Source organism: Acomys russatus, chromosome 31 (genome assembly GCF_903995435.1).
Source record: "Acomys russatus chromosome 31, mAcoRus1.1, whole genome shotgun sequence".
Classification (NCBI taxonomy): domain Eukaryota; kingdom Metazoa; phylum Chordata; class Mammalia; order Rodentia; family Muridae; genus Acomys; species Acomys russatus.
In genome coordinates, this window is record NC_067167.1 from 6,459,050 (window position 1) to 6,531,138 (window position 72,089).

The window sequence follows — 72,089 nt, forward strand, 5'->3', positions numbered from 1 at the left end:
GAGACCATCTTTCAAGCAAGCTGGAAGATAAAAAATAGACACCCAAAGTTGTGCTGTATCACACACACACACACACACACTATATATATATTCATAATCAAAGTTATGTGTACATCCACATTCACACACTACAGATGAATGAAATCTCTTCATTTCTCTCTACATATACAGAGCTGAAGAACATTATATTGAGGAAAATAAATTGGACAAAGAAAGACATATATCTTTAAGTCAAATGTAGAGATCAAAGAAGTATATAATATCATGGAGAGAGGATAATTAATAGGTATAAAGAGTGAATTGGAAAAGAGAAAAAACTATCCAATGTCCTATAGCAGTATTACAGTTGTAGACAATAATTAATTGAATATTTTAAAGTAACTGTGAGAAATAGTTCTACTATGCACATGGTGAAATTATATATGTCTGATGTCACAGATATGCAAATTATTGTGATTTACAATTTAAATATCATATACATTTGTTAAAATATATTATACCCTAAAATATAAATATTTGCATAAACAATAACTATATTTAATTAAAAATATGATACCTGCATAGATATCTAATCTTAACCATATGGTCAAAAATGTTGGATTCTTGAAGATTAAGTTATATCTTACTGCTATTATTACTTAGCATTATACTTCTTTCAAGCCTGAACCTACTCAGTTAATCTCTTCTCTGAAGTTTCTGATGTATTTATTAGAGGCCAAACCCAACTTCTCCTTGGGATCTTGCTTCAAAGCACTTGCAATAATTCATTACTTTTTAAAGATCAGTAGCATCAGGGATTTTATAACTTACAATTATTGAAGAGAGAAATATTTTACTTCAGGATACTTTTTTTTTTCTAAAATATCTTTCAGTATTTCCAACTGTCTTTATTTATGAGATGGCAGAAAGACTGAACTTAACATTCTAGAGTCAAGAGTTGCCTGAGATAAAAATGCCCCCAAATGAGAAATATTATCATAGAAATTTAGCAGGGATAAGCATAACGTGAACTATAGAAATTTCAATCATTATTTTATTTCTTAGAATATTGGTTCTCAACCTGTGGGTCATAAACCTTTCAAAAAGGTTGCATATCACATATCCCTGATGCTCTTTCATGAGTTATCAATAGGATTCAAAGTTTAAATCACTCCAGAGTCAAGAGTCCCCTGAGGAAAAAATGCCTCCAATTTAGAAACGTTGCCTTAGAATTTTAGCAAGGATAGGCTTATTATAACCTACAACAATTTCAGTCATCAATTTATCTTTTAGAAGTATGATTTTAATGATATTATATTCAAACTAAACATAAATCATGAGACCTCTCACAATTGCCTAAAAACAATTAATAATAAAAAAAATAATAACAAATACCACTTACAATTTCATTATGATTTAGCTTAAAATAGTTATTTATAGTTATTAATTATCCCAGAGGAGGATCAAAATAGTATTTATTTCAGATACCTCTCATGAGTATTAAAGTGGCACAGATTAATATGATCTTTCACTAATCCACAACTCTCCACACAAAAATTATAGGTAGTTCAACAAAAGGCGTAAACCAATTGTTATAATCTTAATGCTGGTAATTCTCAAAGTATGAAAATAAATGGCATTGATTGTTTCAATTCCACGTGGATATTCTTCATGTCAGTTAACTTTAAAGTTTAAAATGGTTAAAGTATATAGACACTCTTAACAATTTTGTACATGCTACTTATAATTGTTTAAGTATTTTTGAATGAGATGACATAGATTCAACATGCGGTTTTGACAGTGTATCTAGGAAAACAAAATTTAAAAAAATACATAAAGTCAATACCGCATGTTTTCTTTTACAAGGATAAGCTAAAAAATATGCCCTGAAAGTATTTGAAAGGTGACTATAGGACAGGGATAATACCAGAGGAGGAGGAAGAGAGGGTAAAAAAAAAATGTGTAAACATGCTCAAAACCATTGATTATACTGAGTGCACACATGTTAGCAGTTATCATAGAATAGTAAACAAAAAACCAAAATCACCATTTTCTCAGTATTTTACACATACACAAAGACTTTGTTAAATATTGCCCACCCCCCCACACACATACACACCATCCTTTGCGTCCTACAAAACTTACCTTTCTTGGTTCATACATGGAAAAAACACTAACATTTCTTTATAACTCTGAAATTCTGTAATACTGGTGTTATGTCAATACTCCCTTAGCGGTATGTATTGCTTCCAAACGCTCAACCTCAACCACTCTTCAGAAAAGGATGCTAGTAATCATCTAACTTCCCCAGCAGGTGCTTCCCTCACAACAAATTGATCTGCAAAAGCAAAAACAAACAAAAATATTGCCATTAATTTCTCTGTTGTTCTACTTGTAGGTTTCTAGGACCCTCTGGATCCTTTTATTTTGCCATTCTCCCATGTGTCTCTCATTTAGAGTCCCAATAGGATGTCCCCCCCTCTGTCCCAGTTTCCTGGTAAGTGAAGCATTATGATAGGCAGATCTGGGCCCAGGGGTCCCGCTCAAACTAAGGCACCAGCCAAGGACAATACAGGCGGTAAACTTTAAACCCCTTCCCAGATCTAGCCAATGGTCAGAACATTCTCCACAGTTGAGTGGAGAGTGGGATATGACTTTTTCACGTACTCTGGTGCCTCACATTTGACCATGTCCCCTGGAAGGGGAGACCTGGTGGCACTCAGAGGAAGGATAGCAGGTTACCAAGAAGAGACTTGATACCCTATGAGCATATACAGGGGGAGGTAATCCCCCTCAGGAACAGTCATAGGGAAGGGGAATAATGGGAAAATGGGAGGGAGGGAAGAATGGGAGGACACAAGGGATGGGATAAACATTGAGATGTAACAAGAATAAATTAATAAAAATAAAAAAATAAATAAATAAAATATATCCTAATAACTAGATAAAACATTTTAGGAAACTACTGTGCCATATAAAACAAATGTACAAGGTCAACTTTGGATTTACAGTAAAACACAAAGATTAGTTTCTCATTTTTCATATATTGGGCCTTCATACTTTGTGAAATAACAGTAAAGCATAAATAAAACTACCACAGTCTGAAAAAAAATATTTTTAAAAGAAAAAAAATTTCTCTGTTGTGAAATGGGACATCTAAGAGAACACTGTAGTCCCATTCTTACTCAGCAGAAAAGGAAGTGCTTTTTACAAGTATGAGAGTTGTGGTTTACTCTGTATATCGCCCCATTTTCCTCAGGAAAGACAACATTTGGATATTTATATGTGCTGTCTGAGTAAAGTGAAAGGATGACATCATGTTCCTGCTCCCGCCAAAACTTCCCCAGATGGCATCACATTCCTGCTCCCGCCAAAACTTCCCCACATCTCCACTATGACCTAGGCTAGTAGAGAATCTCGACAATTCATGAAAACGCTCAGGATACTGACACATATTGGCTATTTAATTATTTCATTTAATTTCTATAGATCAAGAATTTATAGAACCCGATCAATTCGTATTTGTTGAGAGAAATAATTCTATAGGATGAATGTTTTTCTTGGAGTTAATGTTATAAACACATAGGTGAAAGGGGGGACAGGGGCGAAGTAATTTGATTAAAGTCCTACAGCTACTAAAATGACAGACAAAGGGCTGAGTCAGTGTCTGCTTGGTTTCAAGTCTTGCACTCCCTGAAGACATTACTTCTTTTTTGATGTTGGTGACAAGTTCCTCTGCCATGAAGTTCTAACCTGAGAATTCATCCTGGTATTTCTCATTTTCGTAGTACCTAGAAAGCAAGTAAAAGATGACTGCCACCTAGGACAGGCAGATTTTTCTGGCTCCAGATCCTTGGTTATTAACTTCATGCCTTCCTTCTGTTTGGAGTAAAATTTATTATTGAATTTTAAGGCTATGCAGACCTATTCGTCCTGCTTTGCTTCAAAGCATAGGTAATAACCACAAAAAGAAAAATTCAGTCTCATAATTGAAGACCTGTGGTTGAATTAGAAAATGTAGGCATAAACAAAAATCCATCTTTGCATAAAAAACACACAAAAACTCCACTCACTGTACTATGGAAAGCACATGTTTGAACGAGCATGGTGCTATTAACAGATACTATCTCTGTAATATCTATACCCAATAACCCTACAAACAATGTCAACACTCACCAGGGAATGTGTGTAGACAGTGAGGAATTACTTTCGATGACCCATAAGTGTGTTGACTCCATTCACTTTAAAAGTACATGAACTCTCCACCACCATGGGCCTAATCAGTGTTTTCTGAATCTATTCTAGCAGGAAATAATTATAATCAGATAATGAAGGCTCCCGAGAAAATTATTTCATCAGAAATCCCCTGGGTTTTCCTTTCTGTTGGTGAGAAAATTAGTTTCAGAAGATATCAGAGCCTTGGAAAATTTCTTTAATCTCTGGAGCATTCGAGGAAATTTTTACTCATCTCTTAATCAAGCACAGAGAATATAGTTATCATTGATGTGGTAATAGAAGACATCACTTATGTTATTTTCTGAGGATATAATCAGAAGAAACAGAAGACAGAGTGCATCTCTGTAAACTAGTTTGCGTATGAAAACAATATTTATGAGATTTTGTTAGATAAATAACGAAACATTAAGAACAGTAGAACAGTAGAGCCATATTGCCTCAATTAGGCAATGGGTTCCTCTAAAGCCTTTTTGAAAAGAAGCAATGTTTTAGACTCAGATAGCTGTTGCACACAATATTATGTTTTGTATCTGATCAGTTAAAGGTCAGAGATCAGAAGGCTGAGTTACCACTTCATCATGTACAGATAAGCACAACAAAATTAAGGTAGAGGGGAGAAAAAGGAGAGAATTCTAAAACTATCTTTAGTATATAGGGGTCAATCATGTGGATCAAGGAGAAAACAAGTAATAAAGGAATAAGTATTTTAAGAAATTAAGAACATGATCCTTGTATAACTTTGTACTTCCAAGCCCAAAGAATCAAGTAGTAGTTATATAAATTGTATTATGTTATTTGGCCTGGAAGCAAGCTGTTAGATCAGCATTTTTGTATGATTATATTTGCATAGTTATGCTTTAGACACCTGACAGAACAACTTTAAAAATTACTTATTTTACTTCTTGTTTCAAGGGTTTCTGCCAATGGTTTTATGACCTCCTAGAGATGGAACAGTATCATATGGAAGTAGTGTGTGAAGGAAGAGACTCTTCTCATGGCGCCTTGGATGCAAAAAACAAGAAAAAGACCTGGTACCTCGTATAATCTTTAAATAATGACCACAGTGACCTATTTTCTCCAAATAAGTATCATCTTCTAAAGTTTCCAAAATCAACAAAAATCATGCCAATAGTTAGGGAAATTTTAATATATGTTCATGTGAAAGATATTTAACACTCAAATTATAAGACCTTCATATAGCCAGGTCATATAATTTATTGCTTTTGAATCATAAAACTTGTATTCCAAGCAGACTATAGACTGAGACTCAAAGTAGCTCTGGCACTGTTCTTGAATAATTCATAGACAGCAATAGTACATACTGCTTACCTCATTTTCAAGTTCTCAATGTGCAATAAATGTCAGATGAAACAAACTTTGATGGTAAAAAGTTTGGCGATTAACATACAGGCCAGTACCATGGGATCACTCAGGCATTCTCCGAAGCTTCTCAAGTCCTTGGGCTAGGGACAGTCCCAGGAGAGGGGACACTAAGTCCTAATCATACCCTCCTCTCGATGGGCCCCTTCAAGTGGTCTACAAGCTTAGAGTCACCACATGAAATGGGGACACTTTGTCCCCACCATGAGAGCATGTCTTGCAGTTCCAGTGACGGGCCTGTGAGAGGCCTCTGTGCTATTACACCACTGGCATTTCTGATTAGCTGCATTAACCAAGGGTGAGTTGTCTTCCATTCATGTTGCCAAGTACACAGGCCAAAGAACATAGGCCTTGAAGACCAGCATCCCTGGCTTGCATCCTGTGTGCCCTGCTCTCTCTGTATATCTTAGCCTCTGGCCTCAATTTCTTCATCTACAAAATGGGCTTAATAATCCCTTCTATGTGCCTTTGTTTTGATTCAGTAAAGTGATAATTTACATAAAAAACATACAGGCCAGACTGATCCATGGTTCTTTACTTTCGAAGTGTTAATTACCATCTACATCCACATACCACACTTGAACAGCAGTGCCTTAGACTCTGTTTTCCTTCATAATGAAGGTTATACATTTATTTATTTTTGTGCAATTAGTGTCCAAAACAAATGTGCATAATAAAGTTTTATTAAACAAAGTTGGTTGGAAAAGCCAACAATTATAAAAGAGAATTCAAGAAAAAGCAAAGGCTCTTAAATGTCAATCCTTTGTATGTTAATTGGCATCAATAATGAATTGAGTAAGCAGTAAGACAGATGGGACATGGAGGAAATAACAATGGTAAGTGAAGTTATATGTGTGTTTGTGGGTAGATAAATATTTTGTGGACGGAAGAAGTGATGAGTGCTGGTAGGAATAAAAATGACAATTGATAGATGAAAATAGAATGGGTGGTTAGATGATAGATTTGTGCATCAATGAATGAAATAAATTGTTTATTCTATCTTTCTTGAGAACTGGGAATGGAATGGGATCTGAAAATATCAAGGGATGTTGAGGGCTTTAGATAGGGGTTGGGAAATTTGGGTAGTTATTTCAAGGCCATTATCTGACTGGAGGGAAGAGGAAATCCTAAAGCATGGAACAATTGCCTGGAAAATGATGTGGAAGATTGTTTAAGCTCTTTTATTGGTAGTGAGGAATGCCTCTACCCACCCTGATGTAATTGCTTCCCACCAATACCAGGAGGGACTAAGTATGTTTGACTGTGAGCATGTGGGTAAAGTCAAGCTGCAGGTCAGTTCCAGCAAAGACAGCCTCTGGCCTGGTGAGTAGGAAATGAGAGCTGCAATAAATGGAGTTGGGGACGTGACATTTGGCAGATTTTATAAAGAGACAATACCAATCCTTAAGTAATACAAATCCTCATGGGTAAGCTGTAGGTGAACCTTAATGAAGTGATACAACGCTTGGCTATTATGTGTAAGAGCTGGTATACATAGAGCAAAAATTTTTAAAGTGTTACAAGATGATAGCGAGGATATGGGTTGTAGTGCAAAGTTGCCTTGAAGTTGGCGAGATGGGTGTGGGATTCCAAGGACCACAGCTCTAGCCTTCTTGTTTGCTTGTTATACACTAAGAGAGAAGACAAGTTGATGGGAGAAGATAGTGGTAGGTGATCCAAATGTTAGTTTTTTTTGATTCTCAAAGGAGGAGATTTGCTACAGCTAAACATGTATGCAGCATGCCAAGGCATGGGTGGTAAGATAAAAATTTTTTGACATGTATGCCACTAGTGCAAAGGAAAGTCCTTGTTAGTGGCCTAGGACACTGAGAGCATAGTCCTCTTTTTCTATTACATAGAGCAAGAAGGGATGGGCTAGGTATGGGAGGCTTATTTTCAGTCGTGGGCTGCAGGGACTTCAACAGCACTGCTTGGGTTTTGGGTTTTTAGGTTGATCACTCCATTCTCCCAATTCTCATTGGATACCATGACCATCAATTTATGTGACACAAACAGACAACAACAACAAAAAAATGAATCAGAGTCAGAGTCTTTGGTCTTCACCTACCTCTGCCCTTGGGAAGTTAACAGCATTTATGAAATTTTGGGTGGGTACAGATAGCTTCTTAATTTAGAAACCATTTCCCATGAGTATTTGGGAAGCCACTGATGGCTTCCTTGAGCGAAGCCTATTCATGTAGCTAAGGGCAGGTTGATATACAAAAGTCAAACCACTGAGATTGCACTTGAAGAACTTCTTGTCAGAGTACAGTTTAATGTATTTTCAGATTATGCAGGATGCCCTGAATGTCTAGAGTGGATAGAAAGTAGAAGGAACAGTCAACTTCCATGACCTAGACAACTCAGCAAAGGGGCTAATTTCATTATAAGTGACAATTCAGCCTTTCTTTTTTCTTTTCTTTCTTTTTGATTGTGAGGAACTCTTATTTAAATTTATGTGGATTATTTGTGATCGACAGCAGTATCCTTAATTAAAAATAGACTGAATTTTGACCAGTGAAATGGCTAAGTACATAAAGGGCCCTGCCGCCAGCCCCATGTTCTCACAGTGATCTCTGGGACCCAAAAGGTTAAAAAAAAAAAAAAAAAAAAGGAACCATTTTTTGCAGGTGGTGCTCTGGTCTTCCATATGGTTGTGGCATAAGCATCCATCCCCCAAGTGTACACAACACAAATTAAACAAATGGAATATTTAACAAGCTGATTTTATAAATCCTGGCCAGTTTGAGTATCATGGAATATTAGAACAAGTAATTTTTAATGGTTAGGATCACTGAGAATGCTGTCAAAATGCAGATTGTTAGGTTTGGGTTAGGACATTTGGAGAGTGCTTGCCTTGAAATTTTGTGTTCCTAGATTTGATCTCCAGAATCAGAATGATGCTGGTGTGTGTGTGTGTGTGTGTGTGTGTGTGTGTGTGTGTGTGTGTGTGTGTGCGTGCACGCACGCATGCACAGGGGGAAGCAGACCATTATCCTTATCCCTAGATGGTGTGACCCAAAAGCATCTGATGTGTGATTTGCCATCAGCATGGAAATGAACATACGTGTCACTTTGCAAAGTCCCAAACTGGCAGTTTTGAGTGTACACGCAGGTCATATTACCGAGAAAGAGGCGAATGTTGCTTAGTATCTTTGCACCTGACAGTTTCTGATTGGTTTCTTTCTTTTTGTTTTGCTTTAAGTCTTTTTGATATTGTTGTTGATGATGGTTAAGATATGGTCTCTCAACACTTAAAGAAATGCTCGTCCTCACTAGTCATCAGAGAAATGCAAATCAAAACGACACTGAGATTCCATCTTACACCCATCAGAATGGCTAAGATCAAAAACTCAAATGACGCTACATGTTGGCGAGGATGTGGAGAGAGAGGAACACTCCTTCATTGCTGGTGGGAATGCAAACTAGTACAACCACTTTGGAAAGCTATCTGGCGCTTTCTCAGAAAAATGGGAATAGGGCTTCCTAAAGACCCAGCTATCCCACTCCTTGGAATATACCCAGAAAATGCCCTACCACACAACAGGGACATATGCTCAACCATGTTCATAGCTGCTTTATACATAATAGCCAGAACATGGAAACAGACTAAGTGTCCCTCAGTAGAAGAATGGACTAAGAAACTGTGGTACATTTATACTATGGAATACTACTCAGCTATTAAAAACAAGGAATTCCCAAAATTTGTGGACAAATGGATTGATCTAGAAATTATCATAATGAGTGAGTTCACCCAGAAGCAAAAAGAGACAAACGGTATATATTCATTTATATCAATACACTAGTCCAAGGGATACGTACCGTGAAAAACTTTACTTACCAAGAAAGTGGGTCAGAGGAGAGGACATCCTATTGAGACTTTAGGCGAGAGTAGCATGGAAGAATGGGGAAATAGTAGGATCCACAGGGTCCTGGAAACCTACAAGAAGAACTTTATGACAGGCAGATCTGGGTCCTGGGGTCCTCCTCAAACTAAGGCACCAGACAAGGAGAATATAGGCAGTAAAGTTCGAACCCCTACCAAGACCTAGCCGACGAACAGGATATGCTCCACCGTTGAGTGGAGAGTGAGATCTGACTCTCACACGAACTCTGGTGCCCCTTTTCTGACCACGTCCCCTGGATGGGGAGGCCTGGCGGCACTCAGAGGAAGGATAGCAAGTTACCAAGAAGAGACTCGATATTCTAAGAGCATATATAGGGGGAGGAGGTCTTCCTCAATCACAGACATAGGGGAGGGGAGAAGGGGGGAAGTGGGAGGGAGGGAGGAATGGGAGGAAACAGGGGAAAGGCTAACAATCTAGATGTAATATGAATAAATTAATAAAAAAAAGTCAAAGAAAAAAGTTATTTTGAAAAAAAAAAAAAAGAGATGGTCTCTCTATGTTGCTAAGGCTGGGTTTTGGGCTCATCATCTTCCTGTGGCTGCATCCTCAATGATGAGGTTACAGGTATGTACCACTGTGCCTGTCTTCTCTTTTTAGTTTATGCTTTAATTGTAGATGTGTTCCTGTTATACAGGCACATCATTGTTTACATCTTTAAATAAAATAGCATAATTCATAAGCAAGGTCTGTGATAGTGGACTTCCATTCTTTGAATCATTACAACACTTGCTCTGTACCTGTCATTAGTATTTAATGCCTGACTGGTAATGTAACAAAATACAGTTACCTAATCCTTTTCTAGGTTTGAGTACAAACCATGTCGATTTTCTTCTAGACTCAACTCAAACTGCCTGTCCTTGGACATTTTTTTTCTAAACCAGGAGCACTCCCCCTCCCTTTGTGTTTCTCAGAGCCTGCTTGGTCATGGTGAATGATGTTTTTATTTGGTATTGGACATGGTTTTCAAGTATTATATTTAGTATTTTTGCATCAGTGTTCATAAGGGAAATTGGTCTGAAATTATCTTTTTTTTTTGGGTCTTTGGGTCACTTAGATATCAGAATAACTGGGGCCTCATAGAATGAGTTTGGCGATGCTCCTTATGTTTCAACTTTGTGGAAAACAGAAATGTAAAGGAAACACCATTAAAAAACACCATTATGATATCGAGTCTCTTCTTGGTAACTTGCTATCCTTCCTCTGAGTGCCGCCAGGCTTCCCCATCCAGGGGACGTGGTCAGAAAAGGGGCACCAGAGTTCGTGTGAGAGTCAGATCTCACTCTCCACTCAACGGTGGAGCATATCCTGTTCGTCGACTAGGTCTTGGTAGGGGTTCGAACTTTACTGCCTATATTCTCCTTGTCTGGTGCCTTAGATTGAGGAGGACCCCAGGACCCAGATCTGCCTGTCATAAAGTTCTTCTTGTAGGTTTCCAGGACCCTGTGGATCCTACTATTTCCCCATTCTTCCATGCTACTCTCACCCTCAATCATAGACATAGGGGAGGGGAAAGGGGGGAAGTGGGAGGGAAGAATGGGAGGAAACAGGGGAAGGGCTAACAGTCAAGATATAATATGAATAAATTAATAAAATTTAAAAAAGAGGTAAATAAAATAAAGATGTGCTGGGAACCACCACCCCTGCATCTCTCAAAAAAAAAAAAAAAAAAAAAAAAAAAAAACCACCATTATGTTTATTACAAGATTTTTCTCTATTTCTGATAGTCTCTAAATAGTTCAGAGAGTTTGCATATAGCTAAAGCAGGTAAATAAAAAGTATAAGTTAGGAATTCTACAAGAAGCACATTCTCACTTACAAAGACTAGATTGCTGTAGTTTTCCAACATCTCATCAACGCACAAAGCCCTAAGGAGACTCCAGAAATTCCCACTCCTCCTGGGAGAAGTCCACAGCTATATCCCCAAATGTCAATAGATCCTGTAATGGAAAATTATCCACAAAACATGTGCTGCTAAACAAACCGCTTACCTAGGGAAAAAGAGACTTACGTAATTAGAGATACTTTTTTTTTGTGATACCTGACAATTATTCAAAGACAAAACATATCTAGACATGCTGTAGAGATTGTTCAACAGTTACAAACATTGGTTTTTTCTTCCAAATGATCACCATTTGGTTCCCAGCATCCAAATGTCACATTCTACCAATTCTATCTCCAGTTCCATCAGATTCAGTGCTCTCTTCTGAACCCTATAGGCATGAGGAACATAGCACTAATGCATACATTTATGCAATACACCCACATACATAAAGTAATAATGAAAATAAAAAATTAAAAAGGTACTTTCTAGATTATGCATATACCATATTGTATTATCTATCTACCTGAAGCAGAATGGCATAGTGATCTTGCAAATATTAAATACTTAGAGAACAAAGATAAACCTTTAAGGCCTAGATGCAAGGACGTACCTTTATGAAGTAATATTAAACATAATCACAACGTCTCGTCTTAGATGGAAAAGTGACAATGAGCAAAACTGTGCTTCTGAATGGTACAACTGTCAACTTTGCTCAAAATTGGACGTTGGATCAGTATTTTCTGCAAGTGGGCCTCACCTGACTCTATTCTAAAATGCTTAGTTGGGATGTTGAGGCCCAGTTTCAGGTTCAATGCTGTATCGATTGTAAATCTAAGAGGTAGAATGTGGGAGGCAGAATTCATTGATGAATTAACAGTAAAATAATTTATTTTGTTAAAGGTAAGGAGTGTAACCACAGTGCACACACATTAAATTCTAAAGAAGACATAGATTTAAATGGTCTGTAAATTATGTTAGAATATGTTGACAACCATTTAATTAATTTTCTAATTAATATTCATGGACTTAAGTGTTAATGTTACCTATTTTACAAATGTCTAAAAATCAAAACATGAATAAAAATTTCAGAAATTCCATATGTTGTTTCTTTACAGAATAGTTATAAAAATATATATAAATGAATGGACTGACAATGCATTCAGATGAAGTAGAAATATTTTCTGTGATTGAAAAGATTGTACTCTATTTTGAAATAACTATAGTAACTTTTCATTTATTTTGAATCATTATTCAAAATTAATCATGAGATTGGCTGAATTGAAAAAATTTCCATCTTGTAAATACAACTCTTTTCTTCAGTATTTTACCTTAATTGTCTAAGGGAATGTTAGGTTGTATATACAAGTACCACTTTTGACTTTTCTTTCATTTTTCAGAAAATAGAAGATGCAAAGTTCTATACTGTCTCCTTCACAAATGTGTGCCAGAAATGTCAAGCTGAGGGCTCTTGAGCTGTCGCTGCAGTAAAGGGCACCTGTTGTCCCTGCAGAAAAGCCAAGTTTAGATGAACACAAAGCAACTCACTATAGTTCCTGACTTGAGCCACAGAGGTATGGCGCTCCAAAGTCATCAAGCAGGCATGCGGCACACATAAAAACATGCAGATTAATACTCACATACATAATTTTTTAAAAGAAAGACATGGAAACCTATCTATTACAACCTCTATTCTGACTACCATGGTAATATACTACCTTCTGGGAAAGGAAAGCCCTAGGGCGGGAAAACTTTTCTTCTACATTAGAAAGGAAGGAAGCAAAGTCATTAGAAGGAGCATTTGCTTAAGCTTGAAAATAGAAAAATCTTACCAAAATATTCTACATGATACAATATAGAGATGAGGTAGCCGGGCAGTGGTGGTGAACCAAACTTAATACCAGCATTTCTGAGGCAGAAGCAGGTGGACCATGTGAGTTTGAAGTCAGCCTGGTCTACAGAGCAAGTTCCAGGAAAACCATGGCTGTACAGAGAAGCCCTGTCTTGAAAAACAAAACCGAAGAAAATCAAACCAAACAAACCCAAAACACACTATAGACGTGAAGCCAGCAATGCTTACACAATGGTCTTATGTCTGGAAAATAAAACAAGCCACAAAGAGAAAATACCGATTTCTATATTGACAACTTACTGCTGAGCACTGGAATCAAGAAAATGGTACTAGCATGGACCTTTCTAAGGCGAAGAAATTTCATGTGTCAAACAAACAAACAAACAAACAAAAAACCATAGGCGATAATCACTGTGTAATATATAATTCCAAAGAGAGAATCCATTAAGCAACAATCTGCATGTCCTCACAGAAGCATCAGTTTCATGACAAGGCCAAGCCACATATGTCTTACATCATCCTGCCGCTCTACAGGGATGTAGCATTTAACATTAAGGTTCAGGTCATTGAATTCTTCTTATTCTATTTCTCTTTAAGTTTCTCAGTGATGTTGGCAAAAAGTTCCATGTATTTGTCTGGCCACTGCCATAAACCTTGTTCTGGAAACTTGACTATACCTGATATTCAACCTATGTAGAACATGAGACCTTCCTCCCTCACAAGTGTCTAAGGACAAGAGTCAATCCTCCGTAAGAAATGTGCATCAATTATTTATTTTATCATCATTTACAATGGGATCTCTTTCAGAATTTCAGGTCTTCAGTCCAAATGAAAAATATATATCCTCTCTGGAATAATCAAGGGACTATTCAATGGCACAAGGCTATACCATGTAAGTGACAAGATTTAAAGTTTGAATCTTGATTGCCAGAGAAGAAAAAGAAAAAAAAGTCAATCATAGAAAATAACTACTGTGGTGACATTGCCAAAGAAAACAGTTCCCAAAGAAATGTGGATAGTGCACTGACCTGAAGTGTGTTTACCAGACATGCAGTCATTCTCCCTGTTGCTCTTTTTTTTTAAATTATTGTTGGCACTTCACACCAATGTGTCAAAAACATCACCCTACAATGAATACAATTCCGTTATACAAATGTAAAACTGCACAAAGAGACGCAAACACCAGACCAATACTATACGTCTTGTCAACATTCTTACAGACAGGACAGCATGAGAGTGTAAAAATAAATAACTGCCAACTATATCATTGCATGCAGAAACACCAGTCATTCAGATCCATGAATAAGGAAGTACCATCGAAGAAAATTATGAATAAAGACAGGTTATTTACTCCAGCAGCAGTGCATATCATAACTAGAGGCAAACTATGGATAGACAAACCAGAGGGAAATCTGACACTTTACAGGAGGAATAGATGAAAGGAGGGAATTGTGGAGCAGCTATTCTTGTCCTACTCACAAAACCAAAAAGTCACCATTTCCAAAGGGAGCAGGTGGAAAATATTTTCAGCAATTTAACCAACCTGAGTATATTGAAACAAACAAACAAACAAACAAATAAACAATAGCGTGGATAGAGCCTTGTTTTCCTGTATATCAATAACGACAATTTAAAAATTAATTAAGAAAGCATTAATAATAATTCCTAAGCTGGGCACTGGTGGCACATGCCTTTAATCCTACCACTTGGAAGTCAGAGGCAGGTGGATCTCGGAGTTCAGATCCAGCCTTGTCTGGTCCAGGAAAGGAGTTATGTTGTGAGAACTCTGCATGCTTTTGAGACTACTACAGGAAACAAGACAAGAACTATGTGATCTCAGTTTCTTCAAAACAGGATTTGTTCTTAGAATGTGTTTTCTTGTTTTCCTAAGTAAAGTGGGTAGGAGTGAGTTTACTTCAAATGACTAATTACTGCTTGATATTTTATTCAACGAAATGTTTTTATGCTTCCATTGAAAAACATGTCTTTGCACATGCAGTTTGTCCTTTGATTGTATATATCTTGAATGCATGAGAGCATTACTCATGTGATCTTTCTTAATCCCCAAAGTATAAATTATCTGGGGCTCTGAATATAGTTGGCTATTGCATGAAACTTTTGTCCACCTCATCTGTTGGCTACATTCTCCCATGACCTCTACAGAACTGACACATGGAAAACTCCAAGACCTGATAGTGCTTTAAGTATTGTTTCAGTAAAATTACAAAAGTTACACACAAAAATCACCAGTTTTCTTACATATGTATGATAACTTCAAAAATTAATTAGAAAATTAACCCATCAGAATTGCTTCTAATGAATTCTATGAGGAATTGTGTAAAGCACACAGGGAAAAATTAAAAATAATTGAGAGCAGATAGGCTTCATTCCAGGCATGCAGGGATGGTTTAATATATGGAAATCCATCAATGTAATCCACTATATAAACAAACTGAAAGAAAAATACCATATGAGCTTCTCCTTAGATGCAGAAAAAGCATTTGACAAAATTCAACACCCACTCATGTTTAAAGTTTTAGAGAGATCAGGAATAAAAGGCACATACATAAATATAATAAAGGCTGTATACAAAAAGCCAATAGCCAACATCAAATTAAATGGTGAGATCCTCAAGGAAATTCCTCTAAAACTGGAGACCAGACAAGGCTGCCCACTATCTCCATATCTTTTCAATATAATTCTTTTTTTAAAAATTTTATTTATTTATTGTATATGAGTGCTTTATCTGCAGAAGAGGGCATCAGATCACATTACAGATGGTTGTGAGCCACCATGTGGTTGCTGGGAATTGAACTCAGGACCTCTGGAAGAGCAGACAGTGCTCTTAACCTCTGAGCCATCTCTCCAGCCCTCAATATAATTCTTGAAGTTCTATCCAGAGCAGTAAGACAACACAAGGAGAACAAGGGGATCCAAATGGGGAAGGAAGAAGTCAAATTATCCTTATTTGCAGATGATATGATAGTGTACATAAGTGACCCCCAAAATTCCACCAGAGAACTCCTGCAGCTGATAAACACCTTCAGCAATTTGGCTGGATAAAAAATTAACTAAAAAAAGTCAGTAGCTTTCCTGTATACAAATGACAAACATGCAGAGGAAGAAATTAGGAAAACTACACCCTTCATGATAGCCACGAACAATATAAAATATTTAGGAGTAACCCTAACCAAGCAAGTGAAGGACTTCTTTGAAAAAAAAAAAACTTTAAATCTATGAAGAAAGAGATTGAAAATGACATCAGAAGATGGAGGGATTTCCCTTGTTCATGGATCAGGAGAATTAACATAGTAAAAATGGTCATCTTACCAAAAGCAATTTACAGATTCAATGCAATCCCTATCAAAATACCTACACAATTTTTAAAGATATTGTAGGATCAATTCTCAACTTCATATGGAAAAACAAAAAACCCAGAATAGCAAAAACAATCCTATACAATAAAAGATCCTCCAGAAGAATTTCCATACCTGATCTCAAGCTGTACTATAAAGCAACAGTAATTAAAACAACATGGTACCGGCACAGCAATAGGCTGGTTGATCAATGGAATCGAATTGAAGACCCAGAAGTGAATCTGCACACATATGGTCACTTGATTTTTGACAAAGAAGCCAAATCTATTCAATGGGAAAACGATAGCATCTTCAACAAATGGTGCTGGTCTAACTGGATGTCTATGTGTAGAAAAATGCAATTGGTCCAATATTTGTCACCATGCACAAAACTCAAGTCCAAGTGGATTAAAGACCTCAGCATAAAACCAGAGGCACTAAATTGGTTAGAAGAAAAAGTGGGGAAGAGCCTGGAACACATTGGCACAGGAGACAACTTCCTGAACAGAACATCAGTAGCCCAGGCCTTAAGGTCAACAATTAATAAATCGGACCTCATGAGGCTGACAAACTTCTGTAAGGCAAGGGACACTGTCAACAGAACAAAGCGACCGCTTATAGACTGGGAAAAGGTCTTTGTCAACCCTATACCTGACAAAGGTCTAATATCCAAAATGTATAAATAACTCAAGAAATAAAACATTACCACACCAAGTAACCCAATTGAGAAACAGGCCTAGAACTAAACAGAGAATTCTAAACAGGGGAATATCGAATGACTGAGAAACACTTAAAGAAATGCTCAATGTCCATAATCATTAGGGAAATGCAAATCAAAACAACTCTGAGATTCCATTTTACACCCATCAGAATGGCTAAGATGAAAAACTGAAGTGACACCACATTCTGGCGAGGATGTGGAAAGAGAGAAACACTCCTTTATTGCTGGTGGGACTACAAACTAGTACAACCACTTTGGAAATCTATCTGGTGCTATATCAGAAAATTGGGAATAAGGCTTCCTCAAGACCCAGCTATTCCACTCCTTTGAATATATCCAGAAGATGCTCCAGCACACAACAGGGACATATGCTCAACCATGTTCATAGCAGCCTTATTCATAATAGCCAGAACATGGAAACAGCCAAAGTGTCCCTCAGTAGAAGAATGGATAAAGAAACTGTGGTACATTTACACTATGGAATATGAATAAATTAATAAAATATATTTAAAAATAAAAAATAATTGAAAGTACAAAAATTACACACCGTGACAGAAAAAAAAAAACAAAAAAAAAAACCCAAAAAAAAACCAACTGGTTAATGGGCGTATTACATGTAGCAGCTGACAATTGATGGAATCCCCATGAGCCAAAAGCAACATTTTCACAAAAGTAGACATGAAAACAGGAAAACCACAAATATAAAATTTAACTGAAGAAAGAATATTCTCAGGGTATCACAGAACTGGACCTCATATTTTTATAATGCACCCCAGGTACAGTATGTTACTGTACATGAAGACACATGTAGCAAAGAAAACATAACAAAGCATAACAAAGCCCAGAAAAAAACATGGCAGAAACATAATATGGGACAAATGTGTTCAAGGCAAACTCAGGAAGAGAAGAGCCCTTTGAATGCTACTGCTGACAAAATGATTGCCCATGTGCAGAAGAATGACATTAGAGCCACATCTCTCACCCTACACAGAAATCAGTTCAAAAGGGATCAGGGAACTTCCTGGGAACAGAAATGATGGAAGTCTAACTGGAAAACATATTTAAATGCTTAGTGATTCAAAAGTAAGAAAACACTGTCTGAATGAGATCCCACAAGTATAGAAAATAATCTGCACAACTGACAAAGGACTTCCAAGGAGTAAAAAGCTACAATATTCAGTGAGATAGTAATGGTGTATAAATAACAAAGTGAAATAAACAGGTTTTCCTTACACAAGGGGTTACTACGTAGACTATATAAGGTGCTGATTACCATGAACACATGAAGTGCAAATCATCTAATCCAAAAATGGGGTGATCCAACAATTAGATACAGAGTTCACAAAACCACACATGTATATGTATAATATTTTTAATAGAATGGTTTATTTTTATTTATGTATATGCATAATTTGCCTGTAGGGATGGATGTGTACCCCATGAGGTTCCAGTGCCCACAGAAGGCTGAGGGAGAATCTGATCCCCAGGACACAGAGTTACAGACAACTGTGAGCAATTATGTGAGAGCAGAGAAGCAAACTGTATGCTGTGCAAGAGCAACAAATGGATGAGCCATCTTCACAACCACATTTATTTATCTATCTATCTATCTATCTATCTATCTACCTATCTATCTATCTATTTTCTATCTATCTATCTATCTATCTATCTATCTATCTATCTATCTATTTTCTATCTATCTATCTATTTTCTATCTATCTATCTATCTATCTATCTATTTTCTATCTATCTTTCTATCTATCTATCTATTTTCTATCTATCTATCTATCTATCTATCTTTCTATCTATCTAATCTATTAAGTTTTCATCCTCTTTAGTCATAAAATTACAAAGACAAAAGCAACTTTTAGTGAATCTCACCTGGTCACAATGGCTACTATTCAGAAAACCTATGCTGGAGCCAGGCAAGGTGGGAATGAATACCTTTCATCTCCACCACTCTAGAGGCAGAGGAATGTAAATCTGTTTGATTGTATGCCATCCTTGTCTACCTAGTCAGATCTGGGCCAGGTAAATGCACATAGACCTTGTCTCAAAAACAATGTAAAAGAAAATGTAGGGGTACAAATACAGGTGAGGGAATGGAAATGTGGAATTCTTATTTATTCCTGGGGCTAATGCCCACTGTGGTAATAAAGTATATTCATTTTGGAAGTTTCAAACAAAAATCCTACCCCCACAATTAAACTGAGCTCTCATTCAGCTTCTACTATCCTCCCACAGAGAGACTTGTACACACAGGGACACTACAGCACTATTGACAGGATCCAGGAATTGAAACAGCCTAGATGTCCATGAACAAATTCATGGGTAAAGAAAATGAAACACATGCCTGTGGAATTCTATTTGCCCAAAAGAAAATGACAATCATGAACCTCGTTTTAAAATCAATAGCAGTGAAACTGATATTGAGTCAGTGCCTAGTGGGGAAAAAAAATCCTCCATGTGTTCTCAAATGGGCAGATCCCATATTTCATTTTGTCAGTGTGCATGCTGTTACAGTCCATGACCTTGGCATGAGAACCAAAGCTCTCACTGAAGTTCAGAATATTAAAAAAAGATACTGTAGTAATGGCAGTAATTGTGTCAGGAAAAAAATCTGAAACGCAGTTGCCCTTTAGCAGTGAGTTTTGTAAGTGGAACATCCTGGAAAGCATGATGCAGCCTCAAGGCAGGAGAACACCACTGTGTTCTTCATATGGTGCAGGTAAGCCAAGTGTGCAGAGTTTAATGATTATCACAGGCTCATATCTCATGATGAGAACTGCTTCCCTACTGAAAGAGTCCAGGGGAAGACTGTGCCTTCTCAGAATAAAGAAAATTATCTTCAGCATGAACACGCTCACAATCCCTGGTCAGTCACTTTGTGAGAAATGGTTTGAGGGGCTCTAAAATTTTCCATTATCGCACATTTAAAAAAAAATTTTTTTTATTAATTTATTCTTGTTACATCTCAATGGTTATCCCATCCCTTGTATCCTCCCATTCTTATCGCACATTTTTAACAGATGATCTAGCTGGTAGAAAATACCCACAATATCATATCTGAGTCTATGACTGAATTTCATTTCATCCTAGCTGGTGGCTATAAGACATGTGTTTACCATTTGTGCATTGCTGTATCAGAGAACAGGTACTTTGAGCTGTGACTAAGTGCATCTAAAAAACATGTTTATTCCCAATATGTCCAACATGCCATCGATTGAGGCAGAGCCCTCCTCTTTGTTGTTTAAGAGGATCACTCACTGTTCACTGAGATAAAATGTACCTTTCTGACTTCCAGAATGCCTAGGTGTGAGACTAGATCTCTGAGCTAAGCTGCTGTTTCCTCTTCAGACTGGAACAAAAACAGCAAATATACTATACCTGTTATAATAAAGAAACAAAAACATGTAGAAACCACCAAATCAAAGCCACAATTAAAAGCGAATCAAGCTGTGTTATCATCCCCTCCCTTCCTCACCCATCTTTGTCATTTTTCTGTGTCTACCCTCACACCACCTCCTCTTCTGATCTGACAGGGCCTTCTCTTGACTTCCCTCCTATAAGTGCCATATGAACACGTGCGTGTGTGTGTGTTGTGTGTGTGTGTTTTCATTGGTCATTTGTACACAACCACCAGGAACATTCAAGAGACTTGAACGGATCTGCTATGTCACTCTCCAAACCTCAGCCCTGCCTCCTTGCATCAGCGCTTCAAAATCCTGGTCCTCATTGCTTGTTCACTGTTATTAATGCTGAGGTCAAAACCAGTATCTCGGGAACAAACTGCCCGGAGTAAGGTTGCCAAGGCTTCCTGGGTTGGATTCATCTAGAGACTAGAGAGCAATCAAGGGTGGAGTGTGGGGAATGTTCTGTCCAGCTGGATTTTCATGTGCCTATTTCCCCTCATCTGGAAAATTCTCTTCTGCTGACAGTGAGGAGACAGGTCCAGGAGCTAAATCTAAGGCTCTCTCATCCTATTCCAGGAAGGTACTACATCCCTGTGTCTTGTTTAGTGAATTTCAATGTATTTGGCTGGTGAGGCCAGAGCGTCAGAGCTGCTTTTATGTGTGAAAGAAGAGGACGAATTATGGGACCTGTGAGTTTAAAGAGTTCAACTGGGACTTCAAGAAAGTAAAATGGTGGGATTGGGAATACGGTTCTGTATAGAGGTCTTTCCTACTACGTACGATGTCTGGGCTCCATCAGTATAACTGCAACAATTAAAAAAAATATAATGCTAAGGGAAATAAAAATTTCAAATGTAGATGCAACTTATGTCTATCTATGTCTACAATAAGTTTTCGCTTTTCAAATATTATTATTGTTATTGTTTTTTGGTTTGGGGTGTTTTTTCTTTTTGTTTTGCTTTTTGTTTATTTCTTTTTCAGAGAGGGCCTCACTATATAGCTCTGGCTGTGCTTGTACTTGCTTTGTTGACTAGGCTAGCCTCAAAGGCATGGAGACCCATTTGCTCTAGCTTCCCGAGTACAAGTCCACCAATGATTTTAAGATTATTCTTAAAGTACGTGGACGTGGATGTGTGTGGGTGTGTGCATGCTAGTGCAGGTGCCCCCAGAGGCCAGAAGAGGGCATCAGATCCCCTGGACCTGAGTTACAGGTAGCTTTGAGTGGCCTAGTGTGGATGCTGTGGACTGAACCTGGCTCTTCTACAGCAACAGTATTCATTTTCCACCCTTCTCCCGAGCTGACCCTTCTCCCCAGCACCAGCTGTACAGTTCTTAGTTTCGTAACCAGGCAGGAGTGTGTGGGAGTAGATGAACACCTATCTACCCAGATCAAAAGATACATTCCAGTATTTGGGGCTGGGGATGTGGCTCAGTTATTGAAACTGCTTGCCTAGCATACCTCGTGATACCCCGACTTTGATCCAGAGCACAATATATATCAGGTATGGTAGTGCGTACCTGCAATCACAGAACTTGGGAGGTAGAAACAGGAGGACCAAACATTCAAGGTCATTTTTTGGGTACACAGTGAGCTTGAGGCCAGTCTGGAAAAATGAAAGTTTGTCTCAAAGAAAGAAGGAAAAATTCAATATCCCGCCACTACCGCGCCCCTAGTAATCAGCACTCCAAAGGTAACCGGATCTAGAGATTTTATCTAAGCCCCTAGGGATCCTGGCTACAGTATGAGGACCAACCTGCGCTGAGCCATGAGCTGTTCTTGCTGCCTGATAAATGTAGGCACTGGCTCCCAAGTTTGGGGGTCACCAGGCTTGTGTTTGTTCTTCTGAGGTTGCTATGCAAGGTGAGACAGTGCTACTGTTTGCTCTTCTTCTTTAAACATGACACCTAGTTCATCATCTTAATGAGCCCCTTTCACCTACCCAACGGCTACCTTGCAAGCCTTTGCCTGTGCTGAAGGTCCAAGTGAGAAAGGTCATGGGGGAAATTTGGTGACATAAGGTAGGATTTGATTAAGAGTTCATGGGGTGTCTGTGCCTCAGTAGAGAAGGCAATAGAAGTCCTTCTTGATGTAGAAAGAGCACAGGCATAGGGGGCAGGGAGGGCAAATGCCTAGGCTTGTAGCCTTTGTGGGGCAGTGGATATAAAGGAATCCAAGGGTGCTTATGTTGCATTTTGGGCACTCTACCTGGATCTGTCTCATGATCAGACTAGGCCTGGGTGACTTAGGAGGCTCGTGAGCTACAGATGGCAAGTTGTAGAGCTGGCTGACTTCCATCAGGCTCTAACCTCATGTCTTTCTTTTTAGGAAGTGATGAAGATAAGGTGATAGCAGAGGAGTGCAGTGCTGCTGTTTTGATGGGGATGCCTCTCATATGGAAGAAGTATATGGGAGACCCCTTGGGAAACCAATGCCCTTGGTATGGTTTCTCTGTGGATCCACCCATAGCCCTAACTGCCCCTCACCTACATGGCTGTGTGCTCATGTCTATCTCATCAGACATATTCAGCCTATTTCTTGATCAAGACAGGATCTCTTCTATCCTGTCCTTGTGCCTTGAGGTAAGAAAATCCCCTGACACAGAATTGTAGGGTTGGGTATTGTGTATTGTTGTTTTATTGTTTTGTTTAATTTGTTCTGAAATTAAAATTGTACAAACTGGAGAAGATGGAATTCAATAGAGTCTTGTTTCCTTTTAAAGTAACTCAGAGGATACAGTTAACTTGTCCTGTTTTATGATGGTAGGTGATCAGAAAAGACACTTGTCCTCAATTTTGAACTCAGATTATTGCCCTCTGAGACTCCTTCAGCCAAACAGAATACAGGGCCCAGTCCCTACTGCAGTTTAATCTAATAAGGAATAAAGTAAAATTTCCAAGTACCAACGCTTTCCTAATGATCACAGGCACCCCAAGGGAGCTGGATAGATCTCTGTCTCTCTAGCACAGTTTTTGGGGAAACAGCATTAGGGCTTATAAGCACTGGTTCTTTTTAGATGGTCTCCACCTGTCTTGAGGACTGTTAAAGGTAGGAGAAAAGCAAGGCCTGGTGTTAGAAAGGTAAGTAAGGATTTCAGAGATAGGCAAAGAGCCTGGTGTACATAAATTATCTATGTAAGTGCAGTTGCTCAGGGGAATCAGCCTAGTGGAAAGGTTGGTGCAGCTCTCACACACAAAAAATAGGCAGCTTCCAGGACTTCAGTCCTTAGCTGTATACAATGATAACTGAAAACATTGGCCCTTGAGTCCCCTCCTCTTAGAAACTACAGAAAACCAGAGTGATCAGAGCAGCTATTGGGGTTGTGGTTCTACAGTCTCTGTGCCTTCTGGAGGTGACTCTTCCAGAGAAATGCCCGTTGCCGTCTCCACCCTCTCCTGCAGTCCAGCAGGTTGGAAAGTGAGGCTCTCTTTGTTCCCAAAGCACCAGGGAAGGCAGACTACACTCCATAGTGCATGCCCCATTCCATCCAGCCTATTGACAGCATTACACACGGTAACATCTGTGCTATCCCATGTGGGATAGTCATGTGAGCCATTGCTGCTGAACTTCTCCACCTGGAAGCTGTGGTACCCCACTTCGCACTGTGCTTTCCAAACCCAGGGGCCTGGGTCACATGGGCCATGGCAGCCTGAGCCTGTTTCTTTGGAGTCTTTGCAGAGTTTCATGAGGTGAAGGGTATGTTAATCCCTGTGCCACAGGCTGCATCTACTGCACCACAAACAAGCCGGTACAAATGCTGTTCTCTTCCATCCTCTACTCTTCTCTCACCCCTCTCTGCATTGTACCTACCATAGCAACCCTTCATAGTAATGAGGAAGAGCAGGCCAGGTTCCCTGTCCTTCATCCTCAAGGCACCTCTGCCTACTTTTGCTTTTAATCACAGGACTATTCTAATACAACCAAACTCAACCCCCCTCATAAGTCTGATAGGAAAGGACGTTTCTACTTTTTCAGTCATGTTACCAAGTCTTTCAAGGTGCAGGGATCAGGCTGCTGAGTGATAGCCCCAAACACACACCATCTTCCAAAGCACTTATCCACCCCTGACAACTATAGATTTTATCTACCTTCAAGCTCAGGTAAGGTTTCTCGGAGAAGCTGTTTGGGCATCCTCCTGGCCTCAGTCTACCTATACTGGGTCACTTTTTTTTTTAAATATATGCTGCATGGCTTTTATTTTATTTACTTTGCTATTTCTCTTCTGGGTGCTTGTGTATATTCACAATGAGTGCTGTGCCATAATCGCGAGACTCTTAAAGTATGTGCACTTCAAATGTCGGGTTACAGGTACTTCCTGCCCATCTTTCATCAAACATGAGTTCCTCGTTACTGTTGTGTGTCTTGCTTAGTCATTCTTCCACGAGTGGTGTGTTACTGCACACGCACCATGAGTTGTGGCTGGGAAGTTTGAGTCTTCCACTGTACATTCACAATGATTGCTAGGTTATAATCACGAGCCTCTGACCGCATATGTACCATTAGTGCTGAGACGTACGTGTTAGCTTCATATAGTATATGCATTATGAAGAAAGGGTTACAGCCATGGTCCAACACAGTAAATACAATATGAATGCTGGGCTATAGAATATGGACTATATAATACATGTACTATATAGTATACATAGTACAGGGCATAGTACATGTATCAGTCTTGTACAGTACATGCACCAGGAGTGCTGCGTTACTACAGAATGGAGCTTCCCATAGTACGTATACCATGAGTGCTGGTACACAAGGGCCAGCCTCCAGCGGTACATGCACAATGAGTAACAGGTTTGTAGCTGTTTGGCCAGCACAGGTCAACATCAATGCTACTCTAGGCATCAACACTTATGACTATAAGCGTCTTGTAGGACATGCACCGTGAACTCTGAGTTATAGCCAAGGACCCCAAAAAGTACATGCTGGGTTACAGGCATGAGCCTTCCCTGGTACATGCATCATGAGTTCTGTACTACTTACTGGTTTCAGTCTTGTTGTACATTAATTTCACCATGAGTGTTTAGATATAGACACGATCCTCTCACAGCACATGACCACGGGTGCTGGGGGTGATGATATGAGTCTTCTGTTCTACATAAATCATGAGTACTTGAGTCTTGCACCAGTCCATTTACAATGATTGCTAGATTACAGGTTGAGTTTCCCATGGTCCATGCACCATGAGAGTGGGTTTATAGGCATGAGTGCAACACAGTACATGTACCATGAACCATGTTTGAGTTTGAGACTTGTAAAGTACATTCACAACAAGTGTAAGGTTATAGGCATGAGCATTCCACAATAAATGCACAATGAATTACAGGTAGCAGTCATAGGCACAACATAATAAGTGCACCATGAATGCTGGGTTTCAGGCATGTGCTTCAAACAATATACCACCATGATTTCTGTATGAAACTCACACAGTACATTCTTCATGTGTTAGGCGTTCTCCATGAGTACAGGCAACGTGAGTGATGGGTTATCACTGTGAGACTTCACATTCCGTATACTATGAATGGAGGGTTACAGGCATGAACTTGACATAGCACACACATGATCAGTGTAATTAAACTCCAACAGAATTTGTACCTTGAGTAATGTGTTAGATAGTTGAGCTTCCTACAGTATATTCAAAATGAGTGCTAGTTTAAAGATCTGGACCTTCCACAGTAAATACACAATGAATGTTGGAGTACAGGTTTTAGCCTCCCACAATACATGAACAGTGATAACAAGGTAACAGCCATTGTCCCACCATAGTACACGCACCATGAATTCTGGGTTATAAGCATGAGCCTTCACAGTTAATGTACCATGAGCCCATTGCAGTAAATGTTCCATGAATACTGTGTTATAGGCATGTCCTTCTCAAATGTAAATGCACCAAGGATGCTGGGTTCACCATGACGGCTGGGTTATGACTTTGAGAATCTCACAGTACATTCATAGCAAAAGAGATCCCAATGCATGAGACTGCAACCGTACATTCATAGAATATTGATTTATAGGCATCAGAGCCCCATTGTTCGTACACATATCAGCCTCCAGCAGTCCATGCACCATGATTACTTGGTTGCAGGCATGTTTGACTTTTAAGCAGTACATCCATGATGACTCTGAGCAATTGCTGTGCAGAAATGTTTCTGGGTTACTAGTTTGAATTTATGACTATTGTTGGGTTACAGACATGAGTCCACCATGGTATATGAACCATGAATGCTAGCTTATCGGCATGTGTCACTTAGAGCACATGCACCATTAATGCTGGGATACAGGTGTCAGTCAGCCTTGCAGAGTACATACAGCACGAATGCCTTGTTACAGCCTGGTGCCCAACACCTTCTAGGCACAGTGATTGCTGAGTTATGGCCATGTGCCTCCCACAGCACAAATCCATTAGTTCCTGGTTACTGTTTTGAGTCTTGTACAGTACATTTCCAATGAGTTCTGAATTACAGGCCAGAGCCTTTAATTGTACATATACCACGAGGTCTGGGATATAGATGTACATTTCTCACAGTACATGTATTCTCAGTTCTGGGTTGAATCCATGGGCCCACCATAACGGGCTTCCCATATTGCACACAATGTAAGTTCATGATTATTGGTTTCAGTCTCATTCAGTACAGTTACAGGGAGTGCTGAGCTATATGCATGAACATTTCCCACAGTTCATGCTCCATAATGCTGGCATATAAATGCCAGCCCTCTCACACATTTACAATTATGGTTGAATTAAAGCTATGAGCCCATGGGTGCTGAGTTCTAAGCATGTGCTTCTTAGAGTATATGCCCCATAAAGGAGAGGTTACAAGTGTCATCCTAGTCCAGGACGTGCACCGTGAGTATGGGTTTACAGATAGGAGCCCATTACAGATCATGAACAATGAATGCTAGGTTATAGATATGTGCCTTCCATCCTATTTGCTGCATGTGTTTCTGCATACCAGCTAGAATTTTGTACAGTATTGGGTTATATGAATGAGTCTTCCATGGTAAAATGCACCATGAGCACTGATTTACAAACTTGTGGCCCCAAAGTCCTGTATACTGCAAATCCTCTCTTGTAGGCATGCGATCCCCACGACACATTTTCAGCTGATTAAAGGCGTGGACCTTCCACATTTCCTACACCAGGAGTGTTGGATTTCAGGTGTCAGTTCCCCACAATACATGTAAATTGAATGCTGGTTTATAGTCATCTGCAAATCATAGTACATGCACCATGACTGAAGAACTACAGCAATGGGCCTAGCATAGCACATACAACATAAATCCTGAGCTTTGGGTATGAGTTTTGAATCTTCCCGGTACAGTAAAAGTGAATACTGGGATATAGGCAAGGGCCTCCCACAATTTACCCTCCCACAATGCACGTGGCATGAATTGTGGCTTGTATGCACAAGCCTCCAATAGTACATGCCCCATGAGTGCTGGATCAGCCAGAGTACAGGGACCATCAATATGGGGTTATGAACCTTCCACAATATAAACACCAACAGTGCTGGAATTCGAGTGTGAGTCTCCAACATTACATAACCATGGGTGTTTGAGTCTTTCATTATGAGTGCTGGTTTGTATGAGGCTCCCACAGTCCATGCACCATGATAGATGGATTATAGTCATGTGCCAAGTACAAGACTCCGTCTCTCTGTCTTTCTACATTTTCCTCTGTCTGTCTGTCTGTCTCTGTGTCTTCTCTCTGTCTCTGTCTTTCTGTCTCTGTCTCTCTCTTCTCTCTGTCTCTGTCTCTCTTCCCTCCCTTCCTTCCTCCCTCTCCCCCCTCTCTCTCTGTGAAATTCAAAGGACAGTGTCACATTTAAAAAAATTTTTTTATTAATTTATTCTTGTTACATCTCAATGGTTATCCCATCCCTTGTATCCTCCCATTCCTCCCTCCCTCCCATTTTCCCTTTACTCCCCTCCCCTATGACTGTGCCTGAGGGGGACCTCCTCCTCCTGTATATGCTCATAGGGTATCAAGTCTCTTCTTGGTAATCTGCTATCCTTCCCCTGAGTGCCACCAGGTCTCCCCCTCCAGGGGACATGTTCAAATGTGAGGCACCAGAGTACGTGAGAAAGTCATATCCCACTCTCCACTCAACTGTGGAGACTGTTCTGACCATTGGCTAGATCTGGGTAGGGGTTTAACGTTTACCACCTGTATTGTCCTTGGCTGGTGCCTTAGTTTGAGTAGGACCCCTGGGCCCAAATCTGCCTATCATAATGTTCTACTTGTAGGTTTCTAGGACCCCCTGGATTCTTCTACTTTGCTATTCTCCCATATTTTTGAACAGCTCTTCCTCCACTTTTAGAGACAATATCACTCACTGAACCTGTATTAATTAATTTATTTGCAAGAAAAAGCTCCTACGATGATGGTTCAGATTGCTCTGATACATGCATATAGCAATGCATCCTTAAGAGTGACCTAATTGTTATATAACTTGCTTTCTTAATGTTCAAGTGTGTAGTTGTGTATATTCTAGAAAGTATCCCTCTAGCAAATGTATAATAGATAATTTTTTACATTTTGTGAGTTGTTTGGCTCAAAAGTTTAAATCTTTTGCTGTACTGAAGGTTTTTACTTCTTGTGATCATTCTCAGTTTATCTTTAAAATAATAAAAATATTTTTAAATGCCATATTCTGTATGTCTCTGAGGTTTTTTTGAAGACATTATCTATTTTACCTTATATTTCTATAGAATCATATCTATCTGTTTAACCTAAGATGTATATTCTTGTGATAAAAATAGGCTAGTAATTGATGTGACCATGATTTGATCAACTAACAGTTAACTTGCGTAACTTCTTTATCCTAAACAGCTTGCAATAGCACTTTCAAAGTATAAACCTTGTATTATAATTGAATTATATGGGTACAATACCTCATATTAAAGTAGAAATTTTATATATATATATATATATATATATATATATATATATATATATATATATATATAGTGTGTGTGTGTGTGAAGAATAATCTTACATTTGCATTCTATACCACTGTATCAAAAATTACACTTATTTTGCACCTATATTCAAAATTCTGTACCAGAGAGTTAAAAATAACTCTTGTGAGTAACAATTGAGGCATTAAGTTGAGTAGGTTCACTAATCTACTTTTTGTTCTCTCCTCCCTATATATTTCTATATTCCCCCTTCTTTCTTTTCAACCCCTATCTCCAACCCTAAGAATGTAAGATAAAGGAAAAGAGTGATATAACTGAGTCCAACCTTGTTTTCTCTGTAAATAAGATCAACAATAACTTATGCCGACTCCCATTTATAATAACCCTCTATAGTTCAAGAAAGCAACCAAAAACCTACCTGATCCCCCTTAAAGGAAATGGGTGCCATTCTCTTAAGGTTTCTTCTGGCTGTTTTGTGATGAATAATACTTTTTCGGGGTCCATATAAAATTGGGAAATGGTTAAACAAGCTAGGAATAGCATTTGTTGTCCAGTTTCTAAATGTTGAGAAACTCCAAGCTTAATTAGAGTCCTGTGTGGGACAGTCTGAAATGCTGGACTAATTGCAATTGGAAGCTTTCCTCGAAGGTGCCCTGGGAGCTGTCTTGTTTCGATAAGGAACAGCAGCTGAAGCACTTGCTCCTGGAATATGAAGGATGCAGGATGTTAGTGTCTGTCATGCTGGGAAGAATGAATCAAATCATGTCTGATGCAATGTCAATGCCAGTTCTTTTGTTCTGAAAGCACATAACTTCTCACAAGTGTTATACAGTCCTAAAATTATAAATGTATGTGTGTATGTGTAAGTACAGAACAATTGAGGCTGGTTCTCTGTTCTTCGTATGAACATTAAAAAAATCTGTAAATCTTAGTTCATGCCATAGGAAGAATGGCATCTAATAATAATTCATAGGGATTCTGTAGCCAACAAGAAGCATTGTCTATGCCTAGACATTCATGTCTCAGCCAGTCTCGGAGTTATTCCCATATAGTGGGATTAGCAATATAAGATACCTGCTTGTTCTGCAGTTTAGATACATCCCAATTGTGTCCCCCTCCCTCATCCCCTCCTGATCCTTCCTCCCTCCCTCCCTCATCTTTTCTCTCCCCTCCCCTAGTCCTCAGAAAGGGGAGCTCTCCTCCCCTAACATAGAGTTGTTAATTTCCCCCCTTAGGACTGCCTTCAGTGGGATCACTTGTCCTTTAGCACTCATAGAACACAAATCTGTTCTCACCACTATTAATGTCATACAAAACATTAAGACTATATTTTAAATATTGAGAATAAATCAATTTGATAGCAAAATCTTCTATCATGAAAAATATACTCTGTCAAAATGCTGTACTCCAGTCTTACTATTTCCTTTTCCTTGTGTATGGTGACCTTGAAACCTACATCCTGTGCAGAAATCCTTGTATTTGTGAGAAAGTAGAAATGAGCAGATATGTGACTTTGCTTAAGAATTTCATGTTGATAAAATTAAATGTCACATATTTAATACTGCCCCATTTTCATTTTGCTTGATATCACATTATTGAATATACATCTGATTGAGGATGTGGGCCAAATCATATGTACTATTAAATAGATTGTATCTCTCATCTCTAATGGCCATGCTAAAGTATTTCAAGGTTAATAATTCAATCACATTACTGGTTGAAAAGTTCTTCTGTGTTTCATAATTAAATTCTGACACTGTACAATTAAAATGAATTCTACCCTAACCTCTTAAGAAAAGTGCTTTTCCTGTATTTAGAAGAGTTTGATGCCTGAATAAATATTTTAAAACAAGAAGTGTCACAATGATGGTACGAAAAACTTTAACTTCCATAGATTGAGTAAGTTATAATAACTGTTTTTCTCATAACATCTTATTGTGAAAAATTCCATATGCCTGAAAAGTCTCATCTTCTATATCTTACAGCTTAGAGTCCCTTTTACTATAAATCATCTTTGCTGTTGCTTTCAAAATTCTATAATCATATATATCATATATTTCTGCCTTTTCCAGGTGTAAGTAAAATTTTTATTTTCTTTTTTCCTCCCTTTTTTTTTTTTTTGAGGGGGCATGGAAGCACCGTGAAGCCCAGGAACTCCTGGAACTCACACTGTAGACCAGGCTGGCCTAAAACCCACAGAGGTCTCCATGCCTCTGCCTCCCAAGTGCTGAGATTAAAAGCGTGCGCCATCAACACCTATCTTAATTAAATCTTTACTGCCATCACATTCACAAATGCTAAGCAGACTGTGTTCCTTTGCCTCTTTCTTGTTGAGTCTGAGAGAAATTAAACCCACTCAAATCCAGTTTAAGTGAAGCATCAAAAAAAAAAAAAAAAGTATGGAAAGTGTCAGATATGTTGTAGCCACTCAGATAGGAAGAAATGGTCTATAACAAATCCAAAAGGCAAAAAAATATAGGAAAAACACAAGGAAGAGCTTTGGCATCAGATACAATCCAAGGTATGAACTATGTTAGCTATCTGGTACAAGTATTAGGATAGACAATTTGTTTCCTTTGTTACTAAACTAATGTGTCTATACATCATCAAAGTCAGATATAATTTTCTTTGAGATCCGTTTCTTTTCTGTATCTCTATGTCAAACCTTCTCTCTGTGTCAAACAAGAAAACACTGATACTGCGTCATGTCTTTTATTGTTTATATTAGAACAATATACACTGATTCTGGCAGAAGCCCATTCTTTATTCCACCTCACAAGATACCTAGGAACGACGTATTGATGTCATCTCTACTCTCTGCATGCCGTAGAACTTCACCTGTGTAACTTGGTAGGAACTTCAGTAATGTCAGTTACAATAATGTTTCCCACATCGCTCCTGAAACAGCTACATAACACCAGGTTATTCCACAGAGGTAATTGGGAGTCATTTTATTAGATTTTGCTAATGAAGTTAGCACCTTTGCTAATGAGGCCAGTACAAATCATTGAAAATACATGAAACATGAGTGGTGAGATATTACAAGCACCGTTAATGTTGGGTTACTGCCCTGAGTCTCCCACAAAACATTCACCATAAGTTTTGGGTTACAGGCATGTGCCTATCACTATTTATGCCATGAGTGTAGGTTAATGTTTTGTTTTTGTCTCCCACAGTTTTTACATTGACTGCTTTGTTATAAGCATGTGCCTCCAACACTATATGTACCGGGAGTGTTGAAATATAAGCCACCCAAGTATATGCACCATATGCATTGGGATACACATGTCAACCTGCCATGGTATAAGTACCATGTTCTGGGATACAGCATTGAACCTACCACGGCACATGCACACGAATACTGGGCTAAAGGTTTGAGTCTCCCATAGTACAACATCAACTTTTGTAGGCTTGTTGGCACCAGCCATCCCCCATACATGCAGCATGAATTCCTGGTTCCTGGGTTTAGTCTCCTAGAGTACAGTCAGAACGAGTGCTTTGTTAAAGGCACATGCTTCGCACAATAATGCACTATGAGTTTGTATAGGCATGAACCTCTCCCAGAACATTCACCATGACTATGCTTAGAGAGAGATGTCAGCCTCCCATACTACATGCACCATGAACGCTGGGTTACAGACATGAAATCACCATAACTACATGCACCAGAAATGTTGGCTTTCAGGCATGTGCATCCCACAGAATATGTAGCAACAACTCTTAACAGGTTGGTGTCTTGTGCTTTACATTAACAAGTTCTGAGTCTTTGGCCCAAGCATGACACATCATACACATTTTTCTTTTTCTCCCTCTGACAATTCCTTATTCTGATATGAAGAATCTTCTAATCTCTGTACTGTGGCCTACATTTTAGCATTTACTTTGGTAGTCTTTTTTTTTAAGTATGTTTCTTCTGATCTCTCTTAAAGAGGCTATATATAAATTTTTTTTTTTTACCAAAGAAATAATTACTTGTATGCTGATAAGCGAGATGAAGTCGTGTGGGACCCAGCTGCATTGTATCAATGCATTTTCACTTTTTTAACACAGAGAATATTTTCCTTTTTAATCTCTAATTCTCTCCTTCAGGAATTCCCAAGTCTATTGACTTTTCAGCATTTTCTGCCATTTCCACGTGTCTATAGCTGACATCTATCAAGCCTTTCTGTTCAGGTACTGGCTCTGCCTCTTCAGGTTGGTCCCTTGTTGAGAAGTTGCAGGGTTTTGCTGGCTGGAACCTAACTGGGCTTAAGATTTCTCATGGGCTGCCTAGCTCTCTCCAGTGTGCTAAATGTTCTCTTGAATCGTGCTGTGCTTGGGAGAGGACATCTCTTCTGTGCTTTCAGGCTCCTATAGAAGAGCCAGCTTTTCTATTCAGCAAGGGCTTTTTAGAAGATCTACCTTCCACACTGCCTCTCTGAGGTTTCCTGCTTCCTTGGTTGTCACTGGGAAACTGCCTTCCAGCTGGAGAGTTTTCAGGCTCTAAACCCGGATTTTGTGCCTGATGATGGATGCCATCTGTAATCTCAGGCTTTTACACCCATGTGCCAGTGAGGTCAGCATTTTTTAAACCCCTTTATCCAATGTTTGACAATCCCAGTGTTCATCTCTCTCTGTGATAGAATTCCCATCTCACATTTCCTGCCTCAGCTAATAGGCCATCAGCTTTTTTTTAATTGATACGTGATGCTTCTATAATGTACACAAGATTTTCTCTATAATGACATGCACCATGAATGTTGGGTTAGTGAGTCCTCCACCTTACATCAGACAAGATGGATGGAGTCTCATGCAGTACATTCACAATGATTGGTGGCTTATAGTCATGAGCACCTCTCCCAGTAGATGCCCTTTGATTTCAATGTTAAAGGCATAACCCCCCCCCCCCGCCATAGAACATGGGCCAAGAGATTTGGGATACATGTGGTAGCCTCCCACAGTACATTCCCCATGATTTATGCATTATATCCATGAGCCAAACATATTACATTTACCATGAATGCTAGGTTACTAGTTTGTGTCTTTCAAAGTACATTCACAGTGACATAGACATGCTTCTCCCAGAGTACATGAACCATATGTTCTAGGTACTTGTAAACTAGAAATGCAGATGAGCAGGTCTTTTTCTCCTCTGAGATCTCAGTAGAAGTCCTTTTGCTAAATAAGACAACAGAAAAAAAAAAACAGCAGTTTTCTGGAACCCCAGTAACTCCATCTAGTTCATTCTCAGCTTTTATTGGTGCCAGGTAAGTTCGATCCCCTTGACATACTTGTGGAGAACAGGTCCCAAGCGAATGTGTATTTTTGGTAGGAGAATGGCCATGTCAAGGACTACAGTGTCTGAGATCCATGGGAATGGTGAAGACTCCTGCATGTCAGGCTGAGGGAAATGTTGATAGTATATACAAAACGTTCCAACTGTAGCTTCCCCCAGCTGGATGGCTGTGACTTGATTCTTCGGCCCTACAACACCCTCACAGACACACTGTGGCTAGCTAACCCTCCTTCTCATTCAGCTATGTCTAATAACGACACTTCCTTAATTCATGTTCAGATGCCTAAAAAAAATGACCCAAATCTTTTTCTTTTAACTTTTCAAACTGATGCTATTATTTCCATATATCAGAGACCATGGGCTCACCCAAAATATCAAATTTTCTCTATGAATTGTCAGATAGTCACCATCGTCAATGAGAAGGTCTAGGGGTCTTGGATTGTTCCCAAATACCATCTATCCATAAGCACCACTCATCCATCCTCATCAGCCCCCATAGTTGATTCATAAACTACAGAGAGAAGATTCAAGATGGCAGCACAATCAGAAGCCAGAGCCCCATACGAGGGTAGTATGGCTTGAAGATGAGGAAACTAAAGGGTTCAAGACCATTTTTCCAGGCTCTGAAGGATTGTCCTGGGGAAGAAGGAGAAGATGAGAACTCCTACTGTTACTTCACATGTAGGGTGATTCTTAGGGACAGGATACTAATTTGGGGAGGTGTAGGGTGGAAGCTGAACAGGGCACACAAAGAAGGTGAGGCCCAACCAAAGGGTGGACAGGAGCTGAGATGACCTACACATTATCAAATCCATGGGTTACAATATTAAAGTTCTCACATTCTTTGTATTTGTATACTTTCATTCCAGACTCAATATTGTGAAGGTGGGTTGCAGATGAGTCTTTTCTATATCACTGAGGGAGGGAGGTCTTTCAGAATCAATTTTCAGATGAATATACACTTTTTTCATGAGTTAATGCTTTGACAACTTCAATGCATTTCTTGGCATTCTGGAAAGTGGCCTCTGAGGTGCAATGATGCATGAATCTAACTGAATAATGAACACTTAAATGCATTATCTCTAATACCAATTTTCTGGTGTGCAAGTTCGGAGAAACAGTTAATAGTATCAGCACATGTTGTAGGATAGACTTTTCCTAGGGAGATGCCACACCCAAATCCATGTCCTCACCCAGAATGGGAACTGATGGCAAAACTAGGTATGGATTTCACTGGGGTTCAGATTAATGAATCAATGAGCTTTATTTGGGTTACTTACAGGAATATGAGGAAGGAATTGTTTATAGGAGCAAGCGGAAGTCAAGTTGCCCCCCCCCCATGAAACTTCAATCCAGCATTGGATATATCTGATGAACACAAGGCATATCCACAGGTATATATCTGCAGCAAACTCCTTCACAACAGCACAGTCTTCAGACTTCATCATTTTGGATTTAATATGTATTTGAAGGTGACAAAGTAAAAAAAAAAGATTAATGAAAACTTTTCCTTATATAGTCATGTTTTCAAATATTTATCTTCAGTACCTCTTCATCTCTCCTAAGATTTGAAAATTACTTAAAGGTTTTCATAAGTTTTCCACGTTCACGTAGATTCTCTACTGAAGAGTCTGCAGTAGCTTCTAAGAACAGAACTTTTTGATAAAGTAGACGCCACACTATGTAATATGGAAGCTTTTCTCCCCAGTGTGAATTTTCTGATGTCTTCTTAAAGCTGAGGCATGAGTAAACATTTTGCCACATTCACTGCACTTGTAAGGCTTCTCTCCTGTGTGGATTCTGTGATGCCTTCTAAGATCTTCACGGCATATAAAGGATTTTCCACATTCACTGCACTTGTAAGGTTTCTCTCCTGTATGGATTCTTTGGTGTTTTCTAAAATCTGAGCTACATGTAAAGGATTTCTCACATTCGTTGCATTTGTAAGGTTTCTCTCCTGTATGAATTCTCTGATGTATCCTAAGGTGTGAGGCACGTGTGAAGTATTTCTTACACTCGCTGCATTTGTATGGTTTCTCCCCTGTGTGAATTCTTTGGTGTCTTCTAAGGTCTGAACCAAATATAAAGGATTTCTCACATTCACTGCATTTGTAAGGGTTCTGTCCTGTATGGATTTCCTGGTGTAATTTAAGAATGGTGAGACGTGTGAAGGATTTCTCACATTCACTGCATTTGTAAGGCTTCTCTCCTGTGTGAATGTCCTGATGCTTTCTAAGACCCGATTCAAAAGTAAAGGCTCTCTCACATTTACTACATTTGTAAAGTTCCCCTCCTGTATGAATTCTCTGATGTATTCTAAGATACCAGGCACGTGTGAAAGATTTTCCACACTCACTACATTTGTATGGTTTCTCTCCCGTATGGATTCTTTGGTGTCTTCTAAGATGGGCTTTCTTGATAAAACCTGCTTCACATTCATTACATTTGTGAGGCTTTTCTCCAGCGTGACTTCTGCGATGGGTTCTTAGGTATGTCAGTCTGCTAATGCACTTGCCGCATTTGCTACATTTGTAAAATTCCCCTCTTGTATGAATTGTCGTCTGATGGCATCTGAGATGTGTCAGCGGCGTCAAGCATTCGTGATGGTCACTGCATTTGTAAGGCTTTTCTCCTGTGTGTGCTTTTTTGTGTTTTCTAAAGCATGAGCCACTAGTCAGTGATGTCTCAGAATTATTACATTTGTAAGGGTTCTCTCCAGCTTGGGTTCCATAATGGTCTTTGACCTGATATAACTGATAACAGCATTCATCACCATCTTTAAGTTCACTCTCTGCAGAATGCGTTCTCTGAAGCACAGCGAGGCTTGAGGAGTCCTTGAGGCATTTTCCACGTTGATGTGGCTTCTCTCCACCACAGATCACATTCAGTGTGTGACTCTGTTTAGAGCCAAAGGATTTACCAGACTCTGTATTTTTGTATCCTTTCTTTCCAGAATGTACTCTTTGCTTTCTACTGATGATGGAACACAAATTTAAACTTTTACCACAGTCTTTATCTTTGCAAGGTTCTCCAGTGTTTCCACTTTCGTGACTGTTTGGGTTTGATGATTTATTACAGGCGTCCCTGTGGTTAACACATCCATGGTTGTTGCAGTTTTCTGCAGTATCATCTGTGTTGTGAGGTGCACACTGGAAGCATTCATGAACCATTTTGTGAAGCTCATTACATTCATGAGACTTCTCTTGGATATTCACATGCTGATAGACAAGATGCTCGGAACCATTATCCAAAACCTTCTCATATTTGCTACATGTGCGATGGTTCTCTGAAAATGAGCACAAATAGCAATAATAGGAATTGGTGCTTAAGTAATAGATTCAATAACTGACATCTTCTTAAGCTCTTGAAGAATCTAGCAGTTTAGGAATAAAACTCTCAGTGGAGGCATTTTGTCTTTCACTATTGTTAATTTGATCCTACAAATAACCAGTTTCACCTCAAAATGGAAGGACCAGTAATAGCCTTCATATTCTTATTGAAACTGCATACTCTGAGGAAGGTGGGACAAATAGATGATCACTAATAAGGCACTCTCGTGATGAGCTCTTGTAAGGATCTTAACTGTTTCTTTGTTTTCTTTCTTATGTTTTTGAGGAAGTCACACTACGTAGTGTTGGTTGACTAGGAACTCACTATGTAAACCACACTGACCTAAAAAAAATCACCAGATGATATTGTTTCAGCCTCTCTCATGTTAGAATTAAAATCATCCTGTGTTGAGACTAGATATAGAGACCATATCTCAAAAACAAACAAACAAACAAACAAACAAACTCAAATCAAAACTCAACCACAACAAAAGCCATGCTCACCAGAAACATATCTTGTCTATTTTAAAATCTCTCATTTTTTTTCACAATCAGAAATAGGTGACTAGATTACTCCACTAGTAAAATGAAAATATTCCAATTATTAATTGACATTCAATTTTTTTTTGCTCTGAATACTGTTTCTTTGAACTTTGAAATTCTAATAAGAACCTAGGTAAGAGGGCTGTAGATATTATGCAGTATATACCATTGGTTGGTCTTGCAGGGGACGAACTAAAATGTAAAGGGAACACCAGGAAATATCTATGTTTATTATCACAATTTCCTTTATTTTTGATATTCTCTACATAGTTCAAAGAGTTCACATTCATGTATAAAACGCACAAGCCGGGAGTTTCACAGGAAGCACATTCTTACCTATAAAGACGAGATTGCTATAATTTTCCAACATCACATCAACGTACAAAGCCCTGCAAGGGGCTTCCAGATCTTCCCACTCCTCCTGGGAGAAGTCCACAGCTACATCCCTGAATGTCAATTGGTCCTGTAATAAAAAAAAAAAAAGTATCCATTTTCCAAGTGCTGCTGAACAAAATGAGATCCCAGGTAAAAGAGAACTCAGGCATTAGAGACACTTTTGTGGTACAGATGAGGCATGACAATTATTAAAAGACAAAAGATTTTTAGACATTTTGTAGAGATAGTTAAGCAGGTAAAAGCATTGCTTTTTATTCCAGACAAACAATATTGGGTTCCTAGCACTCACGTGTCTTATTCAACTGATTCTATTGTCAGTTCAATCAGATCTGATGCTTCCTTCTGATCTTTATATGCAGGGGGGGACACAGCACTCATACATACACATACATTTAGGGAATATATACCCACACACACAAAATTATAAGGAAAGTCAAATGAAAAAAAAATTCTAGAATACTCATATTCCACACTGTATTTTCTATCTCTCTGTAAACAGAATGGTAATCGTGCAAATATTAAACTTTTAGGGTTTATAAGATATACATTTGAGGTCTAGATGCATACAGTGATGCACCTTTGTGAAGGATATGTTGGTATCAAACAGGATCACAATGTCTCATCTCAGATGAAGGCGTGAAAATGAGTTAAACTACACAGCTTTTAAGCTTGCTGAAATAGGGGGGTCTGGATCAACACTGTGTGCAGTTGGGACTCACTTGACTCTATTCTAAAAATATTCAGTGTGGATTCTGAGGTCCAGGTTCATCCTGCACCCTTCATAGAACAAAGAGGTAGAATTGTGGAAGGCAAATTTCATAGGTGAAATAAAAGTTTAAAAAAAATGTTTTGCTAATAGTAAGGAATATAACAACAGTGTGCAATTCTATGTTCTAAGTAGCACATAGAATCAAGTAATATGTGAGATTGTATTATTGGAATATTTGACAACCACGAAATAAATTTAATATTATCTAATTAATATTTGTGGATGTGTTAATATTATCGAATTTTTATGTGTCCACAAACCAATACAGATGAATATCAACTTTAGAAATTCTGTATGTGCTTTCTTTCACCACAGAATAGTTAGAAAAATATGTATAAATATGTATAAATAAGTGGGAACATTATATTAACTTTTCATTTATTTTGAACATACAATTCAAAACAAATAATGAGATTTGCTGAATTTAATATGTGAATCTTATAATTGCGAGTCTATTCTTTTCTTCAGTATTTTACCTCAATCATCTAAGAGGATTTTAGGTTGTATAGAAAAACATCACTTTGGATTCATCTATCACTTTTTTCAGAAAATAGAAGATGCAAGGTTATGAGGGCCAGAGAGATGGCGCTGAAGTAAAGGGCACTTGCTGTCCTTGCAGAAAAAAAATCAAGTTTAATTATTTCTTAGAGAGACACACAAAGCAACTCACTACAGTTCCTGACTCCAGTCCCAGTGGTCTGATATAGACCTCAGTGCTCCACAGTCATCATGCAGGCATGCAGCACACGTAAAAACATGCAGATGAATACTCATATATGTGAAAAAAATTGTAAGAAAGAAATGGATACCCTATGAGCATATACAGGGGGAGGTAATCCCCCTCAGGAACAGTCATAGGGGAGGGGAATAAGGGGAAAAGGGGAGGGAGGGAAGAATCGGAGGACACAAGGGATGGGATAACCATTGAGATGTAACAAGAATAAATTAATAATAAAAATTTATTAAAAAAAAAGAAATGGAGACCTATCCATTACAGCTTCTCTTCTGAATCTCTACCTTTGTATCACAGTAGCTTCAGGGAGGGGAAAAACCTAAGGTGTGGGAGCCTTCCTTCTTTGTAGCATGGTTTTCGATCAGTTCTCTTTGGCAGGGCTGCCTTGCCAGGCCACTGTGGAAGAGGATGCACTCACTCCTGAAGAGACCTGATGAAGGAGGGGGAGGGAGCCTCCTTTTCTGAGGCATAGGAGCAGATAGAAGGAAGCGGGGAGGAGGGTGGGAGCAGGAGGAGAGGAGAAAGAGGGCTACGATTGGGATGTAAAGTGGACAAATAAATAAATTAATTTAAATAATAAAAAAGAAGAGCTCAACGTGATTAGAAGGGCCATACATCTATGTTTGAAAATTGTTGGATAATCACAGTACCAAGTCAACACTCTCTAGAAAATTCTTACAGAAATATTCTACACGATATACAATATAGAGGCATGACCAGCAAAGCTTATACAATGATACTATCTGAAAAATAAAACAAGAGTCAAAGAGAAAATCTGATCTCTATATTGACAACTTACCACTGAGCATTAGAATCAAGAAAATGATACCAGCATGGACTTAATGGGTTTCACATGTTTAAAAAAAAAAATCCCATAGGCAATCATTACTGTGTGATACACAATGCCAAAGAAAGAAACAATTAAACAGCGATCTACATGATCTCACAGAAGCATCAGGTTCATGACAAGAGCAAGGCACATATTCCTTACATCATCCGACCTCTCTACAGTGATGTAATATTTAGTATAAAGAGCAAATCAGTGAGTTGTTATCATTCTACTTCTCCATAAATTCCTCAGCGATGCCAGCAAAATGGTGTATTTTTTTTTTTTTTTTTTTGCATGCCCACTGTCACACACCTTGTTCTGGAAATTCAAAGATCCCTGATATGCAACCTATGCAGAGCAGGAGACATTCCTTCCTCATGAATGTACAAGGACAATAGTCTATTCTCTGTAGGAAATGGGTATCAATGTATGTATTTCTTTGATCAGCATTTACAATGGAATCTCTTTCAGAATTTCACGTCTTTAGTCCATGAAAAATATATGTCTTCACAGGAATTATCAAGAGAAGATAAAATGGGACAAGGCTGTGTTATGTAGGTGACAGATTTAAAGTATGAATCTTGATTAACATAGAATTTTAAAAAAATCAAGAAAAAATTATAATAAATAAGTACTTTGGTGACATTACCAGAGGTACAGAATTAAATGTTTATGATTTCAATGTTAAAACATTCTCCAAAGAAATGTGGAGAGGACACTGACCTGGGGTGCATTTACCAGAGACTCAGGCATTCTCCCTGTTGCTCTTCTCCAAATTCTTGTTGACATTTCACACTGAAGTATCAAAAAACACACACCTAAAATCAATACAGCTCTGTCATAAAGATGCAAAGCCAAACAAAAAGACCCAAATGCTAGACTGATATCAGAGTTCTTGTCAGCATTCTATAGACAGCAGAGCCTGAGGGCATATACTTAGAGTGTAAGAAGCAGTAACTGTCAACCATATCATTGCACTCAGAAACACTGCTTTTCAAAATTCACAGAGAAGGAAGCATCATTGAAAAAAAATTGTGGAATAGGAGGGTATTTACTTCAGCAGCAATGCATATCATAATTAGATGCAAACAATGGATAGAAACATCAGAGAAAATCTATCCTTGAGAACACAGGAAATCTGACATTTTACGTAAGGAACAGGTGAATAGTGGGACCTAGGGAGTAACTGATAATATCAGACTCACAAAACCAAAAAGCCAACTGGAAGGGAAAAGGAATTTCAGTAATTTAACGAACCAGAGCAAATTAAAACTAAACCAAACAACAAATAAACAAAACATATGGTGAATACATACTACTTTTCCTAAATATTGATAATGACAATTTGAAACATAATTTAGAAACCCATTCAGGTTGCTTACAAATGATCTAGGAAATGTGTAAGGCACACAGGAAAATAATTTAAAAATAATAGTCATAAGTTTGTACATACTTTGAAAGAAAAAAAGAAAAAAACATTACCTGTGACAGCTGACAGAATCGATGCAGTACTCATCAGTCAAAACTAACATTCTTCATAAAAGTAGACATGAAAACAACAAAACCACAAACATCAAAATTAACACTAAGAAGGAGTATTCCTGGTGGTATCAGAGGATCTGACCTCAAGTCTAAGTAGAAACGGAAATGTCATAATACACAGTTGAACAAGATTTCATGGTTAAACTACTCAAGGAAGTAGGGAGAAATGGAACAAAGCTCAAAAGTGTAAAGGGCACATGTGTCACAGTTAGGCCAACAGAGATAAAAATGAGCAACATTAATAAGAACACTGTATGGAAAGGAAGATATGCAGATTCCCAAGCCTTATTTTATCCAGTGAAATAAGACCATATATATATATAAAAATTTGAATAGTATGATCACATGCAGAACTTCCCACAGGCACCATGGGTGTAAAAACAAGGTTCAGGAATGAAATTATATACGAATTCTGGGTGCTTTTGAGAATACTACAAGAAAACAAGACAAGAGCCATGCGACCTCAGTTTCTTCAAAACAGGATTTGTTCTTAGAATGTGTTTTCTTGCTCTTCCCAAGTAAAGTAGGTAGGAGTGAGTTTACCTCAGATTACTCATTACTGTTTGCTATTTTTAGTCAATGAAATATTTTTATGCCTCCATTGAAAAACATGTTTTGTCGCATGCAGGTTGTCATTTGATTGTATGTAGTTTGAACTTGTGAGAATTTTACTCATGATTTTTCATAATCCCCAAAGTATAAATTGTCTGGGGGCTCTGAATAAAGTTGGCTATTGCTTGTGACATTTGTACAACTCATTTATTGGCCCCATTCTCCCAGATCCCATAACATCTAGAGCAGTGACACATGGAAAATGGTCAGACTTAAAAACCGTGCTTTATATATTACTGAAAAATACAAAAGTAACACACAAAATCACTAGTCTTTGTATATATTGGTAATGGGAGCTTCAAAGAAATTTAAAGATTTAACTCGTGTTTTTCCAGCCCACAACTCTGCCTGCTTTCCCTGAGGCCTCCCAGCACCAGGGACAACAACATAAAAACCCCTCCCCCACCAACGCCCTGCCTGCCAATTAGCACTCCTAAGAGCTGTACACTGTAACTAGTGCCAGGCGCTCCACTTCCCTGTCCACAACTTTGCCCGCATTGCCAAAGGAGTGCCACCCCCCAGGGATAACCAGAGGGCTAGCATAAGAACACAATCAACAAGAGCCGTGGCAATATGGCACCACCAATGGCAAGCTCTCCTACTACAGCAAGACCTGGATATCCTAACACACCAAAGCACAAGAAAATGACCTTAAATCAATTGTTATGAAGATGATAGCGACATTTCAAGAAGAAATGAAAAAAAAAAAAAATTCCCTGAAACACAGAAAAACACAATCAAAGAGGTGAAGGAAATGAATCAAGCTGCTCAAGACCTGAAAATGGAAATAGAAGCAATAAGGAAAAAATAAATATGAATATATATGAATATATATACACATATACACATATATATGAATACCAAGATGCTGTGAGCTTCCTGCAGTCTCCCTATCCTGTCTCCTCCAGCTACTGCTCCACCAGCCTTCCCCAGGCCTGCTTCAAAAGAAACTTACAGTGTAGACCCTCTGCCCCAAGTCCCTTGCCCATGAGTCCTTTTGGTTACACCCTGAGCTGCGTGTTGTCTTCCCTATATCCTTAGTTCCACTGTCCAGACACCAATCCACCAGTCTTCATCAGGCTGCTGCACCAGGAACATCCAAGGGACAACTAGATGGCTAAAGACCAGCCTAAGAACACAGTCGACAAGAGCCAGGGCATTATAGAACCTTCAGAGCACAGCTATTCTACTGCAGCAAGCACTGGATATCCTAACACAACTGAAGCACAAGAAAATGACCATAAGTTCAATTTCATACGGATGATAGAGGCCTTTAAAGAGGAAACGAATAAATCCCTTAAAGAAGCACAGGGAAATACAAAGAAACCTTTGGAGGTACAGGCCTTCAAAGAGGAAATGAATAAATGCCTTAGAGAAATACAATTAAATAGGTGAAGGAAATGAATAAAATTGTTCAAGACCTGAAGATGGGAGTAGAAGCAATAAAGAAAACACAATCTGAGGAAATCCTGCATGCAGGTGGGAAGCCTAGGAAAGAGACCAAGAACAACAGACACAGTCATCACCAACAGAATCCAAGAGATGGAAGAATCTCAAGAACAGAAGATACGAATAGAAGAAACTGATACATCAGTAAAAGAAAATGTTCAATCTAAAAAAAAAAATGTTCCAAAACATCCAGGAAATCTAGGACACAATGAAAAGACGTAACTTAAGGATAATAGGAAGTGGAGAAGATGAAGAGTCCCAGATCCAAGGACCAGAAGATATTTTCAACAAAACCATAGAAGAAAATTTCCCCAACCTAGAGAGACAGGGATGTGTAGTGGATTTAAGCATGTTTATGTTTTGGTCCCAAGTGTAAGATGTAAAACAGAATTGTGAGAGGGCCCATGATGTTTGTTTGCTAGAAGGGAAACTGCCTCAGGCAGGGTGGGCAAAGGTCTTTGCTGGGTAGTCAACATTTTGGTAAGAACTCTGAAAGGATATACACACACAAATGCCCTTAAACAGAGGATGTGTTTCTGTCTTTGTCATCACTTCTCATTGCTTGCATGATCACCATTTCGAGACTCTCCTAGAGAGAAATGCTCAAAAGAATGATCCAAGGTTCCAGGATCTGGCTGCTGCTCTGAGTTCCAGCTGCTGTGGTTGTGTTAGCTTTTGACGAATTTCTGGAATCCTGATGATAAAGAGTGGAATTGCCCCCAAGGAACCAAGTCTGAAAAATGTCTACTTCTGTCCCCATTAACCTCCTTTCTCTCCTATGTAGGGTAGGAAGGTTTAAAAGGAGGCATAGGTATTAAGGAACCCCAAATAAAGTAGGTTTTTAAAAGACTGAAGCCTACGGAGATGCATATAAATGTACCAGAAGCTTATAGAACACCAACTAAATGGGGCCAGAAATTTTTTTTTCTCCTGCCACATAATAACCAAAACACTAAATATACAGAACACAGAAAAATATTTTAAAATGCCAAGGAAAAACAGGCCAAGTAACATATAAACACAGACCTATAATAATTACATCCTACTTCTCAACAGAGACTCGAAAAGCTAGAAGGGCCTGAACAGATGTCTTGCAGCTTCTAGGAGAGCACATATGCCAACCTAGACTACTATACACAGCAAAAGTCTCAACCACCATAGTTGGAAAAAAACAAGCTATTCCAAGACAAAACTAAATTTAAACAATATCTATCTATAAACCCAGCCCTACAGAAAATATCAGAAGGAGCTCTAACACAACAAAGTTAACTACACCCAAGAAAACAGAGGAAATCATTTATTTCACACCAGCAAAAAAACAAACAAACAAAAAAACCAAAAAAACAAAAAAAGAACACACACAGACACACAAACACCTATCAGGTATCTATGAGTGGCTTGGACTGGGTGCTAGGGATTGACTATGGCTCTTCTAGAAGAGCAGTAACTCACTCTCTACCCTTCTATCCAGTTAACCCTTCTCTCCAGCCCAGGTATAAAGTTCTTAGTTTTGTAACCCAGCAGAAGTATGTGGTAGTACATGAACTTGTATCTACACAGATCAGAACATACATTCTGTGGGCTAGAAGGATGCCTCAGCAGTTAAGAGCACTGGCTGCTCTTCCAGGGGTCCTAAGTTCAATTCCCAGCAACCACACGGTGGCTCACAACATTCTGTAATACAATCTGGTGTCCGCTTCTGGTGTGCATGAAGACAGTGTACGCATATACATGAAATAAATAAACCCATAAAAAAAAGTTTTAATAAAAAAATACATTCTGATATTTGGGATTGGGAATGTGGCTCAATTGTTAAGACTGTTGTGTAGCATACTTCATGACACGCTGAGTTTGACCAGAGCATGTCCTATGTCAGGTATGGTAGTGCTTACTTACCAGTAACCCCAGCATTTGGGAGGTAAAAACAAATGGATCAAAAGTTCAAGGTCACTTTTGGTTAGATAGTGATCTTGAGACCAGCTTGGAATAGAAGTTTGTCACAAAGAAAGAAAGAAAGAAAAAAAAATCCCATATCCCACAGGCACCAGCATTGTGGCCTTAGCAATTGGTGCCACAGAGGCAACCAGGCCTAGAGGTTTTGTCCAAGTCCCTAGAGATCCTGAGCGGAGTATGAGGACCAACCTGGGCAGAGGTATAACCTGTTCCTTGCAGCCTGATCAGTATAGCCATTGGCTGCCAAGTTTCATGGTCACCGGGCTTGAATCTGTTCCCGTGCTGTTGCTATGCAATGTGATACAGTGTGACTATTTGTCTTTGCTCATCATCTTTATGAACCCCCTTCATCTTACCCCAAGGCAGCCTGTCAGCCTCTGCATGTGCTCTCGGGCCCAAGTTAGTGAGGTGATGAGGGCGATTGGTGACATAAGGTAGGATTTAATTGAGAGGTCCAGGTCTGTCCCTCGGTAGACGGAGAGCTAGCAATAGAGTCCTTTTTCTTGAAGCTGCAAAGGAGCTGGGGACACTGAGGGTTGGAGTCGGGGAGGATGGCGGCTTTTCTGGGGGCAGTGGATGTAATGGATTCCAAGGGTGCTAATCCTGAGTTGTCAGAAGGAATTGAGGCAAGCTGGGGATGTGTCCCAAGAAGTGGGCTGGGTCTGGGAACACAGGATGGTATGCAGCAACCAGGCTGGCCCTGGTTCTCCTAATGCCACCCTGCCTTCTCTTAGGAAAAACAACAGCTGAGACGGAGACAGGAGGACTCATCTTGGCCATCTTCGTGCTTCTGGGACTGACTCTAGAAGCTGTAGTCTCTTTCTTACTAAGGGCAATTGTGTGACTATGTCTGGGCAGATGGCCTGCACTGCCTGCCTGCTTCCTGCTCATTCCCTTCCCTGCCAGGGAGGAGCAGAAGTCAGAGGTTGGCTCCTCTGTCCAACTTCTCTTTTCTTCTGGCCTGTACTGGGCCCAGATGTGCTCTGTCCCCAGGGAGGGAGCCTCTAGATGAACTCGGGATTTAGAGTCAGAATGTCTATTGGAATGCGGGGGCTACAGATAGCTTTGACTTATCCCTCCTTAAGCCAAGCTCCTTGGCTGAGAGAACTAGGTCTATCTGCCTATCACAGGATGGGGGTGAAAGTGGCAGGCCAAACAGCTGCTGTATAGTGTGATCTTAGAAGTTCACTCTCCCTCCTATCTTCTGTGCCAGCTCTGTGTCCCCATTGCTTTTCCTTTCACTGCTTATTTTATACTAACAGAAACCAGATGGCTCCAAAGGCTCTCTGCTGAAATAAACATTTTCCCCCCCTCCAAATCTCACTGTGTCCTCCCAAGACTTAACCCCTTGGACAGAGGAGAAGGCTGGCAGCCTGGATATAGGGTTGAAAATGACAAAAGGTTGGGAGAGGGTATAACAGAAGGAGGAGTCCTTTGGGCTTAGAGGGGCTCCAGTGCCTCCTGGTAGGGCCACAGAGAAGGAACAGGCCTGTGGCTTTGATGCAGAAGGGCTAATTTTTTTTTTTTTTCTTCTCTGTTCATTTTTTTTCTTCAGACAAGATGTATTCCAAGCTGACCTTACATTCTTTATGTACTTGAGGATGACCTTGAACTCTTCTTCTTGCCTTTGCCTAGATCTAGGGATCAACTCTTGGGCTTTGCACATGCTAGGCAAGCACTCGGCTCACTGGCTCACACCCCTGACCCTCTTTCTTATTTCAAAGGACTGGAAATGGTGGCAGCATTGAGCCTCTCTTTATGTCTACTGTTCGTGTGGACCTCTCACATAAACATGGTCCTCAGCCCCTGGAAGGAACTCTGCCAAAAGGCCAGTAGTTCCCCCTTGGTCCAGCCCATATTCCTAGGTCATCCCTGGGCAGGAAAAGTCCGAGGCCTGTGTTCTCCCTTACCTTGGAACCAAGCCCTGACATGAAACTTCTGGAGGAAATCAAGAGTAGCGACTCTGCTGCTCCTTCCACCACAAACTGCCCGACCAGTTTCTGCTAGTCAAGGCTGGGGCTCCTATTTCTTCCTGCTTCCGGAAGTGAAGGCTTAAATCGCGGTGGAGGAAGGGACTGCGCTGGCGGCTATTCCTTTAAGGCGGAGGGATTCAAGGGAGCTGCGCTGTGCCATTTATAAGGAGTTCCCTACACTTTCTCGCGTCACTGCTGCATCACGGAAGTTCGAAATTAGGGCTCCATCTGTTTTTACCTGGCTTTGACCTGCAGTCAAGCTTTCCTATTAAGGTAAGAGTTTGGCTTCTTGCCCCTTGCAGCTCCAGCGGATTTGTTCCTGGGAGCCTAGCCATGTTGGTAGCGTGTCCCAAGCGCCCCGGCCTGCCAGCAGGTGGAGTGACTTGCCTAGCGAGTCTACAACTGCTCATTGCAAAACCTGGAGCTATCCCACGACTAGTCTCCCCTAGGTCAAAAAGATCTGCATCCCAGGGGGTTGGGGGCTCGCCGAGCCCAGGGTGTGGGCAGCAGTTAGTGGGAGCGACCGACCTGGCCAGCAGAGGCGTTTACCCTCGCTTCTAGGAAAGACTTCAGAGCCAGAAAGGTCTGCAGGATTGTGGGCTGCTCTCAGCATGGTCTCCGAGGTTATTAGCCCTGCCATCTGGTTTGGGATAGGGACCCAGGGATTGGCTTGGACTCTTGAACCTACGGGGCTGGGATTTCCCTTTCCCCAGTGGAAGAGGAAGAAAAAAAGGGTATGTTGCAGACATGGGAAGGTTCCTAGGTTCCTCTGCTGTTTGGGGTCTGACTTGAGGTTTGCTTTTAGTAAAACAGAGGCTTTTTATTAAGTTAGATGACATGGTACATTCAAGATGGGAGCAACTCCCTCGTGGCTTACAAGCTGAAAACAATTTTCTCCTAAACATCTTTACCTCTCAAACCATCCGAAACCCCTTTCTTCCCAGAACTCGGATGGTTCTGGAAGTTTCTGGTATCCCCCACCATTGTCCTGATGCTGGACAATAAAAGTGGGTATGTGGTTCTCCCTCCTAGTGTGACTCCTCTTCATGCCTGCTCAGCCTTGGCAAGGGTGACTGAATGGCTTGGGTCACCCTTTTACTTGTGCTGGAGCCTATGCAGATCTGCACAGTGAGCAGGTGTGGTGGAGCTTGGGCTCACATAGGTTCTTTGTCCTTTTTTAATTACCTCTTGGGCACTCCCCACTGCCCCGACTTTCAGTTCTCTTGTTCTGCTAGATGGAACAGCACAGTGTTGGATGGAATTGTGTCCCTTTCAGAGTGGCAATGAGGAGCAGCACATAGAAATGGCTACTGTTTCTGATAAAGTTTGTTCTTCATGATAATGAAAAATATTCTACGTAATGAATTTCATATATATATATATATATATATGTGTGGGGTTCTTAATCTGTAGTTAATTCTTTCCTTCCACTCTTGGTTACTTTCTTACTGTAGCTTCATGGTCTTTTTCTGTTTCTGGTTTTTTTTTTTTTTCCTTTTTTTTTTTTTTTAATTACATTTCTCATCGCTTGAGAGTTTAAATCAGTTTAAACTATATCTCTGAATAGTGACTTAGTTAAAAATTGGTGAACCTCTGGATTAGAAAATGTACAGGCATTATGGTCCATGGTAATTCCTAATCCTTTCATTCGTAGATGCCAGAGGAAGAGGTGGAGACCTTGGCCTTTCATGCAGAAGTCCCTGAGCTTACCTCCTTCATGGTCAGTACTGTCTCTTCAAACAAGGAAGGTCTTCTACAGGAGTTCGTCTCTAATGCTGCAGATGTGAGTATTCTGTTGTATCTTCAAAACTTTATAGAAATGGGAGAGGTATAGTATGACATTGAATGGGAGTAATTGCAAGGAATAATCCAAAAATCTGCCACAAGTTTAAAAGGGAAGGCTCTGTTTGGGCAAATGAAACAATGTGTAAACGTATTTACAGCTCTTGGAAAAGATTTGCTATGTGAGCCTGGCAGACCCATCCAACTTAGACAACTAGTAAAGAGCTGAAAATTTACATCACCCCCAGACCTCAGGAGCACACTCTGACTTTGCTGGACACAGCTATTAGCGTGACCGAGTCTGAGGTGGGAACCATTGCTAGCTAGGGTTGGATCCAAAGCATTCATGGAGGGTAACCAGGTATGTGCCTTTTCCCGCCACATCATTCTTAACTCATTACGGCTTTTGACTTGCTAATTTTTCAAAACTTGTCTGACTGGTGTGTGTTTGGAGGGTTTTTAGGGTAAGTACATGTGGAGGTCAGAGGACAGCTTTGATCACTAGTTGCTGGAATTGAACACTTTGGTTGTTATGCTTTCTTAGCGGGAACTTTCACTTGAGCAGAACCATCCTTCTGGCCCTCTCTCAACTTTTAAAATGCTTTGGCAGGCTGTTGCAGGTATCTCCATGGTTGCGGAGTTTGGGTAGTGTCTACTATCTATCCAGTGCCCAAAAGTGGAGGGATCCCAGAGACCAATGATGATGAGCAGTCTGCCTGGGAGGCTTCTGATGGTGGAGCCTTCACAGTTCAAGCAAGACACAGTGAGTTGGTTGGCTACATTTTGGTGGTGAGTAGCATTCTCTGGGTTGGGGGAGTAAGTCAGAAGTCTTTTTTTTTTTTTTTTTTTTTGCATTCTGAGTCTTTTTAAAAAATTTTTATTAATTTATTCATATTACATCTTGATTGTTAGCCCTTCCCCTGTTTCCTCCCATTCTTCCCTCCCTCCCGCTTCCGCCCTTCTCCCCTCCCCTATGTCTGTGATTGAGGGAGACCTCTTCCCCCTATATATGCTCTTAGAATATCGAGTCTCTTCTTGGTAGTAAGTCAGAAGTCTTGAGCATTATATTTTAATGTGGAATGTCTTTGTTAAGTATTTTAGTTGTAGTTTGAATTCCATGTCCTCAAGTTTTATTATGGTTTATCTCTTCTATTTGAGCACGTGGGCTGGGGTACCAAAGTGATAGTTCACCTCAAGGAAGACCAGCTGAATAGTTAGAGGAGAGGAAGGTCAAGGAAATGATGAAGAAACACTCACAGTTAATTCATAGAGCATCCCATCACCCTTTATGTGAGTATGGGATTGGCGGTCTTTGAGCACAGTGTTGATTGGCTCATGGCTTCTGGCTTTGCTGGCATTGAGTTCTGCACAACTTATTAGACCGTGGTGACTTAGTTGGAGAAGATCAGCAGTTAGTCGTAGGAAAAGAAAGAGGAAGAAATTAAGGATGACAAAGAGAAACTTAAGACAACAGATAGGACAACAGATAAGGAGGAAGATAAAAAGGATACAAGAAAAAAGAACAACATCAAATTAAGTCCGTTCTGTGCTCATCACTGACAGCTGTGATGAGCTGACACGTAAGTACGTCACTGAGTATCTCCTGGGCTTAATGTATGAAGTGCAAGCAAACAAGTTTTTAAAGAGATCTTCAGCATACAGCTGAGGCTGATTTTTTTTTTTTCCTTGCCTCCCCAATACTTCACTTGGCTGTGTTGTTTAAATCTGGGAATCTTACCATGTCGGATCCAGCTTTTTCCTACACTTTCTTCTCTGGTTGATTGCAGACTTTATCTGTGGAACGGTTGACTCCAGTGTCATGTCCCTGAACATCTCAGAAGAAATGCGTCAGCAGAGCAAGATCCTGAAAGTCATCACAGAAACACTGTGAAGAACCACCTTGAGTTTGTTTCTGGGTTGGCTGAAAATAAAGAGAAATGTGATAAACTTTGTTGGGTTTTCTCCAATAACTTGAAGGTAAGATGGGCTAAGGCTTTTTACCCTGCCCACTTCATGTTTAGAGAGTTATTTTCCAACTCACAGTTGGACTTGCTCTTCCCCTACATTGAAAGCTTGAAATCGATGATTCACCTAAAGCAGGGCTTGTCTCTCAACTTCTCTGGTAGAACATTCTCTCAGTTTGGAAATGAGATGGATTCCCTGTCAAGGCTGTGTGTCATCCATGAAGGAGACACAGAATCAATCATCTATATCACTTATAGGTTAGAGCTTAGGTCTGATGAGAGCTACTTTGTAGGGGTGGGAAATGGAGGCAGACAGGCAAACCAAAGCTACCTGAGAGTAGCAGCATGAAAATCTTTTTGTTGTTTTTTTTTTGTTTGTTTCTTTGTTTTTTTTTGTTTGTTTGTTTGTTTTTGTTTTTGTTGCCACTGAGTCATTTTAAACCAATCCTATAGGTTAGTGCAATGAGCAAGTGGCACACTTTTCCTTGTAAAACATGTGCCGAAGAGGGTCTCTGAGGTGGTATGTATTACTGAGTCCATGGACCAGAACCATGTGTTCAAGGAGGTTGATGGAAAGAGCATAGCCTTGGTGAGTTAAGGAGTGCCTGTACTAACAAGTGGATAAAGAAGGGAAGAAAATAGAGGTGAGCAGGGCAAAATTTGAGACTTTCTGCAATATCATGATGAAGACCTTGGATAAGAAGGTTGAGAAAGTAAATTGGTATTGGAGTTTCGCCGCTGAAAACCCTATGTTCCTACATAGTTAATGTTGTGAGGAAACATAGAAGCAGGCCCCTATTTCAGCAATAATAGACTATTACTTCTATAGGATTTAATAGATTTTTACTTCAATTTCTTGGCAAGCTAGGAACTTCGTTTTTTAAATTTTAGCATATGTATATGTACATCTATACATGTATATACACATACATGTAGGCTTTTGTCTTTAACCTGCTGCATTTTGACAAATACCCATGTCTGGGCAATGAACATGGAATGGATCCTGAAGACTTAAGAAACTTCTATAATGGGCTACATGTTGGCCAAAAAGCACCTAGAGGCCAGTGCTGCCCACCTGTTGCTGAGACCCTGCAGCAGAAGGCTTAGGACGACAAAAATGACAAAGGTGTCATCGAGGATCTGGTGTTGCTGCTGTTTGAAACTGCTCCTGTCTCTGGTTTCTCCCATGTAGGTTCCTAGACCCACTCCACCTGGATCTGTCTCATGATTGGACTAGGCTTGGGTGACTTAGGAGGCTCGTGAGCTACAGATGGCAAGTTGTAGAGCTGGCTGACTTCCATCAGGCTCTAACCTCATGTCTTTCTTTTTAGGAAGTGATGAAGATAAGGTGATCTCAGAGGAGCTCAGTGCTGCTGTTTTGATGAGGATGCCTCTCATATGGAAGAAGTATATGAGAGACCCCCGTGGAAAACCAATGTCTTCTGTATAGTTTCTCTGTGGATCCACTCACAGCCTTAACTGGCCCTTCTCTACATGGCTGTGTGCTCATGTCTACCATCAGACATCTCAGACCATCGCTTGGTTATGAGAATAAGGCAGGATCTCTTCTGTCCTGTACTTGTGCCTCGAGTTAGGAGTATTCCCTAACACAGGGGTTGGGTATTGTATACTGCGGTTTTTGTTTTGTTTTGTTTTGTTAATTTTGTCCTGAAGTTAAAATTATACAAAGTAAAGAAGATGTATTTTGTTACAGTCCTGTTCTCCTGTGAAAGGAACACTCTGAATATAGTGAGATTTTCCTTGGTTGTGTTGGTAGGTGACATTTAAAACTCAAGAATTCTGCCCTCTGTATACAGCCAACCAAATCATAGGGCCTAATTACTGCTGTAGTTTAGTCAAATAAAATCAAAAGGTGTCATTTCTAAGTACCAATACAAGGATCACAGGGATGCCAAGGGAGCTGGACGGGGCTCTGTCCCTCCTCTGTCACAGCACCACTTTCTCTACTTCTCAGGGAAACCGCACTGGTACTTGTAAGCACTGCTTCTCTTCTCCACATGGGTTCTATCTCTCTTAAGGGCTGTTAAAGGTAGGAGAAAGGCAAGGCCTAGTATTAGGAAGCTACATCAAAAAATAGGCAAGGAACCCTTTATATCTGAATTATCCCTGCAACCCAGACCCACAGTTTTCACTTCCATGCAATCACTCAGAAAAGCCAGCTTAATGGAAAGTATGTGAAATTCTGACTGACAAAGAGGCCTTCCAGCCCTCCAGTCCTCATCTGTGTACTGAGAAAACCGTTTGCCCTTGAGTCATCTCCTCCTTTAAGAAACTAAAAAACAAACAAACAAACAAACAAACAAAAACAACCCTGGTGATGAGAGCAGCTATTAGGGTTGTAGTGCCCTCTGGAGGAGACTTTTCCAGGGAAGTGCCCACTGCCACCTCCACCCTCTGCTGCAGCACCAGCAAGATGGATAATGAGCCTCTTTGTTCCAAAGCACCAGGGCAGACAGACTTACACACCATGGTGCCTACACCCTTCCATACAGGATTCTGACAGCATCACAAAGGTCAGCTGCTGAGCTACCCCACCCGGCGTTTCAAGCATTGGATCTCAGTTATGTGGGCCATGGCTGCTGAGCCCCTCTACCTGGCTGCTGGTGTACCCCATCCTGTTTCCCAACCCAGGTTCTTTTGTCACTTGGGCCATGGCTTTCTGCCTGAGCTCCAACTAAAGTCCTTGGCAGAGCCTCATGAGATGAAAGGGTACGTTAGTCCCTCGGCCACAGGCTCCTTGTGCTCCATCTTTCCTCCCCCACTCTTCCCTTAGCCCGCTCTGCAGTGTACCTGCCATAGCATCCCCTCACAGTTATAAGGCAGAGCAGACCAGATTCCCTGTCCTTCAACCTCAAGGGGCCCCTGCCTACTCTTGTTTCTAATCGCAGGACTATTCAAATACAACCATCAACAACTCTCTCTCCCCCCCCTGCCCCATAAGTCTGATAGGAGAGGAAGTTTTACTTTTTTAGTCATGCTACCGAGTCTTTCATGATGCAGGGATCAGGCCGCTGAGTGACAGCTCCAAAGCATTTAACCATCCCTCACAACTATAGGCTTTTACTACCTTCAAGCCCGGGTAAGGTTTCTCAGAGAAGCTGTGTGGCATCCTCCTGGCCTTAGTCTACCTACTCTGGGGCCACTTTTTCCTTTATGCCGTATGGCTTTCATTTTCCCTTCTGGTCTGTACATTTCTTCTTTTCTCTAACCCTGCTCCTAGTAGAAATTTAGGTCCAAATTTATATCCTTTATTTTTTTTAATTTTTTTATTAATTTATTCTTGTTACATCTCCCATCCCTTGTATCCTCCCATTCTTCCCTCCCCCCACCCCCCACTTTCCCATTATTCCCCTCCCCTATGACTGTTCCTGAGGGGGATTACTTCCCCCTGTATATGCTCATAGGGTATCAAGTCTCTTCTTGGCAACCTGCTGTAAATTTATATCCTTTAATCTCTTTCAAGTCTGTTCAAAGGTTCCTGACTCTAAGACCTCTGACCACCCTATGGAAAATCACCCTCAGCTCTGCCACAGCCTTCTCTCCCTTCTGCTATTCTCCCACAGTACTTCCTTTCAATACACATAAAATTCACTTTGCACATTTAATGTCACTCTCGCTCATTCTTGGTTTTGCTTGTAGATGTAAGCTGTACCCCTAGCACAATGTGTGGAAGGTGAGTTCATCTAATTGCTATTAAATATCTTTAGGAAAATTTTAGATTTCTGCTCATCACACTGCACGCATTTGGGTAAATCAGAAATCAATCATTTAGTAGGGAAATAATGAGTACCCATATGTGTGTGTAGACTGGAGGAATAGCAATTGGCTAGTCTAGGACCTTCCCTTCCCTGGAGCTTGGGCTCCTGTCTTGAATCCTCACACCCTGGGGCTACTTGCACCTTGGTAGATTATCAGAAGTCCAGAAGGTGAAGTGTCTGTCTGTCTGTCTCTGGCTGCTCCTCTATCAGGCAGCATGTGCAGGCCAGATTCTGGCACTGACAGGCTACATGCAAAGCTGTCTTGCCATGTTGGTCCCACAGTATACAGCTGTCCCCCTGAAGCACCAGTGCTGAACTGGAATCTGGCTGGTCCAGAGAAAGAGCCAGATTGCTTGCCTTCTATAGGCACTGTGGGTGACAGGATCACTGCAGCAGGCTCCTACCTCTGAGAAGATGTTTAGAAACAAAGACACAAACATTTCTAAGTCCTAGTGGTTTCTCTAAAGGTAGCTAAAAGGCCATATTACATCTTCCATGAAATTAGTGCCAAACTCCCCATATTTTTGGGAATCTGATTAAGCAGTGCCTTGTTCTTAGTTCTTCATTCTCTGGAAAGTTCTCTGGTGTCCTCAAGGGTTGTTCTGTAGGGGTTGGGTTGGAGGAGGAAAGACAGAAAAGCCAGGGCAGTCTCCCTGGTAATTCCCTCCTTTAAGGCTCAATTAATATGTTGTCACTTAATGGGGTGCAGTGGCCGATGCCTGTAATCCCAGCACTTGGGGAGGCAGAGGCAGATGGACTTCTGCAAGTTTGAAGCCAGCCTGGTCTACAAAGTGAGTCCAGGAGCCAGAGGAAACCCTGTCTCTGAAATCCAAAACCCAAAACCAACCAAACCAAACAAACATATCATCTCTTGTATTGACTGTTTTTTACTTGTTCCACAAAGATAATATACCCCACCTAAGCTTGTATGTGTCTTCTATAAAATCTCGTCAGTTATCATGTTGTATAACTAGATTCTGGTGATTTTAGCAACACAGTCTTCGGGTAACTTGTGGGAAGAGGTTGCATCTTACTCATCTCTGTTTTGCAACTGCTGCCTCTTTGGAAGATGTTTTTCTATGGGCTTTGATTTGAGTGCTTCAAATGCTTGCCAGATCTGATGGGACCTGGGTGTCAGTCTCTGTAGTGGAAGTATTGGTGTCTTGAAAACTCAGTTATGGTATGTAAACACATGTTTTTGTTTTAATCTCAGGTGTGGGATATGGGACTGATTCAGATTGTCCATGGTAGCAAACTGTGCCTTGTGCAGGCTCTGAAAGCGCTTCATTGACAGCTGCAGATAGTTTAATTCTGAGGACTCTGGAGAAGGGATAAATGTCAGAGCCCCCTCTCCTGAGGGGGAGCTCTGAGAAAGAAGAATGCTGCTGCTCCTGGTTGGTGTTGTTGGTGTTTGGGAGTGGGAGGTATCCTGAAATGCAGATTGGTCTTGCCCCAAGGAACCCAACAACCCTAACCAGCAGGAAGAAGCTAAAGAGAACTATGCCCCCTTCCTCCCCTCCTCTTCAGTCTTTCCCACTTGGTGTTGGGATGTTGGAAGGTATAGGGATGGAGAAGGGAGGTAGAGGCATAAGAACATGAATTAATTAAAACAGAGTTTAAAAAAAAATAGTGCCAACAAGTCTCCCACTGTACATGAATCTGAGGGCTTGAGTCTCACGCGATACTTTGAAAACAAGTGCTAGGTTACTGCCATGAGCCTCCCACAGTGCATTCACCATGAGTGCTGAGTCAGAAGTATAAGATGACCGTGAATGCCAGAACATAGGCGTGTGTGTTTCCTAGTACATGCACTATTAGTGTTAGAATACAGATGCCAATGTCCCATAAAATTTACACCATAAGTGCTGTTACACGAAAGACTCCACCACACTACACTTACCGTGAACCCTGACGTGAAGGTATGTTCCATCCACAGTACATGGTGTATGAATTCCTGGCTTTACTGGTTTGAGTCTCATACATAATATTTTGAAAGAGTGCTGTGTAGTCTGTGCATTATGAGGGCTGGATTTCAGTTGTGGACCCACCACAAACATAAGTACCATGAATGCTAGGGTATAGACATGAGCCTCCTTCAGTACATTCAGAATGAACAATAGGTTAACGCCTTTCAGTCTTGCAGGACTTTCAAAATGAGTAAGTAAATCAACTAGTGAAAAAGTAAATAAATTAATGACAAAATGAATAATGAGAAAAGTGAGTGGTAGTTTCTCAGCATGAGCTTCCCATAGAACATGCCCAATAAATGCTGGGATATAGGTGTCAGCATTCCCATAAAACATGCATTGTGAGTGATTAGTTATAGGCATGGCACCCATAATCCGTATCAACAACATATCAGCCTCCCCCCAAAGTACTTGCATGAGTGCTGGTTTAGAGGAGTGAGTCATCCCCATACATTAACCATGGATATTTGAGTCTTGTCCAAAACATATTCCATGAGTTCTGGGTTGTGCTTTGAGTTTGTCATAGTATATTTGCAGTGAGTATTGGGTTATAGGCATGAGCCTTCCAAACAACATGCAACATGTCAGCCTACTACAGTGCATGCACAGTCAGTTCTAGGTTGCAGCCATGGGCCTGACATGATGCGTGCATCACGAATGCAGAATTATAGCCACAAGCTTCTCATAAGCAACCTGTGTTCCTAGTACTAGTTTGAGACTCTTAGAGTAAATTTGCAGTGAATGTGGGGTTACAGGCATGTGTTTCCTGCAGTTCGTGCTCTATCAATACTGGGTTACCTTGATTTTCACACAGTACTCTCACAATGAGTGGTAACTCATTGGCATGGCTCTCCCACAGTACATGCACCATGAGGGCTAGCTTACTGGTTTGACTCTTGCCTAGTGCACTGACGATGAATGCTGGTGGTCTAAGCAGGTGGAAAGGCATGTATCCAACAAAGTACATGCTTAATAAATAGTGAAGTTCATGTGTCACTCTTGTAGAGTACATGTACCAGAAGAGCTTGCTTAAAGCCAGGAGCCCACTACTGTGCAAGCACCACAAATGCTGGATTCCAGGCATCAGCCTCCCACAAAGTCTCCCCTGGTACATCCACGATGAGTATTGAGTCAGAGGCATGCTCCTTCCACAGCATGTGCACCATAAGTGAGGGGATACAGAAGTTAGCCTCCAGCAGACTATTCACCATTAGTTCTTGATTTATAACCATTGACCCTTCATAGGACATGCACCATGTATGCTGGGTTATGCATACGAGAATCCCAGAGTACATTGCAGATGAGGACCCAACACTATACTTGTGTCATGAATGCTAAGTTATAGGCATTTGTCTCCCACAACATTCACCATGTGTACTTGCTTAATAGTCTGAGTCTTGTGTATTATATTAATTATGAGTTCTGGGTTATAGGTATGTGTCTCTCACAGTACGTGCTGTGGAACAGGTGCTGAGATACAGGTGTCAGACTGCATCCCTGCACTGGGTTACTGGTTTGAGTCTTGCACAGCATATTCACAATAGGCATTTGACTCCCACAGTTCATTCAGAATGAATTCCAGATCACTGTTTTGTGTTTTTCACAATTCTTGTGTTGGGTGCTGTGATATCTGAGTATCCCATAGTACCTTCAACAAGGAGTGATGGATGATCAACAGGAACCTCCCACATCACATGGAGTCAGCCTCTCATGGTATGTGCAGCTCTACATTATATATATGCCATAAATGATGGGAGATGGGTGTCACCTTGTGTGCGTAACATGAAGGAAGGGTTATAGTCATGAGCCTCCAATGAATTCATCATGAGAGCTGGGTTATAGGTTTGAGAATCACACAGTACATTTACAACGAACGCTGTGTTTTACACATAAGACTCCAATGATACATTCACAACGATCGCTTTTTATAGTCATGAACTTCTGACAGTATATATGTCATTATTCCTGGGACTAGGCACGAGATTCTCACAGTACATGCACCATACAACAACCGCGAAAAATCAATTCTCAGCTTCATATGGAAAAACAAAAAACTCAAAATAGCTAAAATGATCCTGTACAATAAAAGATCTTCTGGAGGAATCCCCATCCTAGATCTCAAACCCTACAGTAGAGCAACAGTAGTAAAAACAGCATCGTACTGGCATAGCAAGAGGCTGGTTGATCAATGGAATTGAATTAAAGACCCAGAAATAAACCCACATACCTATGAATACTTGATTTTTGACAAAGAAGCCAAATCCATACAATGGAAAAAATAGCATCTTCAACAAATGGTGCCGGTCTAACTGAATGGTGACATGTAGAAAAATGAAAATAGGTGCATATCTATGGCCATGCAGATAACTGAAGACCAAATGGGTTAAAGACTTCAACACAAAACCACACAGACTAAACCCGTTAGAAGAAAAAGTGGGGGAGAGCCTTGAGCTCATCAGCACAGGAGACAACTTCCTGAACAGAATACCAACATCTCAGACCCTAAGATCAACCATTAATAAATGGGACATCATCAAACTGAAACGCTTCTGTAAGGCAAAAGACACTGTCAACAGAACAATATGACAGCCTACAGGCTGGGAAAAGATCTTCACCAACCCTACAGCTGACAAAGGTTTAATATCCAAAATACATAAAGAACTCAAGAAATTAAACACCACCAAACTAAATTATCCCATTAAAAATGGGGTACAGAACTAAACAGAGAATTCTTAACACAGGAATATTGTCTGAGAAACATCTAAAGAAATGCTCAACATCCGTAGTTTTCAGGGAAATGCAACTCAAAACGACTCTGAGATTCCATATTACACTTATCCAAATAGCCAAGATCAAAAACTCAGGTGACAGCACATATGGCGAGGATGTGGAGAAAGGGGAACATTCCTCTATTGCTGGTGGGAGTGCAAACTTGTACAACCACTTTGGAAATCAATCTGGTGCGCTCTCAGGAAATTGGGAATAACTACCTCAGGACCCAGTTATACCACTCCTGAGAATATACCTGAAAGATGCTCCACCATACAACAAGGACATTTGGTCAACTGTGTTCATAGCAGCTTTATTCGTAATAGCCAGAACCTGGAAACAATCTAGATGTCACTCAATTGAAGGATGGATAAAGCAACTATGGGACAGCTTCACACTGGAATACTACTCAGATTTTAAAACAAGGAAATATTGAAATTTGCAGGCAAATGGATGGAACTAGAAAAGATCATCCTGAGTGAGGTAACCCAGACCCAGAAAGACACACATGGTATATACTTACTCATAAGCGGATATTAGCCACATAATACAGGATAACTTCACTATAGCACAAAGACTGAAACATCAACCAAGGACCATGTATGATGTGGACCTAAACCTACTGCTCATATGTCTCCTTGTGGATCCCTCTTGTGGAGAATAGGGACTATTTTGGACATGCACGCTGGCCAATGAACTTAGATTACTTCCCCGAGGCAAGACGGCCTTTCCAGGCTACAAAGGAAAAGGTTGCAGGTAGTACAGACGAGACTTGATAGGCTTAGGTCAGGTGTTAGGGGAAGATGGCTCTCTTTTCTGAGTACTAAGGGAGGGAAGGAAAGGGGATGAGGGAAAGAGGGTGGATTGGGAGGGAATGAGGAAGTGGAATACAGTCAGGATGTGAAGAATTTAAACTTCAGAATAAGCAGATAACTTATATTGCTAATCCCTCTATATGGGAATAGCTCTGAGACTGACATGAATGTCTAGGCATAGACAATGATTCTTGTTGGCTACATAACTCCTATGAATTATGATTAGATGGCATTCTTCATATGCGATGAAGGAAGATATACATATGTCTTTCTTTTCTCCTCATACAAAGAGCAGAAAGCTAGCCTAATTGTTCTGTGCATCATGTACACCGTAGACATATTTTAGGACTATATAATACTTGTGAGAAATTATATTCTTTCAGAACAAGAGAACCGGACACTGACATTGGATTAGACCTGACAGGATGCATTCCTCTCAGCATGCTGGACACTGACATCCTGTATCCTTCATGTTCCAGCACCAAATGAGTCAATTGCTGTTCCTCATCAGAACAAGATAGCTTCCAGGACACTTTCAAAGAAAGCTTCCAATCCCAATTAGTCCAGCCTTTCAGACTGTCCCACTCAGGACTCCTTATAAGCCTGGAATTTCTCAACACTTAAAAACTGAACCACAAATGTGATTCCTAGCTTGTTTAATCATTTCCCCAATTTTATCTGGGCCCCTAGTAGGTATTATTTGGCCCAAATCAACTAGAAGAAATCTTAAGATAATGAAATGATGCTCCGTTTCCTTTTAGGGGGATCGGGTGTGTTTTTGGTTGCTTTCTTGGGCTATAGAGGGTTATTATCAGTGGGCCTTGGTTACAAGTTATTATTGGTCTTATTTAGAAAGAAAACAAGCTTAGACTCAGCAATGTCTCTCTTTCCTCTTATCTTACATTAGGTTTGGAGATAGGGGTTGAAAAGAAAGAAGTGGGGAATACAGAAATATATAGGGAAGATAGAACAAAAAGCAGATTAGTGAATCTATTCCTCAACTTAATGCCTCAATTGTTTCTCATAAGGTTACTTTTAATTCACTTGTATAGAATTTTGTATATAGAGACAAAATAAGTTTAATTTTAGATACAGTGTTATAGAATTCAAATGTAAGTTTACTCTTCATAAACATTTCATATAAATATTTCTACTCTAATATGAGATATTGTACCCATATAAATCAATTATAATACAAGTATAATATAATCCAGTACTTTGAAAGTGCTAATGCAGGCTGTTTAAGATAAATAAGTTATGCAAGTTAATTGTTAGCTGATCAAATCATGGTCATGCCAATCACTAGTCTACTTTTATCACAAGAATATACATATTAGGTATGGGAGATAGCTATGAATCTATAGAAGGATAAGGTAGAATAGTTAGATAAGGTCCTCAAAAGCCTCAGAGACATGCAGAATACGGCATTTAAAATGTTTTTATTATTTTAAAGATTAGCTGACAATGAGACAGGTTAACTCCTGGCAACACCCAGACTACCTCAAAGAGGATGATGAGAATCAAAGAACCTCCTAATGCAGATGGCTTCAAATGTGGCAAACGAGCCACTGAGAAAAATGCCCTCATTTCTACCACAGACAGAATTCTGCCTAAAAAGGGACAAGCTTGGATGCAGACAGAGTTGACAGCCAAACTCTTCCAAGACAGGGTAAGCAAGTCCTCAATAATTTCTGCCGTACAAATATCTCTGTCAAATATATTTGGCCCGAAGGCTGAAGAAGATGCTCCAACATTATAGAGAGTTTTGGGTAACTATTCAGGTAGCAACTGTCTCTCTCATCTTCTCATTTGGAAAACTGCTAACTTGCACTCCCAGCATACTCAGGTAATCAAGTTTTATTCCTTCTCAAGTTTCTGATGGAGTTGAAGACCAGGTAGCTTAGTTTTACAATGAATATTAGTTGTTCAGTGGTTAAGATGTTTTTTGGTTTAGATAGATGTCAAGTTGATAATGACAAAATGTGATGGATACTGATTTACACTCAGAATTTTAGATGCACAAAGATAGGAAAGATGTTTTCTTCAAGGCTGTCAAATACAAAAAGCAAAAATACTAAGAATTTAACATTTATATAATTCCTGATCATTTCATGGTTCTTCTTGCTATAGGTAGTTTATTGTATATATGAATAATAATACAAATGTATATGTAAAAATAAAACAATAAAAAATTAAGATGAAAACAGAGCTTATGGACTTTTAAACAACAACAACAACAGCCCAATTAATCAAAGCACCCTCTTCTAGAAGATGCCTTACAGTAATTAATCCTTCAGGTAGCATAATGGAGAAGATACCACAATATTGACACATAAAATCTCACAGGAACTGTGACAACATGCAAAACTCTACACAAGTCCAAGCAACACAGAGTCCCACACAACTGGGAAAGCTGACGTGAGCTTCCTCCCCAAAGCAAGAATCTATCTCCAATTGAGAACAGCTTGCAAAGTACAGTTTTCTCCAAAATGGTTTCACTGTGTATAGTAGCCACATTTTAGTGTAAGCCCATACCCAGCAGAAGATCACCAACTCAAAATGAATGAAATGGTATTCTTGAAGTTTTTTTTTTTTTAAATTTCACATTGTTTAGGTCATTTATTTATCTAACTGGCCTTTTAATTGAATATTGTGTTTCCAATTTAATTTTTGGATGTGTTTATATGTTTATATCTGCTTCTTATGCTGTTTTCTTCTTTTTTAAAATCATGTTTTATTTTGTGCTTTTATTTTCCTGTTTGTATATTATTGCAAGAGAAAATGAAGGAAAGGAGGACTTGGGAGAAGATGAGAGGGGAAACCATTATCAGAATATTTTGTAGATTAAAACATTCAATTAAAATATAAGCTACCTGTACTTAACTAACTAACTAACTAACTAACTAAAAGTGGAAATGAGAAGCAGAAAAAAAAACCCATTTAATGCAACCAAATTGGAAAAAAAGAAAACAAAAGAGTTCTGGTTACTCTCGCCACCAATCCTATTTTGGGGATTCTAACATAAAGAATAGATTTCAGTACAATGAAGAAATAGTAATAATCAGGGTATCAGGTAAAGGTGTGTTCTAACCCATCATCACTGTCTGTGTGCTCATCTCTTGGCATCTCTTCTCTAAGTTGATGAAAAAAAATTGTCAAAATTTCATGAAATTTCTTTTGGGGAAACAAGATCCTGGTCTCTCTGTCAATGGCAGCCCTATTCTTTTCTTTTTCTTCTTTCTTTTTTTTTCCATTAATAGATCCAGGGTTTTGCTCTCTCCTACAGGGATGTGGGCTTGGCTAGGCATTCCATGGGCATTCCCTCAATCTCTGCTCTTTCTGCTTTATATTCATCCCTGAGAATCATATAAGCAGTTTTGGTGGGAGTTTTTTTGTGGATTTGTTGGTGTTCCCCCTCCTTATACTAGGAGGCTCGCCTAATTAGAAAGCATCTCCTTCTGTATCTATCTATGGCCTCTACTCCGAGGAGTCTTTGGTAAGGTCCTCCTCATATCCTTCTAGGATCCTATCCTGACTTAGGTTTCCATCTTGTCAGAGAAATGCTCCTGGCCACAGTTTCTGTTTTCTCTACAGGCCTTCTGTCCTCTCACACCTGCTCTCACCAGGTCTGATCTCCACCAGCATCTCTATGTACTCCCTCCCCTACCTGGTTCCCTCTCTTCACCTACTACCTTGGTCTATTATATTTCGTCTTCTGAGTGAGCCTTAAGCATCCTCTCTTGGATCTCTTTTTTGTTTCTGTGAATTGTAGAAGGTTTATCTTATGTTATATGGCTAAATGCCAATTATAAGTGAGTACATACCATATGTGTCTTTCTGCATCTGGGTTACCTCACTCAGGATTATTTTTTATAGTTCCATCCACTTCCCCGACAGTTTCACGATTTCTTCATTTTTTTTTAATAGCCAAGAAATATTCCATTGTGTAACTGTTCCTCAGTTTCTTCATCCATCCTTTCATGGAGGAACATCTAGATTGCTTACAGATTCTCACTCTCTTGAATATAGCTGTTATGAACATAGTTTAGCAAGTGTTCTTGTGTGGTGGAGCAGCTGGTGGGTATATACTCAGGAGTGATATTGCTGGGCCTTGAATTAGAGCTATCCCAAATTTTCCGAGAAACTGCCAGATTGACTTCCAGACTGGTAGTACAAATTTGCACTCCCACCAGCAATGAAGGAGTATTACCTTTCACCACATCCCTGCCAGAATATGGGTTTTTGGTCTTAGCCATTCTTATGTGTAAAATGGAATCTCAGAGTCATTTTTGATTTCCATTTCCGTAATGATTAAGGATGTTGCATATTTGTTTAAAAATTGAAGTTTTTTTTTTTTTAGGGCTTCACTGTATTAATAGAATGACAGTCAAAAAGAGAACCACACGTTTCTTTAGAATATCACCATTTCTATTAAAAAATTTCTCACTCATGTTTTTTACACCTTACGTTTTAAATTATTACTTAGTCTAAAAGAGATGTCACAAACAGAAGTTGTGTAGGTGCCAAAGTTAGATGTCCAGATAATTTCACTTGGACATTCATAAGAATCACTGCTCTATGTCAATTTGGTTCCAGTTACTTTTGAGTAGATGTGACTACCTTTGTTGATGGTTTTGAGACGTAGTGTCTCTCTATAATGTACAGGAGAGACTTAAACTTCCAATCTTACTGCTTCAGCTTTCCAAATGCTAGAACTACAGGCAACATCTTCCATGCCTCTTCCTACTTTTTGTCAATTTTGAGAGCTTTACCTAATGTATCATTACGATGTTCTTTTTCAAAGTTTTTATTATAATTTACTCATATTCCATAATGATGGTTATCCTCTCACTTATATCCACTGCCTCCCTCCATCATTTGCCCATTGCTCTCCCGTAGACATCTGAGGGGAGATCTCTTTCCCTCCAATGAGGTCTCATCTGGATAGCCTGCATTCCTGTCCTCTGTGTGCCTGAAGGCCCTCCTTGCCAAGGGGAATTAATCAAGTCAGGGACACCAGAGTTCCTGTCAGGGGCATTTCTCCCTCCCCTGACAGCCATGGAGAATGAACTGTCCATTGGCTTTATCTGAATAGGGGGTCTAGGTTCTCTGCATGCATTGCTATTGGTTTGTGCAACAGTTTGTGCAGCCCTTCGCCTTGGTCCAGATCCTTGGGCCTTGATGCTTGCCTTATGGCTTATCCTTTGGGTCCTCCCTTCCTTCTAAAAAACATCAGGTATTTTATTTTCCAATATCTTTCACATTCAAGATGAGATCATCTAATGCTGAGTTACTAGTTGTCATATGTTAGAGTATTATTGCCAGTTAAAATTTTCATGGGCATGTAAATGGATTATTTTGTAGAGTTCTTATTGGAAAAGCATAAAATCACATATTTGGATCAGCAGAGCATATGTAAAATTAGAGGAGACGGCAATCACCAGGTCTACCTTTGATCAGAATGAAGATCACAATACAGTGTGTAGTTCAGCACTGGAGGAAAGGTGGGATATTTTTAATAGCCCATTTTAATGAAGAGTTTACTATTTCATGTTTGAATGAATCACACAGAAAAATTCTACAACTTCTACAGGTACAATATGAATAAACAAAGCATATATAGGAAGTTGTACTGATATATATATATATAATTTGTTATTTAATAACACCTTGACAGCAACAGTTATTAATTTAAGATAATCAAATATTCAGCTTCTTACTTAGTCACTTATACAAATACCAAATGTATGAATATCTTTTTTTGAATTTTATTAATTTATTCTTGTTACATCTCAATGGTTATCCCATCCCTTGTATCCTCCCATTCTTCCCTCCCTCCCATTTTCCCCTTATTCCCCTCCCCTATGACTGTTCCTGAGGGGGATTACCTCCCCCTGTATATGCTCATAGGGTATCAAGTCTCTTCTTGGTAACCTGCTGTCCTTCCTCTGAGTGCCACCAGGTCTCCCCCTCCACTCTAGATGAAAGAAGCATGGGAGAATAACAAAGTAGAAGGATCCAAAGGGTCCTAGAAACCTACAAGTAGAACATTATGATAGGCAGATTTGGGCCCAGGGGTCTCTCTCAAAATAAGGCACCAGTCAAGGACAATACAGGTGGTAAACTTTAAACCCCTACCCAGATCTAGTCAACGGTCAGAACATTCTCCACAGTTGAGTGGAGAGTGGGATATGACTTTCTCATGTACTCTGGTGCCTCACATTAGCCCATGTCCCCTGGAGGGGGAGACCTGGTGGCACTCAGAGGAAGGACAGCAGGTTGCCAAGAAGAGACTTGATACCCTATGAGCATATACAGGGGGAGGTAATCCCCCTCAGGAACAGTCATAGGGGAGGGGAATAAGGGGAAAATGGCGGGGGGGAGGGAAGAATGGGAGGATACAAGGGATGGGATAAACATTGAGATGTAACAAGAATAAATTAATAAAAAATTTTAAAAAAAAGAAATATAGACATGAAATATAAAAGCAGAGTATAAAGTAGGATATCAAATCTTAAAGATGCAAAGAATCCAAATTTAAGGAAAAATGTGCTGTGTGGGAACATTCCTCCTGACCTATTTGCTAGAATGACAGTAGAGGAAATGGCTAGTGATGAGCTCAAAGAGATGAGGAAAAACCTGACTAAAGAAGCCATCAGGGAGCATCAGATGGCCAAGACAGGTGGGACCCAGACTGACTTGTTCACGTGTGGCAAATGTAAAAAGAAGAACTGCACATACACACAGGTGCAAACTCTAAGTGCTGATGAGCCAACGACAACATTTGATGTATGTAATGAATGTGGAAACAGATGGAAGTTCTGTTGAGTTGGAAGAATTGGCATGGTATCCGGACCATTAAGAAAAGTGGATTTTGTAATTAGCTTTAAAATTAGGCCAGGCAACTCATTTCCCTGCAAGTGAGATTTGTAACAATACATGTCCCATGGGTTGGTCTTTGGTCTTCACCTAATGTTCTTTTTTATATGCCTTCTGTGGTCTCAGATCAGCTAGGAGACGATAGAATAAGTATATAGTGTGCTGCTTTTTTAAATAAGTAAGTTAATGTTATATTTTATTAAATATTAACTTTTTACAGTCTAGAACACATAAAAATTCTGTTTTCTGTTGTTGCATAAAGACAAATTGCCTTTAGGTACCTAAAATGTTAAAGGAGGAGAAAAGGAATAATATAAATTTTAGAGTTACCAAATATACTATGTATTCCCATAGTACCTGACCAGCTTCTCAAAACTGTGCACACTATTTAAACTAGCATATGACTTTGCTCTTAATTACCATGCTCTCAGTAATCCGTGCCTCAGATCCTCAGATCTCTTGCCAATGTGACTAACCACAATGATCATTTCTTGTATTTTTCATACATGTATATTACCATTTTTAAAATAATTTTACTTTGAGGACTAACTTGATTGCCATCAGTTTGGTTTTGTTTGAGTTTGCACTCTATTTTCAGTTTTGCAGAACTCTGTTATAATTTCCTAAGCTTCTCATAAAGCTCCGCACAGGCATACTTCTGATAAATTTTGCCCCATAGGATGATATGCTATGAAGAAAATGTTAGCATCTTAGTAGATTTCCTGGAGGCAGCATGACTGGACTTGCACTCGGAAACCTACTGACCAAGGATTAAGCCTAAGAACTGTGTGAACTATTAAGCTGTGCTCTTTGCATATGGAGGTTGCAGGAAAAAAAAATCCTTTAGTCTGAATCTTTTGTGCTGAATTTTTTCTTACATGATGATGTTGACCCAGCTTAAATGTAGCAAGTAGTTTTACAACACATATTGGACGATTCAGTTTTACTTTTGTTTAAATGTGTCCCCGCTTGTTTTGCTGGTAATAAGAAGCAATGGCCTTCACATAGCTTTCTTGATACAGATGTTCTCATGCGTAAAATGACATGTTTCAAAGCTTATAACTTAAGTGCTTCTGCATCTGTTCAGACTTCTACGTAAAGGCCACTGCACAAGCTTTGCACTCTGCTCTGCAGATCGTTTGACATAACACAAAACACTTAAATGTCCATGTTAAAAAGGATTGGTCTATGGGGAATTTCTGTCACATTAAAAATTAAGTACATTTTGAAAGAATTAGTTTAAAATTAATAAGGTTACAATAGTCCCACTTTTAAGTGAGCCATTTTAAAATTTGTAAATCAATAAATATTTTTTGTTGTTAAACATAAAGAAAAAAGAAAAATAAAATCATTCATATTACATCTCAATTGCTATCCCATCCTGTGCATCCTCCCATTCCTACCTCCATCCCACCTTCACCCCATTCCCCTTCCCTATGACAGTGACTGAAGGGGACCTTCTCCCCTTGAATATGATGCTAGGGTATCAAGTTTCTTCTTGGTAGTCTGCTGTCCTTCCTCCGAGTGCCAACAGGCCTCCCCATCAAGGGGACATGGCCAAATATGGGGCACCAGAGTTCATGTGAAAGTCAGTCCCCAGTCTCCACTTAACTGTGGAGAACGTCCTGTCCCTTGGCTAGATCTGGGTAGGGGTTTGATGATGACTGCACGTATTGTCCTTGGTTGATGCCATAGATCGAGCCAAACCCCTGGGCCCAGATCCGCCCATCATAGTGTTCTTCTTGTAGGTTTTTAGGACCCTCTGGATCCTTCTATTTCCCTATCTCATCTTCTTTGAGATTGGCTGGGTGTTGCCAGGAATTAACTTGTCTTGTTGTCAGAGAAATTTAGGATTGTGAGAACAACTCTAAATGCCATATTCTGTGTGTCTCTGAGGCTTTTGAAGACCTTATTCAACTATTTTACCTCACATATCGATAGAGTCATATTTATCTGTTAGACTTAGGATATATATTCTTGTTTTGAAATCTGGCAAGTATTTGACATGCTCATGTTTTGTATCAATATACTAAATTCTATAGCAATGAGTTAGACGTAACCTTCATTATAAGGCCTTGAGTTAAGAAGAAGGTTCAATCATCTAGCTTTTGTTCTATCCTCCCTCTATGTTCCTAAATCTCCCTTTCTTTCTATTCAGCTCCCATCTCATTGCCTATGTATGCAGGATAAAGGCAAAGAGAGACGTTCCGTCTTTCCCCTAATTTTTCTCTGTTTAAGACCAGTAATGACTTATGACCACCTCTCGATGAGAATAAGCATTTGTAGATCAGGCAAGCATACAGAAACTTATAGAACTGCCTCCCCCCCTTCCTTTGAGGGAATGGGGCATCATTCTCTTAAGGTTTCTTCAGGTTCAATTGGGGCACTTAATACTTTGGAGTGGGCCCCCCAAAATTGGAGAGAATGGTTAAGCAATCTAGTGATTGCATTTGTGGTTCAGTTTCTAAATGTTGAGAGATTCCAGGATTAGGAGGAGATTGCAATGGTGGTCCAAATTGGATCCGAAGTTTTCTACAATGTTGTTCAGGAAGCTGTCCAACTGTGATGAGTAAAAGGAACAGAATCATCCAGGGCTAGAACTAGGAGGATGCAGGATATCAGTGTCCATTGTGCTGGGGGGAATGATTCCTGTCAGGTCTGATCCAGCTGGTTATTTTGTTCTGAAAACATAATCTCTCACAAGTATACATTTCTAACATTATAATTGTATGAGGTGTTACGGGATGCCCAGAACAATTAAAGCTAGTTTTCTGGTCATTGTATGGGTAGACAGGGATTCTGTAGCCAACAAGAAGCATTGTCTATGCATAGACATTCATGTCTCAGCTTGTCTCAGAGCTATTCTCATGTAGTGGGGTTAGCAATATAAGTTACCAGCTTGTTCCGCAGTTTGAATTATTCACATCCTGATTGTATCTACCTCCTTCATAGGCCCCTAATTCCCCCTGTCTCCCTCCCTCATCCTCTCTACTTCCCTACCTTAGCCCTCAGAAAGGGTAGGCCGCCTCCTCTAACATCTGATCTCTATCTATCAAGCCTCATATGTACTATCTGTATCCTTTTTCTCTGTGGCCTGGGAAGGCTTCCCTGTGAGAGGGAAGTAAAGGAGTGACATTTTATTGCTTA

General features: G+C 39.8%; 1 protein-coding gene across 1 annotated transcript; it reads right to left on the bottom strand.

The window, feature by feature from the left end:
• Positions 1-36,522: 36,522 nt before the first annotated feature.
• LOC127212672 (zinc finger protein 54-like) lies at positions 36,523-46,972 on the bottom strand. Its single transcript, XM_051172756.1, has 3 exons — positions 46,958-46,972; positions 39,068-39,194; positions 36,523-38,145 (listed from the first exon to the last, which is right to left on the bottom strand). The coding sequence occupies exons 1-3, from the start codon at positions 46,970-46,972 to the stop codon at positions 36,539-36,541; spliced, it is 1,749 nt and encodes a 582-aa protein (XP_051028713.1). The 3' UTR covers positions 36,523-36,538.
• Between the last annotated feature and the right edge of the window lie 25,117 nt (positions 46,973-72,089).

Coding starts and splice junctions, on each gene's coding strand:
- LOC127212672 (XM_051172756.1), bottom strand. Junction 38,146..39,067: donor TAGCAATCTCGTCTTTATAG/GTAAGAATGTGC, acceptor GCTCATTTTCAG/AGAACCATCGCACATGTAGC.